This window comes from Kogia breviceps, chromosome 16 (assembly GCF_026419965.1).
Source record: "Kogia breviceps isolate mKogBre1 chromosome 16, mKogBre1 haplotype 1, whole genome shotgun sequence".
NCBI classification, from domain to species: domain Eukaryota; kingdom Metazoa; phylum Chordata; class Mammalia; order Artiodactyla; family Physeteridae; genus Kogia; species Kogia breviceps.
Genome location: NC_081325.1, coordinates 46,050,043 through 46,122,131, shown reverse-complemented (window position 1 = coordinate 46,122,131; position 72,089 = coordinate 46,050,043).

Below are 72,089 nucleotides of genomic sequence, written 5' to 3'. Positions count from 1 at the left end.
TTGAATAAAATATAATTGTGTTTTCATTAATGTATGTACATAAATATATACTCAGGAAATTTTAAGACATTATAGATTACCCTCAGAGGTAAGGTCAGTATTTATTAAAAGCAGATGAACAATTGGTCTTTCTGCTGCTCTTGGAAATTTAGTTTTGCTGATTTTTACAGAAACTCCAGACACACGCCTCAAAATTGCTTAATACAAATGTACTGAGAGTAAAGTAGAACAATGTAAAAATTGTAAGATAATGTATGCTAGCATTCTACTACTCAAAAATAAGCCTTTTTATTTCCACAGCATGTTAAAATAGATTGAAATTTCTTCATTTGAATATATTTATTTTAATATTTGCTTATGATTATATTTCTCCTTTGACTGGTTTGAAATTAACTGATACTTCTATTCTTCAGTCCAATAAAGTGTTCTAAATATATTCATTAAATTCAAATCAATGAAGATTTATAAAATGTAGTGAAGTACTTAAATTAAGAGGAATAGCCAACAGGGCATAAAGTTGAATGATAAAGCACACTAGAAAAAGCAATTACAAAAACCGCCTTCAGAAATCCTGTTTAAAAAAAAAATAACAAATCAAACTGCAAAGATGTGAAAACTAGAAAGGAAGACTTTATAAACATCTAATAAGCTATTTGATTCTTTGTACATTGGTATCAACAAAATTGGGAGATAATAAGATATTATTCTTAATATTTAGATATACAAAAATCAGAACTTCAGAAAATATTTTCTTGAGGATAAGTAACAATATTTTTCAATTTTTTGGACCCAGAACCCATATTTAGAAGTAATTTTATAATAAACTTCAGTTTACTGTATTAAAAAAACTTTCCTATATTTGAAGCTTGAATGGGGTATTAGAGCCTGTATGTTTGGGTTTCCTTTATCGTCATTCTTTCTCCCAAATAATCTTTGGGAGGTTTCCCAGACTGTCAATTCAGAACACCTGAAAAAAATTGCTGAATGATGTAGAAAAAATGAAAAGATCCAGTTAACATTGTTTCCAAATCAAGTTTACTTTCAATGTAGCAATATGATGACATTATGAAATACTGAGTGGCTTTACATTTGACTTCATCTCAAAAATCTCTCTATAGTCTTTCACTACACTTTCAAACACTCATTTTACAAGAGTCATCATTATCCATGAACTGTTCGAGGTTGGACAACTCATATTTTCTCTTTGGAAGGTAATTTGAACAGCTTGGAATGGAAGATTTATGGAGGACATGAATATACTAAGATACTGAAGAAAGCTAATGCACCACATTTATGTAGTCTGAAGTTTATAGCTGTCCTCATTAAACAGCTGGCTGAAACTAAGCTGAAAGAGTTTTTGTGAGTGCTGTGAAAATGTGTTTGACCCTTTAGGGTCAATTCCAAAACTGGCTGGGAAGCATCATTCTATGCCACCGTTTCTTATATTTAATAACACAGAGAACTCATTTAAACATGAATAGCTTCTGCAGTGTCGACTCTCTTAGTTTGTTTGGACTGCTATAATAAAATGCCACAAGTTGGATAGTTTATGAATAGCAAGGCCTTCTCTCTCTCTCTCATTTCTTGGTCTGTGTAGCCAAAGGTGTTTTAATTTTGTTGATATTTTCAAATACACAGCTTTGGGTTTTATTAATTCTCTTTATTGCGTTTTATTGCTGATTGCTTTTCTATTTAATTGATTTCCATTGTTTATATTTTTCTTTCCTCATACTTACTTTAGTCTTAAGTTGCTTTTCTTTTTCTAGACTCCTGAGGTGTAAACATAGATTTGTGGTTTTAGACTATTTTCTTTCTAGTAAAAACATTTTAGGTTATAAATTACTCTCTAAGAATTTCTTCAGTTTCATACCACAAATTTTGATATGATCTGACTTTTTTTACCATTCAAGATTTTGTCTAATTTTCCTTGGCCTTTTTTATTTGATTCATGAGTTGTTTAGAAGGTCTTGATTAATTTGTAAATATTTAGAGCCCTTTTCAAATTGTTGCTGATCTCAATATTAATTATGCTTTGATCAGAGAACATATTCCACATTATTTCTATCTTTTTAAATTTATTAAAACTTATTTATGGACTAAAATATGATCTATATTGATTAATATCCCATATGAACTTAAAAATAATGTATATCATGCAATTTGTATGGCAATTAGGTGACGGTGTATTGTATATTCCTGTAGATTTTTTTTGGCATAGTTTTTCTATCAATTACTGAGACAAATATGTTAAAATTTCCAATTCTAATTATACGTCTCCCTCAAGTTCCATCAGTTTTTGTTTTATGTATTTTAAAGCTCAGATGTAAGGTATATCTATATTTATAATTATCATATCTTTGGGATAGGTAGAAATTGTATCATGATTAAGTGTTCTGCCTCTAATAATATTCTTTGTATTTAAGATTTATTTTTTTTGATATTCATTTAACCAGTCCACACTTTTTATGCTTTTTTTCTTTGTTTGGTATTTTCCCCCTTTTTAAATTCAACTTACTTAAATATGTATACACACTTAAGAAGTGTGTATCTTGTAGACAGCATATTATGTTCTTGTTTTTCTTAAACCTCATCTCAGCCTTTTGAATGGAATGTCTAGTCCATATACATTTAATGCAACCAATGATACTGTTGTATTTATGTCTGACATTTTGATATTTGTTTTCCCTTTTGCCTTGTTTTTTTTTTTTTTTTAATTGCTCCCTTGTTTCTTCTTTCTTTATTTTGTGTTAATCAAAAATGTAACACACTTTTAAAATTCCTTATCGGCATTCTAGTTGATAGAATGTGACTCAGATTCTGTTATCCTTTTCAAAGGATTCTTAATTTTTTGTTCTAACAGGCTTTGACTTCCTACTCAAACTGAATACTCTACTTTTCTTCCATAGAAAAGATATTTTTGTGATTGTTTTGGGGATTAAAATGTGCTTTTTTAATTTGTTGCAATTTCCTTACAGTTAATATTGAATTACTTCTGCTAAAATGTTGGAAATTTGCTTGCAATTATATATTTCCATTTATTGCTTATTCTATTGCTAATACCTTCATAAATGTTATAGGCACAACAATATACTGCTATAATTTTTGCTTTAAACAATAAAATGGCTTTAAAGAAAAGATAAAAGTATGTGTGTTTTCTCACATACCATTTCCAACATTTAAGTCCTTTTTATTCACATTCATCTTGCCATCTGGGGTCATTTTCGTCAGCTTGGAGAACTTACTTTAGCAATTCCTATAACACTATAGGAGACTGTAGGTCTGCTAATGATTAATTCTTTCAGCTTTTTGTTTATATGAATATGTCTTTATATCATTTTCATTATTTTAAAAATAAATGTGCTGGATAAATAAAGTTTTGTTGGCAGATTTTATGTATTTTTCTTTCAGTATATAGGATATCATGTTATAAATATTTGTAATAAGAATCAGCCATTAATCATATTGTTTTCTCCTGTATGTAAAGTGTTTTCCTCCATATATGAAGTGTTTATCTCTAGCTGCTTTCAAGATATTCCTCTCATTGGTTTACAGCTGTACCCAAGAGTGGTTTTCTTTGTTTTTATTCTGTTTAGGGTTTAATTATTTAGGAAAACTTTGTCATTATTTTTTCAATTTTTTGTCTCTCTTCTTTTCTGTCTTTCATTCTGAGATTCAAAGTTCACTTGCTTTTTTTTTTTTTTTTAATTACCTGATATTTTCACATTGGTGTCTCAAACTCATTTTAGTATCCTTAAATCTTTTCTCTCTGCTCTCCAGGTTAAAAAATTTCTTTTGATCTATCTTGAAATTCTAATTCCTTCTATTGTTTCCAGTCTCTGTTGAAACAATCTAGTAAGTATTTTATTTCAGTTATTGAACTCATCAGCTTTAGTATTTCCATTTTTTATAGTTTCTATATCTCTGTTTAGATCCTTTGTATCTCCCCTCACTATGGCCTTTTTTTCCCCTTAAATTATTTGAATATTCTTGTAAAAGCTGTTTTGAAGTCTGGATTTGTTATGTCCAACATCTGTGATGACTGACTTGGAATCAGTTTCTGTAGACTGCTTTTTACCCTGAATAAAGGTCTTGCTTCCATTTCTTTGGATCACTGTAAAATATTGGTGGTAAAGTGGACAATATAGACAAAGTGTAATAGTGACTCAGAGGCTGCTATCCTTTTCAAAGGATTCTCAATTTTTTGTTCTGGCAGGCTTTGACTTCCTAGACTCAAACTGTAGTCTCTATTTTTCTTCCACAGTATATTGTAGGCGATATCTGTTCAGTTTTTGCCTTCTGCTTGTTTTAGCTTATTGTATTTTCATTCTGGCCCTCTAGAATTTTCCTGCATACCTGCAGAGTGTGGTGTTCAGCCAAGTATTTGGGTACAGTTTATACGCATCTTTGGGGCTCTCCCTTTCTTTTGTCTCTTTGTTTCTATGCAATGCCTCATAAATTTCTAGCTACTTGTCTTCTTGGTCTGTCTTCTCATACCTCAAAAAGTGAGCATTTGTCTTCTGCTGTCCAAGCTCTGAAGATACTGGAAGTTCACTCACTTAAAAAACAAATAAAAAACAACAACAAACTCAAAAATCTCACTCAGTGAAGTTTTGTCTTGCAGGAATACATTCTTCTCTGGTCCCTAACTATGGAAGAAGGCCTATAGTTGATAGAGAAAATATTTCAAGTCTGTAGTTACATAACAAGGTGATCTCTTTACTAAATGTAAAGTTAGCTAAATACCATTTTCAGACATTTAAGATCTCAGAAATACATCCTTCCTATGCACCCTAAATTAGAAAGCTACTGGAAGAGGTGCTCCCCCCAAATGAGGAAGTAAATCAGGAAAAACAGTAAAAAGAGGACCTATTTCAAGAAAGTGGCAGAATAACTGTCAGGGTGATAATGAAGGAAGTATCTATACTGTATGCTGTGCATCAAAAATGGCAAAGGAGTATCCTCTAAGAAAGAAATATGATGGACTACTGGAGGCATATGAAGGAACTGAGAAGATTTAGGCTATTAAGGAAAGTCTGGCTGTAAATTAGGTTTAAAATCTACACAAAATACAGTTTCAGAGAAAACAGAATATTGCAGACAAAATATATTTGCAATAATCTTTGCAAATACAAGGCTCATCTGTGAATACAGGGTTAGAGTCGTATACCCAATAAATGATGATTTCATCAAGCATTTATATAATGATAATTGAAAAGACTGTGGAAGGTTAGGACTGCCAAATATAATACAGGATGACCTGTTAAATTTGAATTTCAGGTAAACAACATTTTAATATATTAAAAGTAAACAGGATTTAAGATATTTTTAGATTTACAGAATTCTCACACAAATTCTATTAAATAGGTTTCATTTTGCTCCTTTAGCAGATTGGAAAACAGAATCAAAGAATTTAAGTATCTTGTAGTTAAGTAATCTACATGAGTCAAACGTCTAGCCAGAGACAGATAGTTATAATCTAAAGTATCTAACTTTACTTTTTTCTGGTAGGCTAGGTTGTTCCTTCTGTCATATTAAAGATGGCTGGAAGTGCCTCGTGGTCGTGTCTCTCAAGCTGCTGTTCCTTGTACCCACAGGACTGCCCGTGCGCAGCCAAGATGCCACCTTCTCCATAGCAATGGACAACGTGACGGTCTGGCAGGGGGAGAACGCCACCCTCAGCCGTGTGGATTAAAGGTTCTTGGCGCTCCAGCCAGGTGTCAAGGCTGTGTCTCTGAGGTGGGAGAACCAACCTCAGGACACTGATTCACAAGAGACCTCCCAGCTACATGCAATATCAAATGGCGAAAATCTCCCAGAGATCTCCATCTCAACACCAAGACCCAGCTTCACTCAAGGACCAGCAACGAACAGTGCTGGACACCCTATCCCCAACAAAGAGCAAGACGGGTCTACATCCCCATCCATTAGCAGAGAGGCTGCCTAAAATCATACTAAGGCTACCAACATGCCCAAACACACCACCAGACATGGACCTGCCCACCAGAAAGACAAAATCCAGCCTCATCCACCAGAACAGAGGCACTAGTCCCCCCAACCAGGAAACCTACTCAAGCCACTGAACCAACCCCAGCCACTGGGGACAGCCACCAAAAAAAGTGGGAACTACGAACCTGCAGCCTGCAAAAAGGAGACCCCAAACACAGTAAGATAAGCAAAATGAGAAGACAGAAAACACAGAGCAGATGAAGGAGCAAGATAAAAACACATCAGACCTAACAAATGAAGAGGTAATAGGCAGTCTACCTGAAAAAGAATTCAGAATAATGATAATAAAGATGATTCAAAATCTTGGAAATAGAATAGACAAATTGCAAGAAACAGTTAACAAGGACCTAAAAGAAATAAAGAGGAAGCAAGCAACGATGAGCAGCACAATAAATGAAATGAAAAATAATCCAGATGGCATCAATAGCAGAATAACTCGGGCAGAAGGACGGATAAGTGACTGGGAAGATAAAATAGTGGAAGTAACGACTGCAGAGCAGAATAAAGAAAAAAGAATGAAAAGAACTGAGGACAGTCTCAGAGACCTCTGGGACAACATTAAACGCACCAACATTCGAATTGTAGGGGTCCCAGAAGAAGAAGAGAAAAAGAAACGCACTGAGAAAATATTTGAAGAGATTATAGTTGAAAACTTCCCTAATATAGGAAAGGAAATAGTCAATGAAGTCCAGGAAGCACAGAGAGTCCCATACAGGATAAACCCAAGGATAAACACGCCAAGACACATCATAGTCAAACTGTCAAAAATTAAATACAAAGAAAACATATTAAAAGCAGCAAGGGAAAAACAACAAATAACACACAAGGGAATCCCCATAAGGTTAACATCTGATCTTTCAGCAGAAACTCTACAAGCCAGAAGGGAGTGGCAGGACATATTTAAAGTGATGAAGGAAAAAAACCTACAACCAAGATTATTCTACCCAACAAGGATCTCATTCAGATTTGATGGAGAAATTAAAACCTTTACAGACAAGCAAAAGCTGAGAGAGTTCAGCACCACACAACCAGCTTTACAACAAATGCTAAAGGAACTTCTCTAGGCAAGAAACACAAGAGAAGGAAAAAGACCTACAAGAACAACCTGAAACAATTAAGTAAATGGTAATAGGAACACACATATCAATAATTACCTTAAATATAAATGGATTAAATGCTCCCACCAAAAGACACAGACTGGCTGAATGGATACGAAAACAAGACCCATATATATGCTGTCTACAAGAGACCCACTTCAGACCTAGGGACACATACAAACTGAAAGTGAGGGGATGGAAACAGATATTCCATGAAAATGGAAATCAGAAGAAAGCTGGAGTAGCAGTTCTCATATCAGACAAAATAGACTTTAAAATAAAAACTATTACAAGAGACAAAGAAGGACACTACATAATGATCAAGGGATCGATCCATGAAGAAGATATAACAATTGTAAATATTTATGCACCCAACACAGGAGCACCTCAATACATAAGGCAAATACTAACAGCCAAAAAAGGGGAAATCGACAGTAACACAATCATAGTAGGGGACTTTAACACCCCACTTTCACCAATGGACAGATCATCCAAAATGCAATAAATAAGGAAACACAAGCTTTAAATGATACATTACACAAGATGGACTTACTTGATATTTATAGGACATTCCATCCAAAAAACAACAGAATACACATTTTTCTCAAGTGCTCATGGAACCTTCTCCAGGATAGATCATATAGTCACAAATCTAGCCTTGGCAAATTTAAGAAAATTGAAATCGTATCAAGTATCTTTTCTGACAACAACGCTATGAGACTAGATATCAATTACAGGAAAAGACCTGTAAAAAATACAAACACATGGAGACTAAACAATACACTACTTAATAATGAAATGATCACTGAAGAAATCAAAGAGGAAATCAAAAAATACTTAGAAACAAATGACAATGGAGACACGACGACCCAAGACCTATGGGATACAGCAAAAGCAGTTCTAAGAGGGAAGTTTATAGCAATACAATCACACCTTAAGAAACAGGAAACATCTCGAATAAACAACCTAACTTTGCACCTAAAGCAGTTAGAGAAAGAAGAAAAAAACCCCACATTTAGCAGAAGGAAAGAAATCATGAAGATCAGATCAGAAATAAATGAAAAACAAATGAAGGAAACAATAGCAAAGATCAATAAAAGTAAAAGCTGGTTCTTTGAGAAGATAAATAAAATTGATAAATCATTAGCCAGACTCATCAAGAATAAAAGGGAGAAGACTCAAATCAATAGAATTAGAAATGAAAAAGGAGATGTAACAACTGACACTGCAGAAATACAAAAGATTATTAGAGATTACTACAAGCAACTCTATGCCAATAAAATGGACAACCTGGAAGAAATGGACAAATTCTTAGAAATGCACAAGCTGACCAGACTGAACCAGGAGGAAATAGAAAATATCAACAGACCAATCACAAGCACTGAAATTGAAACTGTGATTAAAAATCTTCCAACAAACAAAAGCCCAGGACCAGATGGCTTCACAGGCGAATTCTATCAAACATTTAGAGAGGAGCTAACACCTATCCTTCTCAAACTCTTCCAAAAGATAGCAGAGGGAGGAACACTCCCAAACTCATTCTATGAGGCCACCATCACCCTGATACCAAAACCAGACAAAGACGTCACAAAGAAAGAAATCTACAGGCCAATATCACTGATGAACATAGATGCAAAAATCCTCAACAAGATAATAGCAAACAGAATCCAACAGCACATTAAAAGGATCATACACCATGATCAAGTGGGGTTTATTCCAGGAATGCAAGGATTCTTCAATATAAGCATATCAGTCAACGTGATATACCATACCAACAAACTGAAGGAGAAAAACCATATGATCATCTCAATAGATGCAAAGAAAGCTTTTGACAAAATTCAACACCCATTTATGATAAAAACCCTGCAGAAAGTAGACATAGAGGGAAATTTCCTCAACATAATAAAGGCCATATATGACAAACCCACAGCCAGCATTGTTCTCAATGGTGAAAAACTGAAACCATTTCCACTAAGATCAGGAACAAGACAAGATTGCCCACTCTCACCACTCTTATTCAACCTAGCTTTGGAAGTTCTAGCCACAGCAATCAGAGAAATAAAAGGAATACAAATAGGAAAAGAAGTAAAGCTGTCACTGTTGGCAGATGACATGATACTATACATAGAGAATCCTAAGGATGCTACCAGAAAACTACTAGAGCTAATCAATGAATTTGGTAAAGCAGCAGGATACAAAATTAATGCACAGAAATCTCTGGCATTCTTATACACTAATGAAGAAAAATCTGAGAGTGAAATTAAGAAAACACTCCCTTTTAGCATTGCAACAAAAAGAATAAAATATCTAGGAATAAACCTACCTAAGGAGACAAAAGACTTGTATGCAGAAACTACAAGACACTGATGAAGGAAATTAAAAATGATACAAATAGGTGGAGAAATATACCATGTTCTTGGATTGGAAGAATCAATATTATGAAAATGACTCTACTACCCAAAGCAATCTACAGACTCAATGCAATCCCTATCAAATTACCACTGACATTTTTTACAGAACTAGAACAAAAATATTCACAATTTGTATGGAAACACAAGAGACCCCGGATAGCCAAAGCAATCTTGAGAACGAAAAATGGGGCTGGAGGAATCAAGCTCCCTGACTTCAGACTATACTACAAGGCTACAGTAATCAAGACAGTCTGGTACTGGCACAAAAACAGAAATATAGATCAATGGAACAGGATAGAAAGCCCAGAGATTAACCCACACACATATGGTCACCTTATCTTTGATAAAGGAGGGAAGGATATACAGTGGAGAAAAGACAGCCTCTTCCATAAGTGGTGCTGGGAAAACTGGAGAGCTACCTGTGAAAGTATGAAATTAGAACACTCCCTAACACCACACACAAAAATAAACTCAAAATGGGTTAAAGACCTAAATGTAAGGCCAGACACTATCAAACTCTTAGAGGAAAACATAAGCAGAACACTCTATGACATACATCACAGCAAGATCCTTTTTGACCCATCTCCTAGAGAAATGGAAATAAAAACAAAAATAAACAAATGGGACCTAATGAAACTTAAAAGCTTTTGCACAGCAAAGGATACCATAAACAAGACCAAAAGACAACCCTCAGAATGGGAGAAAATATTTGCAAATGAAGCAACTGACAAAGGATTAATATCCAAAATTTATAAGCAACTCAACTGATTGAGCTGCAACACATGCAGCTCAATAACTAAAAAACAAACAACCCAATCCAAAAATGGGCAGAAGAACTAAATAGACATTTCTCCAAAGAAGATATACAGATTGCCAACAAACACATGAAAGAATGCTCAACATCATTAATCATTAGAGAAATGCAAATCAAAACTACAATGAGATGTCATATCACACTGGTCAGATTGGCCATCATCAAAAACTCTAGAAACAGTAAATGCTGGAGAGGGTGTGGAGAAAAGGGAACCCTCTTGCACAGCTGGTGGGAATGTAAATTGATACAGCCACTATGGAGAACAGTATGGAGGTTCCTTAAAAAACTACAAATAGAACTACACTACCATACGACCCTGCAATCCCACTACTGGGCATATACTCTGAGAAAACCATAATTCAAAAAGAGTCATGTAAAAATGTTTATTGCAGCTCTATTTACGATAGCCAGGACATGGAAGCAACCTAAGTGTCCATCAACAGATGAATGGAAAAAGAAGATGTGGCACATATATACAATGGAATATTGCTCAGCCTTAAAAGGAAATGAAACGGAGTTATTTGTAATGCGGTGGATGGACCTGGAGTCTGTCATACAGAGTGAAGTAAGTCAGAAGGAGAAAAACAAATACCGTATGCTAACACATATATATGGAATCTAAAAAAAAAAAAAAAAATGTCATGAAGAGATTATTGGTAGGACGGGAATAAAACACAGACCTACTAGAGCATGGACTTGAGTATATGGGGAGGGGGAAGGGTAAGCTGTGACAAAGTGAGAGAATGACAGGGACATATACACACTACCAAATGTAAATTAGATAGCTAGTGGGAAGCTGCCGCATAGGGAGATCACCTCTGTGCTTTGTGACCACCTAGAGGGGTGGGATATGGAGGGTGGGAGGGAGGGTGATGCAAGAGGGATGAGATATGGGAACATATGTATATGTATAACTGATTCACTTTATTTTAAAGGAGAAACTAACACACTACTGTAAAACAGTTATACTCAAAGATGTTAAAAAAAAATAAAGATGGTTGCTTTCGATTTAATTGCACCACTCTAATTACTTTTGAACAAAAGTTTATATCACTGCATATCTCCTTCTGTTCAGTGTCAATTTTGTTAATTTCAGTGCATTCAGTACTATATTTAATGAAACTTTATCCTATGAAATTTTAAACAAAAATAAAATAATATTTTAATGGAAAATATATATACTGAAATGTATATTTAATGTTCAGTATCTGCTAAGATTATTACTATCAATTCAAGTACCCTAAGGAAGTACAGAGTTTTGGTCCAATCTCTGCCAATTACATTTGTTTTGAATCTAACATGATTCTAAAAGCAGTTTCTTAAAGATGATGTTTTTCTTATCTTTGTTGAAATTTCCAAAGCTTTTAGCTTGCATAGGAGAGAATGTAGGAAGGTTAACTGCAAACACATTTATCATTTTTAAAACAAAATCACATACTGCAAAAGACACATGGTGAAGTACCATCTCCTACATACCATGAGATTATCCACTTCCAAGATGATAACCAAAAATGAATCAGTGTTGTATGTTTGGTTAACATTTGCCTTTTAAGTATTAGGAAATACTTCCCTCAACCACTCCTATTTACCTCATCTTTTCAGATGGGAAAACATTTTTCTCTGAATTGATGACTACTTATTTTTCAGCTAAAGTAAATACAGGTCTATATCTCTTCATTTTTGTGAGAAGCTGACACATTCTGTCACAACATCGCTTGAGGAAAAGGGAAAGTGACAGCTTCCTGGCAAAATTTTAAAGAGATATACATCTAGTTTTGTTTAAACAGCCAGTAAAAAATCAGAAGCTTTCCAGATTGAAAGGGTAAAAAATGCACAAGTGTTGCAAATTGGTAAATGAATGCACTCTGGAAAATTTCTGATGTTTGCCTCTATGTTTTTAACCACAGCTCAGTATTTTCTGGGATTAAAGAATAAGTTTTCAAAGAATAAATTCTATCAAGATGATAGAATTATCAACAACCTTGAATAACAGAATTTAAAAAAAAATCAAACAATACTCATAGAAACAATTTCTTCTAAATTGAAATATCAAATATTTGCTTCTTCCTGCACTTGAAGAGTATTCCAGTTTTAGTCAAATACTATTACTAAAAGTCATATTATTTGGTTTAAAAATAAATCTCTTAAAATTATTGTTACTTAGTTTTATAAATCAGTTTTAAAATAACACATTTTTAAAATGTTTTTTTCTTTATAACTATTTTACAATTATATAAACATTACTACTTTTATCTGGCTTATTTATCTTAAAATATGTTCACATAGTATGTGAAATTATTGTTCAAATAACAATGTTACTTGCAAAATTTGTATTTTTCTCCAGCTTGTCATTAAGGCTTTAAACATAGAATCATATAATTCATTACTAATATATGTAAAATTGGGTAAGTGAACACCTTATGTTAAATTTAGTCTAAAGAATTTAGTAAATAAGAAAGGTTGTGCTAATTATTGAGACATAGTAATGTGAATGTCAGAGGTAGGTATTTAATGTATCTTTTAAAATTTTATGGCTCTCATATTTATAATTCCTATTGATATTAATCCCTTTTATATCATTGTATAATGTTCTTCAGAATTTCCTGGAGCAAATAAACTGATGTTTAATCTTGTGTATTCTATGTTGTTCCAGTAACACTCAGTAAGCCCAGCACTGAAACAACCATAATGTATTATAGTCCTGCATTTTTGTCTCATCTCTTTCCACACCTCCCCAGCCAAACCACATCACAGTCCTTGGAAGATGAGAATGACAGGGGACTTTAATTTGATCTTCAGTTACAAATCAGAGGTCAAGGGTACTAAATGTAGAGACTGCTACTGATTAAGTAGAATCATAGACTGATAACTGACAAATTCTATGATTAATACAGTGATTGCAAATAAGCAAACAACAGGGTTCAAACTATTCCTACAGTTCAGTGAAAAATTGAGTATTGTAGAAGATAATTGAAGAAGAGTCACAGATTATGAAATGCAGTTACTTTACCTTGTTTTATTGCACTATCAGGCAAATTTGAAATGTTTTATTCCTGTCTTTAAAAAACACAACAAACAAAGAAAGAAACCTCTAAAACATTCACAAACTTCCTTTGAATCTTATTGTTCAGAAACTTTGGGAACATATGTTGTAAAGGTTTATGTGTGAGAAAAAATTTTTATTAGTTTACATGTATATAAACACCTAAACATGAACTTCATCTTGGACTTTGTCACTTGCCTATGCTCTGATAGTCTTTCTGATTTACATACACAGGGAGAACTTGAGCATGCATTAAGATGTTCAGGAAAAAGCAGAAATGGAACAGCTAAAATACTGTTGACTGTATATGATGACCAGAATCTCCAACATTTGGACCTTAGTATTGAGCTACTCTGGAGCAATAAGTGAGAAAGGTGGGCTGGGATTTAAATAAACAGTGTATTTATTTTACATTGATGTCTCTTGATTAACAGTAGAAGACATCACTCCTGAAAGCATCTGCAGTGTCAGTAATTCCATTAACAAAGAAACCACTTTATTATCAACATACTGTAGATTCATTTTAATGTGTCATTTACACTTCAAAGTCACATAACTTTTATTATGGTAAATCAATTAAAACTATTTCTCATGATAATTTATCTTCTGCGGAGTTTATCATCTCAGAGAATGCAATATTTCCCAATTTAACTTCCAAGACAAAAGTGATGTAATTTGAATGCCTTTTACTGAGCTTATTAAGCATAAAGATCACAGAAATTTCAAACCCTGAAAGATAACTGTTTCATCTATGTGATAAAATGGAAGCCACATCTTTTGTAGTGTATTATAGGTGGTGGAGACAGTATGCTAATTAGTAATATAACCTCATTTACTGATTTTCTACGTCTCCCATTTTAAAATATAATCTAGTAAAAGCAGATAGTTTCTTTGATATTAGTTTTAAAGAGAACGTAAAAGTTTATATAAAAAACATTTTATCGAAGCTTTGCAAATGAACTGAATTTCAGGATGAAGTAGTAACCTGTTTTGTTAGTTTTAATGACTTTGTAACAACGTGCTTCAAAGATTTACATCCATTTCTTATCTTTGAAAACTGCCAATATTTTTCGACCTTGGTTGAATATTTCTAAAATAAGCAGCTTTAATATCCATTTGCACCCTGAAAATGTTTGCATGGAAATGAGAAATTTTATGCTTTTCTAAATTGAGTATTTAAACTTAGAGGGTATTTTCAGACATTTGCCATATATACATATATTTTTTGCTTTATTGTCCAATTGAATTTAACTGAAAACTTCTGTCAGTAGAGATAGAAGAGAAAATACGTGTGATTACTTTACAAGTGGCAGTCAGAATATGTAATATAAGTACCATATAAAGAAGAAAAGTATAAGATAGTTTACTTAATAATGCATTATTAAGTTTTGGTTTATTTCATGATAAAATTAAGCACCTTCAATGGCATTGTTTTCTGAGATTATATTTCTTAGAAAACCTCATTAGAGATGTATGCAATATTCATTTTCTTGTCAATATCTTTAGGTTTTCAGTTTCTAAATACTGAGAAGTGTGTGCTTAGCAAACTTTTTTTATCCATTCGTTTAATTTTTGCAAGGAAATTGTCTCTAGTGTATATAGGAGTAGGACTTGGAAAGAATTAAGTTACTACACACTATCAGAAATAGTATCCTTGATTTCAGCATTAGTAATGTGAAAATTACAATCTAATATCAGAGAGAATTATGCTAGTAAAAAGGACCAGAGAGTAAATCAATTTAATTATAATAGACTTACTTCCTCCCATCATCATAGCAGTGCCTAAAGGATTTCCTGAGGACACCTGGGTCTTGGCAGGATAGTTAAGGCACTGGCTGGTGTTGTTGAAAATAATGAGGATTGAAGCTGGAGAGACTTAGTCTAAAACCCTGTGTATGTTATTTATCTGTATTACTTTAGACATTTTACAATATCCCATACCTGTTTTGTTGGTGGTGATAGTGGTAGTAATGGCCGTGGTGGTGATAGTGAAGTGATATCAATAACAATTATTGGAAGGATAGTGTATGTAAAGCATTTTGAATCCAGTAGCATGCAAATTAAAGATAATACTGCCAGCTGTGGCTCTGATCCCTTTATCTAGTCTATACCACTAACCTAGAGGCTGGAAATGAGAAATTTTATGCTTTTCTATATTGAGTCTAAATATTCTAAATAGGTATCCACACTTTTAGATACCTCCAATATATTATGTGCATATTTGTTGTTGTATAAAGTATATATGTGAACTTTTATAGTAATATATGATATTTCTAGGAAAGCACTCTCATCTATATGAATTGGTAAGATGTCTTCCTAATAATAATGGCTTAATATTATCAATAATTAATATCTCAAGGGAAAATATACACTTTGGGCAAGGCTATTAATGCATGTGGTAGACTTACTTTTTAGTTGGTATTCCCAATAATTCTGAATTATTTTGAATAACTTGTTAGATACGGTTGTGTCACAAATGCTTTTGCTCAGAATGAGACAGATAAAGAAAGCACAGGACAGTAAACTGTCAAATCTTCTGTGATCTTGTTGCCCTCCTATGCTTAAATCATTGGGAATATCATCAACCCATATAATATAGAAATCTTGTTTAACCCATTTGTCCATTGTGCTTGGGTTAGTTCAGTTAAAACTGAATGATTACGTAGCAAATCCATTTAATTGTGGAAATACCTTTGAAATATTCTGTTGTACAACAAACCCATGAGGATAGTTCCTTTAACTCTTCTGCCTTGTGTAAATCCAGCTCTTCTCTCAAACCTTCCATTATAAATGCAACAACTGACATGAAATAAGACCTGAGAAAAGTTGCCAGGTCAATTAGTCCACTAAAAGTTCAACACCTAAATGGGTTCATAATTTTTAAAATAAAAATTTAAAAAACAGAAATCTTAACATATTCTTTATATATCTGTGTAGTTTGTCTTACATAGTTCCTGTGGTGTTTTAATTCTGATTTGGAACTAAAGCATCAGTTGCTGCTATTGAACTGCTATGATTCAGTTTTCTCCCTCCTGATACCAGAACAACTTACAGGAATTTTTCTCTCTGGGAGAATGATCTTACTCCCTCAATATTAAACATGGTCGAGTCTTAGGATTTCAGCTTTCTGTGTTCAGCTCTATCCATTCCCACTGCAACTATCTTCTAGAGTTTCCCAACCAGAGGATGTCTAAGTTAGAATTAGCTACTATTTGGAACCTTAAAAGCATCCCTTTCTCCCTTTGAGATCCACATCCAATGTTTTGACAAGTTTTACTTTAAAATCAAGGAAAACCCATTCTTCCAGCGAGTTCTCCACCTCCCTCCTCAAAAGACTCTATTCTGTAAACTCAGTGGTTGCTTTTTGTTTTTCTTATTGTTCTAAGGAAGATCTTGTAAATGATTTTGAGATGCCAAATCTATTCTATCTGAAGGTGAGGTGAAGGATCAGTGGTCATTCTAAGACACTATTCATATACCTTCCCTGAGGGAAAAATGCCTTCAGTAAGCACAAAGTTATATTTAGCATATCCTTAATAATCAAGGGCAAATGCAATTTCTCAGGGGAACAGGATTCCAAACCAAAATAAATAACAAAAATATTTTTCGGCACTTCTAAACATTTTGGTATTATCTGTTTCTTTCCCCTTTATTGTGAAAATAGAAAATAATTTTAAAATTCTCTAAAATAATTGTTCCATTTCTTATTGACATATACCTAAATTCTTGTTATCATCCTACAAAAATGATTCTTTGGAATGTCACCATTGGTTTCTCTTTCTTAGGAAAACAGCACATCTTAATAACATTAAGGACTCAGAGAATGTCTTTATATGACTTTAATATTCAACTGTCTTCATTAATTATTGATATGATATTGGTATGACTATTATAGGAAACACAATTATATTTATAAGTTACAGATAACATTATCATTTATTTTAGGACCTTCCTGAAAATCCATTTATCTTACAATAGAACAAGTCCTCATCAAGGATCCTTACCAGAGCAATAGATTGTTCAAGGGAATTCAGAGACAATGCTTCAAGAGTTCTTCAAAACACTTCATCAAAATCCGCTTACTTCATTCTATGCGCAATTCTACCATCATCCAAAAATTATTTCCCAATCTCGATCAAACCCCTAGTTAAAAAATCGACCTTATACTAGACTTTAAATATCCTACCCTTATCTTGCCACTTCCAAAAAGGCACTAAAACTCTAATCTAGCGGTTTCTTCTACTCTAAGAAACAATGACCTTAGCTTTGCTTTATTGACAAATTATTTGATAAGTTTTGCTTGTTTGCTTTTTAGGGATTTGTATATTTCACTTGCTCATCTGTCATCTGTTTAATTTTTGATATTTCAATAACAAGACTGTACATAAATGTGCCTGTACATTCTAAAGAATAGTGTTAATAATTAAATGTGCTTGTGCTTCCTGGTTATTTATGGTAGGATGTGGCAGCCCAATATTCCTGCTGAAAACAATTAGAAAAAATCACTACTAATTACAAAAATTTTAAAAGCATCACAGAGAAATGAGGCTGAGAACTAGACGGACTAACACTGCACAGAAGGGAGATTCATTCCAAAGTGAGGACACAGTTACCTCTTCAGGTTTAAAATCAAAATTAAGCATGACCTGGTCCAGGTGGAATCTCTTTAGGGGAAAGCAAAACCAACAGATTTTTTTAGTGGTCACATGGGGCTAAAGTGACAAAAGTTTGTTCTTCTCTGTTACATTATTGCCTTTCCAGGCTGAAGGAACTAAGAATAGTCATGCTCTAGAAACAAGGATAAACTAATAATTGACTACCAAAACTGCAATCTAGAGAACCGAGTGTCCTCAAAGGTCTGGTCCTTTCCTCCACAAGACATTCTCTGTATTCTAAGGCTATGCTGAGGGTTAAAATGCTAGGTAGAAAGAAAACTTCTGAAAATTAGACCAAAGATCTTATAAAGTTCACTGGTGTTTAAAAAACAAAGATCCATGGTGACGTCAACAAAAAAGATTAAAGTCCTAGAAGGAGAGTTGAATGGACTGAGGTTCTTCATTAATATGATGAAGAACAATTTTTTTTAACCAAACATAAACTTTTTTTTTTTTTTGTAGTTAAATGCAGTGGAGTTTTTTACACCCCTTTCCTCCTTTTACACAGAATATAAAGCTCACTGGCCTGGGAGTAGCCTCTATCTTGCAACTTTTGGCCAGTGAAGAGGACTCAGAGAAAATAATACAACTATCAATCACAAAAAGGAGGGATGACAAAGGAAAATAATTAAGCTGTGGCTTCAATCATGCATTCCTGTGCAAGGTGCCTTTGCCACATTTCCCTTGGCGGAACTTCCTGATTCTGAGTGTAGATGGAGACTTAGAATCAGGCTTGCTCTTTAACAGAAGGCTTTTGTTGAGGAAAAAGGAAATCAGTAGAGATTTTGCATTCTCTCTGGCTTGCAGAGGTAAAACTGCATGGGTATGAAATATGTGGTGTATCTATACATCAAGACATTTGTGTTTTGAAGCTGCGTGGTGCTGAAAAATGAAGAGCTAAACTAAAAACTTCTGAAAGATAGAAGAGTCTCATTGTTACAAACTCCTGCTGCTTATCACATGACAAGCCAATAAATCAAGAGATGAAGTTTTGAGGCAAGTAATAGCAATTTTATTCAGGAAAGTCAACAGACTGAGGAGATATTGGACTAGTGTCCCCAAAACCCATCTTACCCAGAGTTAGAATTCAGGCTTCTTTTATACTAAAAGGGGAGGTAATGTGGCTGGTAGTTGCAGACTACTTTGTGCCTGCCAGACCCCTGAGGGGATGTGATAATATTTTGTTCTTGCAGCTACCCATCTATCTGGTCACAGAGTTCCTGAAAACCTCCAACAAGATAAATGTTATCTTCTGTTCTGCAACTATTTATCTCTATAGGAATGGAGGTCAAGCCTGGGAGACAGAGCCTTAAGAAAGGGCTATAATGTATATTTCAGGATATAGACAACATTTTTTTTTTTTTACAAAGGTGCAGAGCCAGCATGACTAGGCACATGCAATAAAGTACAAAGGTTAGAGCTAAAGGAATAGACCCAATATGGAGTCAGGTTTGTTCTTCTCTGTTACATTATTGCCTTTCCAGGCTGAAGGAACAAAGAATAGTCATGCTCTAGAAACAAGGATAAACTAGTAATTGTCTACCAAAACTGCAATCCAGTCCCAAACCAACGAAAGTTTTGACTGGATTGAGGATATCAATTAAGATTTTTAAAAGTCTTAACCTAAAGTGATAAGAAAGGACTAGACATTTCTTTGATGATTTTAGTCTATTGTCTGAGTTAAGTGGGAGGTTGCATTGGAGACCCTTTAAAATAGCTCAATAGCTCAAATAGAAAAGGAAAAAATTACCTGCATGGATAGGCATTGGAGATATTTCCTGGCTCACCCTTGGGTATAGGTGACTTTCTTAGAAAAATTCTATAATTATTAAATAAGTAAAAGCATAGTTAAATAGCTTTACCAAAAGTATCCATTTATCAATTTTTTCTATGACCATTTTTTGTTTATACATGTGAACTTTCAATGTGAGACTCTGAAATTTTACTTTCTGCTTATATGTTTCCTTTTGAATTTCCTTATTCCTTTATTTTTTATTTTTTCCTGGATGATAATATCTTTATTTAACCCTCATTCTTTTTTTAAAAAAATCTTTATTGTAGTAGTTGCTTTACAATGGTGTGTTAGTTTGTGCTATAACAAAGTGAATTAGCTATACATATACATATATACCCATTTCTCCTCCCTCTTGCATCTCCCTCCCACCCTCTCTATTCCACCCCTCTAGGTGGACACAAAGCACAGTGCTGATCTCCCTGTGCCATGTGGCTGCTTCCCACTAGCTATCTATTTTACATTTGGTAGTGTATTATGTCCGTGCCACTCTCTCACTTCGTCCCAGCTTACCCTTCCCCCACCCCGTGTCCTCAAGTCCATTCTCTACAACTGCGTCTTTATTCCTGTCCTGCCCCTAGGTTCATCAGAACCAAATTTTTTTTCTTTTTTTAGATTCCATTTATATGTTTTAGCATATGGAATTTGTTTTTCTCTTTCTGACTTACTTCACTCTGTATGACAGACTCTAGGTCCATCCACCTAACTACAAAAAATTCAATTTTGTTTCTTTTTATGGCTGAGTAATATTCCATTGTATATATGTGCCACGTCTTCTTTATCCATTCATCTGTCGATGGACACTTAGGTTGCTTTCATTTCCTGGCTATTGTAAATAGAGCTGCAATGAACATTGTGGTACATGACTCTTTTTGAATTATGGTTTTCTCAGGGTATATGCCCAGTAGTGGGATTGCTGTGTCATATGGTAGTTTTATTTTTAGTCTTTTAAGAAACCTCCATACTGTTCTCCATAGTGGCTGTATCAATTAAGCCTCATTCTTAAAAAAATATTTTTACTGGGTATAAAATTCCAAGTTGATAATCATCTCTAACTTCTTTACAGGTATGAATTCTCTTTCTTCTCTTATCGTTGTTGTAAGATTTCAGCAATGTGTATAATCTCTATTCCTTTCAGGTAGTTTGCTTTTATTCTCTCTACTTTTAAGATATTCTATTTTTCTTCATTGTCTTCACTATACTTTATCTAGGCATGGGTTTCTTTTAATGTTTCCTGCTTTAGAATGGCTGGACCTTCCAGTGTTGATATCTTTTAACAATAATGGAAAGTTATAATCCATTGTCTCTGGATACTGCTATTTTCCTTCTTCTTTGTATTAGTTGGTTTGGAATTTTTTATGGACCTTTTAATGTGTTGGTAAATGTTTAACAATTGGTTTTTCAAAATAAAAACCGTGATTGTAGCATTTGCAAATTTCCACAGTGTGAATATCCTCTTTATGGTCAGTTTCAAGCTACCACGGTGATGTTCTTGAATCCAGAGTTGGAAAAAGATATGCACAATCAGCTTTCATAAGTGAATCAGAGCTGGTCTTAGCACACCATTGTGTGGACTTAGTTATTCTCTCTTACTCTGTCTTCCACGTTACATATTTTACATTTATTCCTCTAGGTTTCTAACATTCTCCTTAGGTGTGATTAATCTGCTTGCTGATGCAAACCTAGAGTTTAACATTTCAATTAAAAAATTGTCCATTTTGGGGTTATGTTGAATGGTTTTTAAATGTGCTAGTTTTCTGCTCTTATTTTCAAGACTTTATTATGTTTATTTCAACTCTCTCTATATATATATGTTATATGTAACTGATATATACATTTATAAAATTTTATTTTTGTTTAATATTTTCAGTAATAATGTATGTCTGCTTATGCTGGTTTTGACTCTGAGAGCCTTATTTTCTCTCATGTTTTGTGATTTTTGACTGTGAACTGATCATTTCGCTAGAAACATTATTTTTGGAAACTTGAGTTGATGTTAAATTTCCCCATAAGTATATACATTTGCTTATACCAGTCACATTTCTAAATTCTCTCTCAAGGTTTTAGACACATATAACTATTATAATTTCATAAAACAAATATGTATAAAGCCAGCTGTGTCTACAGATTTTCCAGAGATTTGTCTCTTTCCACCTTGTTCCAGAATTGAAAATGGTGCATTTTCTTGCTATTCTTTTTAGCAAAAATAGTTATCTTTAATTAATCATTATTCAGAGGATGTAGCCCTTTGATGTCTTAGTTTTACACAGATGTCTCCTGTTAAGAGTTTCCATGCTATGTGGGCCTAGCGATTTATTTCCTGTTCCCTATGGTCTTTAAAATAGTCTTCAAAGCAGAAGCTGAAGGTCTCCAGCATTCAGCAGGTACCCTCAGGGTGAATCTTCAAGATTAAAAAATGGATTTGGTTCTTTTTTGACTTGCAGGGTTCCAGGTTCCACATTTGGGGTCTCAGGATAGATCTTACTTTTGTGCGTGTGTGTGCCAAGCTAGCAATGAATTTTATTTATATTTAATTATTTCTTTGTACTCTTTCAGGACTTTATTTGTTTCAATGTGGAAAGTAACATGAGATATCTAATCTTTCAAACTAGATTACAAAACTTAAAGCCAGGATTTGTATCCAATGAAAATCTAAAGAACAAAATACAGCAGAATACATCAACACAGAGGAAAAAAAAATGTACTTTTAATCTCATTCAATGCATTTAAAATTTTATCCCCTAATCCTTTTTTAAGGAGCATTTTCAATTTCTGTATAATAATTCAAATTTAGCAAAATATCAGATTGTTAAATGAGACTCAACTTGCCTAATTAAATTGCCTCAGCTGACTTGTTTTATACACAAAACTTTCTCCAAGTATTTAGTGTAACAAACCAGTCAAATTCCTGTTAGCTACAGATAACTGCATTTAACATGTATTAATCACATCAAAATAACTTCTGAAATGGAATTTTACTTTTTTAAAGTATTTAAGAAGCACCTGTTTTGGAGTTCTTTCTCTGGCATCTAAATTTTATTTCTCTGTTCTCTACAGTTTGTGGTAAACCAGGGTATTTCTTTAGTTAATAAAAATAATTATCTTCATCAATTGATTTAGATTATAAGACAGTTAAAATTGAACAATCACATTTAATATAATATTTTTATTGTGCTTCCAAAATCATCTACCAACACACTGGGAATTTTCTTCTTTGGATATAGGTTATAGGAATCAGGAGCAAAATGTTTGTCATTAATAATATACATATACACCAGACATTTTCAGCTCTCTGTCCTGTGGCCACCTGGTTAGGATTGCATTTCCTTGTCTCCTTCCACGGGTGGAGAATTTTTTATAGTTTTCATGAATGAATTTTGAGCAGGCATAATGTGTTTCACTTCTGAGACAGAGTTTTCATCCCCTGGCATGAGAAACTCTCTCACCTCCCAAGTACTTTTTTATTCTCGCCACGGCAACAAGCAAAGAATGAAATAATAACTGCTTTGTCAGACTGAGTCATAGAAAGATACAGCGTTAGAATGAAATAAGCCTTTAATTTTGGTGTTTCTTTGGGATGGCAGCATATCCTGGCTGATACAGTGGCCATCACAGAGGTAGAGATCAAACTGCAAATCAAACAAATGGTTTTACCATTTTTGTTTGTGGAACGCAGAACACTACCCCTCCCCCCACCCCAAATGCTCACATCCAATTCCCTGCAACTTTTGAACCTGGAAGCTAAAACTTTTAGGTTACATGGCAAAGGGGAATTAACACAGCAGATGCAATTAATTTTGCTAATCAGCTAACCTTAAAAAAATAGAGTACCCTGACTTACCAAAGTGGGCCCAGTGTATTCTTAAAAGTGGAATTCTTAAAAGTAGAAGAGTAAAGCAGAAGAAGAGAATCAGAGAGAGTCATTAACACAGGAGAGTGTTCAGGGAGATGCAGTGTTGGATTTGAAGATGGAGGAAAGGTACTACCTCCAAGGAATGGCTGGTAGAAGCTGGAAAAGGCAGGAAATGGAATCTCCCCTAGAGCCTCCAGAAAAGAAAGCAGCTCTGTGGACACATTGAGTTTAAGCCTTTGATACATGAGATAAGACTTCTGACCTCCAGAAAGGTAAGATAACACATATAAATTGGTGTAGTTTTAAGCCACTTAATTTGTGGTAATTTGTGTATGTCTTTTTTTTTTTTAATTCCCAGCTTTATTGATGTATAATTGACATATAATATTGTGTAAGTTTAAGGTGAATAACATGATTTGCTACAAGTACATATTACAAAATGGTTAAAGTTAGTGGTGATTTGTTACAGAGAAAAATAATGCAGTGGTACCTGTCCGTGTATTATGTGAAATGTTTACTCCCAATATTTACCACATTTCATCAGTATTGTCTAGAAATGTATTAATAAACATTGAGAAACTATCTGATACCAGATTTAAAACACTTTGCTAGAAATTCAAGGTGCAATAATCAGACAGAAATACTACTCATGCTCACTGAATACATAACAGAATTTCCTGCACATTAACTTTATTATTAAACATAAAAGCAAGTTCATTGGATATAGTACTTTATATAAAAGAATGAAAGTACAGTCCTGAAAATGTCATTTAATTTTGAAAATTTTGTTGATATAGAGGAAGATTTACTGGAGCAAATCTGAGGACATTGGGCAGAAAAATCTTTCAGTCACACTAAATTTCAATCGCAAAATTGACCTATTTGTGTAACTTTCACTCCACTAAGTTTTATTCTATGTTCAAGACAGGTTCTCCCAATAAGTGATGCTTCTTTGTGCCTCTGGGTCTTTACATGTACTGTTCCTTCTGTGTGATGTGCTCTTCCCTGTGCTTTTCACTTGGCAAACTCTTATGCGTTCTTCTTTTTCATTTCCCCTCAGATTTTACTGCGTCAGAGAAGCTTCTCTTATCCTCTTATGAGCTTAAGTTATCTAGTTGTGTTTATGCTACCACTGTTTACAGTGCTTATTACTATCACATTTTAAACACACATTAAAATGAAAAATTTCATGATCACATAATAGAAAACAGATGCAAAAATAAGTGTGAGACAGAAACAGATATTTAGAACATTGAAAGGAAATACCTGAGAACAAGTTCATAACTAAGTCAAATATAAATAACATAACTTTTTAAAGTATCATAACATAGTATAAAATATATTTGTATGATGAAAGTGGGATAATTAGATATCAGAACTCCCTTGAGAGAATGGTTGCCATTCTCTGATGCTGAGAGCATCCCCCATATCCAGGGAGAAGGATGGAAGTTACTGTCTCCCTACCTCAAGAATAGTGAGAAATTGTGTGCCTACACTGTGGCTGAATGAGCAGGTAGATGCTGAGTTTGGCTAGAGTACATTTCTATCAAATGATGAGGCAAGGGATGTGAATGTTTACCGTGGATCAGGAGAGCTGCTCTGGAGCCATTGCAGCTTCTTCCCATAGTTACTTCCCATAGATATTTATTGTCTTTTGTCTTTACATCACTCTCACTTGACTATAGGATCATATAGATATTGTATATTTATACCTCCCACACGTGGCTGGCACATTGTGAATATGTAGTAAATTGGACTCTGAATGATGATGAATATATGAGAAGATGAGAGATAGATTTAGATTCAGAAAAATGATAGATTTAGATTCAGAAAAATGATAGATTTAGATTCAGAAAAATAACCACCTAAAATAAGCTAATCCAAAAACAATGTCTTAAAAAAAAGGCAAGGTTAGGGACTTCCCTGGTGGCACAGTGCTTAAGAATCTGCTTGCCAATGCAGGGGACACGGGTTCAATCCCTGGTCCAGGAAGATCCCATATGCCGTGGGGCAACTAAGCCTGTGCACCACAACTACTGAGCCTGTGCTCTAGAGCCCGTGAGCCACAACTACTGAGCCCATGTGCAGCAACTACTGAAGCCCGCATGCCTAGAGCCCATGCTCTACAACAAGAGAGGCTACTGCAACGAGAAGCCCGTGCACCACAGCAAAAGAGTAGCCTCCGCTCGCCACAACTAGAGAAAGCCCGTGTGTAGCAATGAAGACTCAATGCAGCCAAAAAATTTTTAAAAAATAGGCAAGATTATTTCCAAAGCAATAATAGATAATAACCTTTTTCTCTAATTGTCTTAATATTTCCTTTATGTAGATAAGATATATTATTAGCTCTATCTTACAGATTAGGTAATCAGCTCAGCAAGAATGAACTAAATACATTGCCAGTAAGAACAGGATTTGCTTTTCAAGATCTTTGCCTTTTCCTCTCTTATTACACCATGCTGATTTAAAATATCCATTGAATTAAAATGGTAAAAATGTCACTATTTTGTGTACATGGAAACACTAGATGAATTTTTTTTGAAAGTTGGCATTTTTCCATAATTATTATTCTAATCAACCGATATGTTATTGTCTATTGGTTGAAAGTTGAAACCAGTGATCAAAAAACTGAGAACTTAATTTACCGGTCATCACAAAAATACACACGAATAATAAAATACCCCATTTCATATATTGTTTCACATTGTTTTCATTAGCAACGTTGCTAATTTAATAACCACAACTTGACCATGCAGCTTTTTTATAGAATCCACTTTCATTACTAGTCACAGTTTTGCCAAGTAAGCTTCAGGGGGAAGTAATTAAATTTAATAGAAGCCACCTTCATTTTGAATCTGCCGTCAATTTAAAGCCATGGGGAAAGGTAATTACATTTAATAGACACCATAGTTTCTAGACGAAGATGTACAGTATGTGACATTAATCATTAGCCCAACAGTCTGAAAAGTAAAATCTTACTTAGACGAAACTCCCTATAAGTAAACTAGACCCTCCTTTTTCCTTTCAACTTAATAGAAGTAAAAAAATGATGCTTATTTGGTTCTTAAATATGTTATTGAAATTTTACTCAGAGGATTCAGTTCATTGATTTCAAGAAATGAAATGTAGGTAGGTGGCATTTATGAATCCTACTGCAGTATTATTAACTCTTAAAGAAATATAAATTGATAATACTCTTTATTAAATATTACTTAGGCTCAATAACATCTCTCTTTTTCTAATTTCTGAGGCTGGTACAATAAACTACTGCTTTTAGAATTCATTCTTATATTAGGTTTTTTTAATGCTGTGGTTTATGTAAATTAAAGATGCTTACTGAGTTTCATTATATAAGAGTCTTAAATCAGTGAATGATCATAATAAATATGAAAGCAGAACATTCCTTTTTGGTAAACACATCTACAAGCCTGACTGCATTTCACTAGGTTCATTTTATAGGTTCATTATGCCATTTGGCTCACATTGAAGTCACCTTAGATTTAATTTTTATTTTCTTCTTCATGGTGTATGAATATTTTTTGGCTTCTGTTTAGACATTTGATTTTAGAAATAGTTTTGAATCAGATTTAGATAATGAGTTCACATACAGTTCCCATAAAATCAAAAGGAATTTCCCAAGGGTTTATGAAATTAAAAGTGCATGTAGAATTGGTAAAATTTACAACACTATTTTAAGAATCTAGGATTATTACCCTTCAGTGATGTTTCTATTCAAAACATTTTTACTTGTACATATTCTGGCTAGCATAGTCATATACACAGAGAGGCAAGGAGGAGAGAGACAAGGAAAGAAGTTTGGATAAGAATGTTTTTTAGGATTGGAGACAACCAAAAATTTTTTAATCAAAAATGAAATTAATGCCAATAGCATTTTGCTACTTTAAAGAATAGTAATAATGATAAATCTATATCAGCGACTCAAGTAAGACACAAAAGAAAAGCATTCTTTTGTGAAGCTAAAGAACTATAGAAAGCATTTTGTAAGGAAATTTTAAGAAATTATGCATTTACTATTTGTGATAAGAAATGAAAGCACAATGGTCTTTTTGTTTGTCTGTTTATATCATTACTTTCCAGTGATACTTTAGCTAGCAATCTTTTAAGAAATACCAATGTTGAGTCTGATTTTTCAAGTACATATTCAGGCTCTATTGGTTCATTTTCTTTAATAATATCATTCACAGTTCTCAGAGTATACCTTTGTCTTTCTTCTCTAAGACTGTAAGAATTTCTTAGTTTGTTGGCGGCAGATTTCACTGGATATTTTTTTAAAAGATTCATCATTATGTTTAGTGAAGTAAAAAGTCAAAAGAGTTAAAATTAATCACATCAGGTACATTGGCTGGGTGCCTAGTGACTTCGCTCACATTTTTAAAGACAATTTGTTTAATATTTTCAAACATTTTAAAATTGCAGTAATTATTTACAGTTTATCTGAAAAAATAAAACCTAAACAATTGAAAACAAATTCTATGGCTTTCTTCTTTAATTTAAACATTGTTTACTTTACATGTTTACAGCAGCCCAAAGAATGTTTAAAATTCATTCATTTTTAATATTAGTAAAATTATCTATTTAGCAGCCTTTCTAAAGTCATATCAAGTAGTTTATTTATTTAAGTTTAAAGAATTTTATACCACTAACACTTTTATAGTCTTTACAACTCTTCAATATTAAAAGAAAAAAAGCCTTGTATAAATCAGGAATTTTGAAGGGTATTGAAAAATATAATTGCATACTTGTATCAAGTAAATCCATATCAACCACAAAAGAGGTAATCTAAGTGTACCTATTTTACACACTGTTCCAATGCTCAAGTATTAAAAAATAATACTCTTCAGTCAAATAATATATAATTTAGAACTACCTTTTAAAACTTTGTCTTAACTTTCTTTTTTAGTTTTGTTTTTCTCAAATACTGTATGTGAAGAAATGCCATAAAAGCTACTAGATAACCACAAAAAAATTTGTAAATCCCATGCACTTTTGAAATCCCTTTGATTTAAAATAAAGACGACAAAACAGACTAGTCCACTAAAATTACACTATGGTGATTTAGGAATAATATAGTAATATTTTTAGAATAGTATTATTGATAATTATTTGTGAGTATTGATGGAAGTTACTTACAAACCAACATAAGACACCTAATATCATCATATAATAAAGTGCGATTTTACTTCTAGTACATTGTGTAGATCCACGTTACACCTAAAGACAGTACATCCAAGAACATATGTTTCTAAGTTATAGAGTATATTGGGGTGGGATAGTAGAAAAATATAAATTTACTAATGAATATATAACACTAATAAACAAACATTTCCTGTTATTGCTTGTTAAACATTTCCTGTTATTGCTTCACTATTCCCCCATAGAAACTTCCATGTTAAATATTTTCTGCTTCTCTAAGAGGTCTGCTTACCATCATGAAACTCTATTAAGTTCCATTAGTTAGTATGTAGCTTCAACTGATACAACAAGGAGCTCTAAGAATATAATGTCAAACAAGACAGTGGCTTATTTCTCTGTTAAGTAATAATAGAGAGAGGAAGATGGGAAATTCCTGGCAAATAGTAGATTTTGCTCCACAAGATTGTCCAGAGACTCAGGTTCTACTCATATTGTCACCACGCCATTCTTTTGAGCAACAGTGCCCATTAGAAATATAATGCAAGCCATAAACAAAAGCAAATACATTTTAACATTTTCTAGTAACCATTTGTTGTTGTTGTTGTTTTTTGTGGTACGCGGGCCTCTCACTGTTGTGGCCTTTCCCGTTATGGAGCACAGGCTCCGGATGCGCAGGCCCAGCGGCCATGGCTCACGGGCCCAGCCGCTTCGCGGCATGTGGGATCCTCCCAGACCGGGACACGAACCCGTGTCCCCTGCATCGGCAGGTGGACTCCCAACCACTGCGCCACCAGGGAAGCGCCACCAGGGAAGCGCCACCAGGGAAGCCCTCTAGTAACCATATTTTTAAAAAGTAGAGAGATTAAAATTAATAGGATATTTTATTTACCCCAGTATATTTAAGATATTATAATTTAACATGTAATAAAAACCAATTATTAATGAGATACTTAACTATTTTTTCATCCAATATCTTCAAAACTGGTTATATATTTTATCCTTATAGCTCACATCAATTTGGACTAGACATTCAACTTGGACTAATGTCTGCCATATTGGCCTGTTCAGCTACAGAGTGTTGTACTTATCTGAGGGGTGGAAATTGGCTCATTACCACTGTATTTAGTGTCATCCTGAGACCTGGGCAAGAGGGACAACTTCCTTGGGTTCCATGCTTCAGAGAGTCCTGCTCTGGACCTCATCACTCTGTGTTTCTCAGCATACAGAGGCAAGCCGAAGAACAGGGGTATATGCTGGCCTGAAGTTTGTGCTCCTACTTTTAGGCTACAGTCAGAGTACCAGGGACCTCAGAATTCCCTGTCCCCAAATCCCTTGCCTCCAGGTCATGACTGTGCTTCTGAAGGTTGAGATGACATCAGTGGGGGCACCCATGAACCCAAAGGATGCCCATTTGCTTGGTGTATAGATGGGGCTTGGACTTGGGATCTGAAGTAACCATGCTTGTTTGCAGCTGATCTCACTGTGCAGAATAGAACAGTGAGGCTGGAATAGAATGGTAATCAGTCATGGGCCTTAGGCTAGGTGCCAGGTTTTCTAGTATTCCCAAGTTCTCACACAGAACTTAGATGATTCTGAAAATTCTAGACTTAAACCTGGTTTTCCAGGTTGTTAGGAAGGTGAAATCATCAAGTTAGAAGGATAGAGCACACTTTATGTAAATGTTATCTTGACATGTATCTTTTACTTTTTTTTTTTTTTTTTTTTTTTTTTTTTTGCAGTACGCGGGCCTCTCACTGTTGTGGCCTCTCCCGTTGCGGGGCACAGGCTCCGGATGCGCAGGCCCAGCGGCCATGGCTCATGGGCCCAGCCGCTCCGCGGCATGTGGGATCTTCCCGGACCGGGGCACGAACCCGTATCCCCTGCATCAGCAGGCGGACTCTCAACCACTGCGCCACCAGGGAAGCCCGACATGTATCTTTTAAATATTTATACATGTGGTATGTGAATCTCCATGTGCACTCTTACCTCAGTCCTTACAAATGTGAAGTGTTTGACCACATCTGCATTCAGCATGTAAGAGGAGAGGAAAAGAACGAAATGTATCCTTGATCATGTTAAGTGTAATATTCAGAAATTTCAGTCATAATACTTACACACAACACATGATAAGAGCTTAATTATGTAGATGCACTTAACTGTGAAAGAAACTAGGAACTACAGTGTTGAGCTGAGAATCCATGTGCCCAGTTAAATATTTGTAATTGTATTACTAAGTGTGTAAAAAGGAAAATGAATACAGGGGGACAATAAGAGGTATCAGCCACAGCTCACCATGCACTTTACTTAGCACTGGGTGAACTGGGGTGGAAAAGGTATATTCCATGGCCTCAAAGTTTAGAGTCCAATGTAGAACGACACAACTAAGTAAGCCATTATATCACTGTGTGATGAATTTTGTAATAAGGTTAATCCAAGCCGCTTCAAGGGGCCAATAAGAGTGGGAGCCAATGTGTTCTTTTGGCAGAGGGAAAAACTTGTCTAACCATATAATGACATACAAATGTACTCAGTGAGTACTTGATGGATGAGTTAGCTCTGATTAGGCCCATTAACAAGCATTCCATCCCTCTTTGCTTTTACATTGAATCATTTAATCCTAGATTCTCAGAACATGCAGAAAATTTAAGGTATATCTATTCAACTTCTTAACCAACACATAATTCTTCTTTATAATGTGTTATAAGTCCATTGAATTCCTCAACTTCTTTTAAAAATACATTCTTTTTGTTGATTATTCTAATCCCTTAGTGCATTTTATATATTCTTCTAATAGAGACACAGGATATTGTGATATACTTAGCTCTCTACATGTCTGTTTCCCTGGCTAAATTGTGGACATCTTGAGGCCAGAGCTATATCATATTCGTCTTTATTTTCCCAACATATATGCCCATAGACAACATATAGCAAATACTGACTGACTAAAATGTTTAAACAATTTATAAAGGATTCTTTTATCACATCTGCAAGTGTGAAGGATCTGACATGTTATCCTGTCTTCAAGCTAACAAATTATCTTAAAGGAGCAGCAGACATTTTTACAAGAGAAGAAAACTCAGAAAACAATCTTAGCAACACCAGTTCCTCTAATTCTCCAGGGAGCAACATGATGAGGGCTTGATATCACTTGCATGATCAGGGGTGGAAACAGGAGAGGAACCGCAAACTTATGAAACTCAAAGCTTGTATAGGGTGGCTAGCTTATCGGATCCTCTTACCCTCAGGAGAGTGAAAGGGAGAGCATTGCTCTGGAATGTAAAGGGGGAAGAGAACATCTTTCCAGCTTTCCTTCACCACCCTGGAATGTAAAAAATGGGCCTGGGGTCAAGGATGCTTTAAATCTCTCCAGAGCAATACACAGTCTCTGACTTTCAATCATCCTGTAACCCAGGTGCCAACGCTCTTTGCTCAGAAAATTTTGGCTATGCAGAAATGTGAAAAATATTAGTTCCCCAACCTAGTCTTTAAAGGTTCTTAATTTCATTTTTTGAACTTTCATTAAGTGTTTTCTTTCTGAAGCTCTAGAAATTACATCAATTCATCATATATACTGGGCTTTTAATTCATTAGAAAATATGTTCATGTTTTCCCATTTCCAGCTTCAAGATCTCTGGTTCCTTCCTCTACTTTCCAATTAAAGTGTTATCCAGAGTTCTCCCTATTTTTGTAGTACTCCTTATTATTGAGTTGCCCATATACATTTTTTTTTTTTTTTTTTTTTGCGGTACGCGGGCCTCTCACTGTTGTGGCTTCTCCCGTTGCGGAGCACAGGCTCCGGACGCGCAGGCTCAGCGGCCATCGCTCACGGGCCCAGCCGCTCCGCGGCGTGTGGATCTTCCCCGACCGGGGCATGAACCCATGTCCCCTGCATCGGCAGGCGGACTCTCAACCACTGCACCACCAGGGAAGCCCCATATACGTTTTTTTAAAAAATAAGTAGCCCATATCTAAATACATTTAACTTTAACTTGCCCTCGAAAACAAATTTATTAAATCCCATAATATAGACAAGACGTGGTATTTAAATTGATTCAGAATGTTGTGGCAACTGGTTTAGCTGTGTGAATCGTATCTAGTTAGACTCTTTTCAGCCTGTATACTTATAACCTTTCTTTGAGAGAGAGAGCAGTTACACATTTATATCTTTTTATTTCATTTTAAAATTTATTTCCATTCTTACAAGAATGTTGAGCTCATGATCATTTTTTTTTCATCTTATTATCTTACAAACTTACTATTCTTCCCAATCTTAGGTTTTGAACTAAGTAGTTTACAATATAGCACAGATGGAGCATGCAAATAAATCAGTGGTACATTACCCAGCGATAAATGCTATTAATACATAGAAAAGGGGTTTCCCTATCAGACTGCAAGGTCACAGGTGGCTTCCTAGAAAGAGTGATGCTTGAGTAGAAGTTAGAAGGTGAATTAGGATTTAACATTAGGACACAGATACAATCCAGTTAAGTTCTATGGCACTGTATCACAAGGACTGCCTTTCCTCCAGGTTCCAATAGCATGTTCCTTATTTTCATCTGAGGTTCATCAGCATGGCCTTTACCATCCACATTTCTACCAACATTCCATTCGTTATTATTAGGAATTTTCTAAGAAGACCGAGGCTTTCTCTACAGTTCTCCTTTTCTCTTGCTGAGCCCTCATCAGAATCAACCATTGTGGTTCATTCAAGGCAAAGTAGCCTTTTCCAATACACACCTCAAAACTCTTCCAGCTTCTACCCATTATAGCGTCAACATTTTTAGGTATTTGTTATAACAACACCTCCACTTCTCAGTGTCAATTTCTTATAGTCCATTCAAGCTACAATAACAAAATATCATTGACTGTGTGGCTTAAAAACAATACATTTATTTCTCATAGTTCTAGAGATTGGGACGTAAAGACCAGGGTGCCAGCAGATTCAGTGTCTGGTGAGAGCCTGCTTCTTGGTTCATAGGTGGCTGTTTTTTCGCTGGGTCCTCATAGGTGGAAGAGGTGAGGGACTTCTCTGGAGTCTCCTTTCTAAGGCACTACTCCCATTCATGAGGGCTCTGCCCTTAAGACCGACCTACTCACCTCCCAAAGGTCCTACCTCGAAATACCACCATACTGGCAATTAGATTTCAACATACAAATTTGAGGGGAACACAAGCATTGTCTATAGCAATGAAAAATTAGAGTAGTTTTGTATTTAAACAAAGAAGATTTTTCATGAATTTTTACTTTTTTCTTCTTTAAAAACTTCCTAACAATAACAGAGTCCAGTAGGTACAGTATTACAATTATGTTGTATAGTTGTTGCCAGTTATGGAATTAGTAAATAATGCATTTTAAAATGTGAATGTATTATTGCATTATGATATTATAAGCTTCTAAATTTTTATGTTTGGGTCAAGAGGTTATCACAGGAACCATGGTTTAAAAATATAACTATTATTCAAGACAGACTCTAAACCATATCAAGGAAAATATAGTTATTACCACACATTGATACTGTAAAACCCCTCACTTTATAGTAGAGTTTCCAATATGTTGGTATTCCTTCCTTTATCAATGTTCTTCAGTGGATTGAATACTCCATACAAAGAGTATCATTTCTTTACTATATGCCAGTTTTAAAACTGTGAGTTGAACTGAAATACTCAGGGATATTTTGATATGTTACATTTCTAATCTAAAATAAATATGGAGCTATAAGCTGACTTTAAAGTTCTTGCCATTTTATTAGTTTAACAATGCTAAATAATGCATTGTTTCTTTAGTTTTAACAGTAATGCTTGGAAATCTAGTTATAAACATGTCTTTGAAATAGTTTGGGATAAGTTATGAAGGACAATTTCATCAGCGTAAAGTATGACTTTACGTGAAGACAAATCTTTAATTTTTCTTTTAATTTAAACTGAAAATATATTTTAAAATATCAACAAAGATTCAGAGCTGATAAACAAACTCTCAGTTAGCTCCAAAGTTAATGTTTAATAAGCAAGAACCATAAATCTATCAATGCTATAAATCTCTTTTTGGAAAGCTTAGAAAGTGCAGAATGTGTTTTCTTTCACTCGTTCACCACTAGTGAAATAGGAAATGTGGTTGTGCAAATAGTTGCTAATTATATTATTGAAACATCAGGATTAGTAGGTATAACTTTGTCCCCGTTTGACCAAATGAGATGACACTGAGCATTTTTTCTAAGAAACCTGTTTACTCAAAAATATGTATCATTTCACTTTGGGGAAAAATTCATTTGATGTACATTTTAAAATTTCTTTCAGCAGGGAAGAAAAAGGGACTAGAACTGTATATAATTTGAAGGCCATTTTTTAAAAGTTTCTAAATAATTCCACTTAGAGAAGAATAAACAAACGTAATATTTATACATATATATTTATAATCCAAGCATCATCAGTATATCACATATGAGATCTCATAAAATGGGTTATCCCTTATGTTAGGGATGTCTTTACATATTTTAAATATGCTTTTACGTAGTTGAATATATGTCATTGATTTCTTAATAAAATATTAGTTTTTATAGAAAAAGAAGTATGTCCTTTGGAATTCAAAATTGTTTAGGATTATTGTGAATCTTGCAAACTTTTGTTAAAAAGATGAGTTTTGGGCAACTCAGTTTACACTTGAAGGCCATTAAGACTTTATTAACTATTTAAAGCTGTAGTAATAGTAATAAACAAATAATCAATAGTTTTGACTACTAATTCTGAAGCACAGAATATATAGATTAAACTTCAGTTGTTTTCAGGGATACAGGTCACTTGTGTTTAGCACTGGTTCAAAAAGTAAAACATTCACAAACTGTTTTGTCATGAGGCCTCTACTTTGTGTGCATGTTTATGTGTATAAACATACATACATATACATAGTTACAAAAATATATAATACATAAATGTAAAGAAATGAAACAAATATATGTATATTTATATATGTATTCTTATATGTGTGTTCTTGTGTGTGTATTCCTGTACAGTCCTATATAATATTTTCTTTACATGTGACCTTATGTAGCAGTGAAGAGAGTAAGACAAAGGTAGTACCTTTATTTATGAAAAGAAACTTATGATATTAAAAATATATTTATCATTTGAAATGGCATGGGAGAGAAATCTGGGTAAAGAGAACAATGTAAGGAAGAAAAGTTATCTGAGCAAGAATGAGCCTTGTATGTATCTAATATGTCCATAATCATTCTCTCTAGAAGAAAGTAGAATGTTAGAAGATAAAGAGAAATGATAAAGCAGTATAGAGTTGAGAAATGAATTCTGAAATCAGGTGTTTTGAAATCAGACCCATCTTGATTTTAGCTCTTGCTTTTTCATTTACTAGCTGTGCACCCTTGGATAATTGGCTTAACCTGTTTAAAGCTGTGTCTGTATATGTACAATGGAGCTTATAATGATACCTGCAACATAGTGAGGTAGGGAGAATTAAATAGCATTAATTAACAAAGTGTTAGTTCACCTCTGGGTAGTCTTTTAAAATAGCTTATCCCTTCTCGTAGATGAGAATAGCCTCAGAAAATAAAGGAAGATGGCCACATATTTATAAAGGACAGCTAGTAACCACTGAGGTTCTCTCAGTATAAGAATTTATCCTCTATACCATTTAGTCTCACAGAAAAATCCAGGCAAATGATTTTTAACAAAGTATTTGCAAAAGATTGTAAATGCGTTGCTTCATTGAAGATATCCTTGACACCTATATTTAAAGTACTTGGGTGATCTAGAAAGAGACTAATGTTACAAAGGCCAGACAGCAAGTGGCTTAGGTTATTTCAGTCAAAGCAGGAGACTATGACAACTGACAAGAGATGAATTTCATGGCTGATAGAGATTTGCAAAGTTTAGGGAAAAAGGATATTTCCAATGTATGCACCATTTTTATATTAGAGAGAAAATGAACAGACCCTATTTTAAAATGCAATACTTTCCAAGTGACTTATTGACTTGCTCCTCGTAAATTAGCTTTTAACGTTTTCGTATCATATCTTTTCTTTTGCATTTCTATGTGTATGAGTTCCTCAGTAAACTGGAGTCCAGGTTTTAAACATGAGGGCATTTGTCTGCATTTTCTCAATGGAAACTTATACATAATATACTGACAAAATTATTTTGTTTAGGCTGAAACTCATGTGTTTTCTTCTTTCTTCTTGAAAAATAAAACATTTTATTTTTATTCATTTTCTCTCTTGACAAAATATCCTAAATCAGCACCACATACCCATGCACAAATTGTATTAAACATTTTTTTTAGTCCTTATCAGCAGAACACATTTCATTCTTTCAGAATTGAAGGATATGTTAACTTCTAAACGAGATTCCTGACATTAGCAGGAATGTACTGAACAGGTCCTGTCCCTCTCCACATTCTATTCTGTCAGAATATAATTAAGCAATTAGACCTGACAGTGTGTATTGTAATGTAGGAATAACACAGATCCTCAGATGTGTTATGCAGTACAAGACTGAATTCCATTAGGAATCTCCCCCAAAACAACTTATTTATAAGAATAAAACATATCCTTAACTGGGAACTTCAACGAAACAAGTCCATGGTGGGACAATTTTGGTCTGTGATGGTGAAGTTGTAAAGCAAAGGCTACATGTTATTCTTTTTGTTGTTTTTTTACTATTATATATATATTTTTTACAAAAACATGAAATATGTTCATTTGCTACCAGCTATTATGAAAATCAGCACACTAGAGATGCTGTTTTAATTCATTCTATATTAAAGTATGCATTTTCTAAAGTTTTACAGATTTCCAAGTGTACCTTTTAAGCATAATAACGTAAATTGCTGTTCTTAGATCCTAAAACATTGAACACTTTTCCTTGAATGCTTAAGTTTTGTTCCAGCATAAAAGTTATGAAAATACATACCATTGAATGTATCTGTTCCAAATATAAATCATAACTAAAATAGAAGTATCTCTTGATTTCCTTATCATACAGACATGTTGAGAATTTAAATTTATTAAAATAAATATGTACTTTCTATAACTTTGATAAGATTAGATATATTTTTTAAATGTATGAATGTATACATATAGAAATTTTACCATACCCTAAAATATAACAGTGTGAAGGCTATGTCATATTAAATAGTCAGGAAGAAAAATGACAGAAGCTTAAAGTTTTACATATATAAAACTTTAAATTTAATTATTATGTTATATAGTTACAATAGAAACATACTGCATAAAGTATTGATAACATGACTTCTTTGAAGGGAAATATTCTCTTCTGAAACTTCTAAAGATTATTCCCAATCAACATATTTACAAGAATAAAATTTATAGATAAATTGTGAAGACATCCAACCAATTTATTACATGATAATTTCTGGTGTGTGTGTGTGTATAAACGTGTGTATATATAAACATATATACACCTACTTGTGTATTTACAGATTATATATATACAAATTTATATACAAATTTACTTATACTTAAGGAGAAGATAGTGTGTGTGTGTATATACACACATACACACATATATACACATATACACATATGTGTGGGTGCACATGCAATATACTACAGATAGAAAAATTAGTTAAATGTATTTAGGCTAAATCTAATGCAATGATTCATGTATGTAGACATTGTTCATACTTAAGATGAAAATAATCCTCTGAGAATATTAGTAACTAGTTTTGAGACCTTGGGCTAATTATTAAATTTCACTGTGTCACAATATTTTCCTTTGGTTCTATGGGGATGATAGTATCTATCTACTTACTGAGCATAAGAACCAAGGCTACTTCAGGGGCATGAAACCAGTACAGTTGGTCAAAAAGGCTTCACACCTAGGGTCTAATGTTCTGAATTTATGTCTTGAAATACTTAGTAATTTTATCCTTGAAATGGTCCTTTTTAAGTGAAGTGAGACAATGGCGCATGAGGTGAGGGTTGGACGCAGGGATGGGGAACATATCTTTTTCCTTCCAAACCTCCTGAGTCTGGCTTGTATTTGTCTCTTTTTGCTCATCTTGAGGCACCCCTAAGGATGAGCCAGGATATAAGAATAGGGTCATTTCAATAATTCCACGTATGAGTGAAATATCCTGATATTTCCATTTAAAACAGTCATTGACCAATATAAAGATGAAAGGTAAATTCCATGTTAATAATTTAAAATTTTAATTGTTCTTTCCTTAGAACAATATTAAATAACAAAGAACACCATGACAAGTTGAGGGAGGCAAGGGGAGGGAGAGGGGTGGGGAAGGAATGGAGATACCAGGGACAAAAGGAAACAAGTATTATAAGTACCTTTTGTGGTACTTTTTCCCTGTTTTTTGAACAAAGCACTGGGCATATCCATTTTTGAACAGTGGCCTAACATTTGTGTACCTGGCTTTGATACAAACCTCAAAATGCTATGTTTCTATTATTATAAAGATTATTTTCCTTCTTTAAGGTGCATTATGTGACAAATTTGTACAATTACTACTACAATATTCCCAGTAAAATCAAACACATATTTTTCTCATCTTGATTATTTTTTCAAATTAGAAAGCCTCCTTAGTTTTTTTTTTTTAATTTTGTAAAAATTAATAAATGCATTATTATATACCCAAATGTGTGGTTGAAGTAATAGGATTTTCATTAAGCTTTCTGATGAATGCTGAAAGTTGCTGATGAGAAAATAGAAGATAAATATGGAATAAAGCCATAAGTATGCTATGCAAATTATGAATAGTAAATTGGACACATTGATTAGATTCTTAGAAGGTGTAATAGATTGAAAAAAGAAGTCTGTCAACTAAATTTTTGACAGGTGTCAAATACACAGAACTATTTTTTTAAATGAGATTAAGTAATTGACAGAGGGTGCTATGTGCACTTTTTATATTAAGTATTCAATATAATTCAGTTTACTTTTACTGATATGAAGACTACTTTAGCAATTGATAGTTTTTGAAAGATAAGTGACCTTAAGAACTCATCTATCTAGTTGCGGTGCAAATTTAGTACTGTATTCAAGGTTTATTATAATGTAATCTATATTTTGTAAGATCATAGTATCATTTCATTCTTTTATAAGACTAACACATTCTTTGTAGGCTCAGCCTACAATGCCATACTTCTGTATCTTGGTGTGGCCATTTAAAGGAATCAACTGTTTTACTGTTTAGAACTTTAGTACCACAATAGAAAGATTTCTAGATATGGACTCAAAAGTGTCATGAATTCAAGTCACAATCCAGAGTTTTACTATCTGAGTGACTTTGAGCAGGAAACTAGTATTACTGAAACTCAGTTTTGTGATCTGTTAAATGGGGATAATAACAGTTTCTGTGTCTCATGCATAGGATGTGGGAATCTATAGAAGCAATGGTAAATATAAAAGTACTCTGTAAATCTTGATGGACTACATAAATGAGAGTTTCACTAACATTAATGGAATTACTTCCACTATGGGCTCAATTTGCCCTTACCCAGAGAATAACGTTGGCAACCCATTATGTTTATGTAACAATTTAGTGTGTGCAAATCATTTTACTTTTACTTTTGCCAATGGTATGTGAGTTGCAGAACAGTTACCTATATTAGATCTGTGAGCGAACTGAGACAGAGAGTCTAAATAATTGCCCAAGATCATAAAATCATCGAGTTTGGTAACTGAAAAAAGAATTAGTGATTATTTACTCTATCTTTCTCATTTTCCATATGAGAAAACTGCAGCTCAGAGAAAACTGGTGAACTTTCCATGGTATGTATACAAGGACAATTATATTACTTCGTATGTTTCTCCCGATAGTTCCTTTTTAATTTTTATCCAAACTTTGCTATTCCTGTAATAGCAATAATTTAATTTCTTCCTCAGTTGAAACGAATTTCATCAGTCACCATACATAAAATTTAGTGCATTTTGATAAAGCACAATATTAACATTCATAATTTTAAATTTTGCACTCATTCACTTATTCATTCAAAAATACATATGAAGTCATTCAGTGTGTCAGGCATTGTCAATTGCTCACAAGAGAATATTTCCCATTCTTTCCTTAAACCTAGCATTTAAAGAATAAGATAGACACCCCACCTCCCAAAGTAAATGAAGAAATAAAAGATGAATTTTTAATTCTAAGAAGTACCACAAAGAAAACAAACCTGTTGTTCAGGCAGAATAAATTGAAGAGGAAAGAGCTGCTAATTAAAAATGAATGGTCAGATAATGCTACTTTGATGAGGGGGCATTTGAATTGAGTTGAGAGTTAAACATGGCAAGTGAACTTAAGGCAGGGAGACAGCAAATACAAAAGTAAGGAACTTTAATTGCATATGAAATACAATGGAAAGCTATTTGAAGGGTTTTAAATAGGAAAATATTATGGTGTATTGTACACTTTTAAAGTATCACTTTAGCTTCACTGTAGACAGTGATTGGAGGAAGTAATAATGGAAGCAGATGAAATGAGAAACAATTGCAGTAGTCCCGATGAGAAAGGATGGTGACTTGGAAGCAGGGCTGCTGTGTGCGATTGTGCTGTTCTTGTACAGCTCACCTATAGGTGGCGCCATTCTCATAGACTGCAAAGTGAATAGTTCTCTTTAGAGTTGCATAATGAAAAACTGTAAAACTGTATACGATGATCCTTCTTGGAGTGGTATGGTAGTAGTGGAGAAGGAAAGACTTGGCAGAATCAATACATAGAGAGAATAGAATAAATTAAGCTTTTTAATTATATGGACATTCGTGGAGAGAAATGGGAGAATTCATATTGACAGATATTGGTGGTATTTGTTGGTATTTCTTAATTCTTGACTGCTTCTATACTTTCTTTTTTTACATACGCTATTGTCATGAACAGTAGAATAATTTCTTAAATTCATTTATTAAAATGGCTTTTAAATATTCTGGATCCCCTGGATTAATATTTACCCTATGATGTGAGTATGGTTTCTCAACATGAAATAATTCTATAAAAGATTAGATTTTTTTTTTAATGTTGGCAGTAGGAGTTTATTAATAAATTAATTAATTTTTGCTGTGTTGTGTCTTCGTTTCTGTGCGAGGGCTTTCTCTAGTTGCGGCGAGCGGGGGCCACTCTTCATCACAGTGCGCGGGCCTCTCACTATCGCGGCCTCTCTTGTTGCAGAGCAGAGGCTCCAGACGCGCAGGCTCAGTAGTTGTGGCTCATGGGCCTAGTTGCTCCACGGCATGTGGGATTCTCCCAGACCAGGGCTCGAACCCGTGTCCCCTGCATTAGCAGGCAGATTCTCCAAAACTGCGCCACCAGGGAAGCCGAACAGATTGGAAATAATATGATCTTTCAAAAACTCAAGATATACACAGTAAGTGGTCAATAGCTATTTATTGATGGTGATGATGTTTTTCTCCCTTTGAAGAGCTGTTAATAATACAGTGCAAACCATGTGCTGGTGAAGTCACTTAAATGGGATATTTAATAATATGATTAGACAAATTTGCTGCAAGATTGAAATTCTTATCTGGTGTTAATGCAGACTATAGTGTAGGCCTAAAAGAGAGTCACAGTTACACATAGCGCCTCTTTTAAAAATACGCTTTTGTGTATTCAAGTATTTTGGCATTAAAATATGGATTTAACCTATTATTAAATTCCAAATGCTGAGATTGTAGACCTTCTCTACTTTTCCTTCTGCCCAAGAAGGTACAAGATGTTGATACTTTACAGGATTTACCGTATTAACTTGGTCTTAGAGGACTGGTAGTTTAGAAACAAACAAAGAACAGCAAGGAAAAAAAAAAAACAACCCTTTCATTTTAAGGAGAATCTTCAAGTCTTGAGAGGACTGGCAATTCATTCAGTATTTCAGTGCTGTCACTCTGTAATCTGTTGATTGGTGTTCATAATTCTTCACAGAGATACTGCAAAGATTAATGAAATAGAGTTTGTAAAGTATTTTATCTCTTCAAATGCAAGTTCTGTGAGCTGAAAGTTTAGAAGCCTCATTATACAGTCTATAGTGTGCCAGAACTCTTAAACTGTTAGTAAAATCTCTAAAGTGTTATACTTCATCACTGCTTTCTTGATAATGTGGGGCTGTGCCTATCATATCAGTTTTTGTCTCTTCGGGACTGTTTAAGCTTATATTATTGATATTTGCCATTTATCAGTGTTACAGTGATCCTCTTTAATTTGGAGAGTATAGAATTTTTGCTTGATCTCTCTTATACTGTTGCCTAATAACGTCCAGCTGTATAGAAGCACAACCCACAATTACACAAAAAGCAATGTTATTTAAAGTCTAGCCTGGGGCTTCCCTGGTGGCGCAGTGGTTGAGAATCCGCCTGCCGATGCAGGGGACACGGGTTCGTGCCCTGGTCCGGGAAGATCCCACATGCCGCGGAGCAACTAAGCCCGTGAGCCATGGCTGCTAGGCCTGCGCGTCCGGAGCCTGTGCTCCGCAACGGGAGAGGCCACAGCAGTGAGAGGCCCGCATACCGCAAAAAAATAAATAAATAAATAAATAAATAAATAAATAAAGTCTAGCCTGTGTATAATGAACCTCCCAAAGCTGTGCTCTACAGTCTGATATGTTCTTCTCCCAAAAGAGCTTCAGGAAGCTTTATTAATATACCTAAAAGATAGTGCCTCATATCAACAAAACTTCCTGCATCTTTACTGTAAAATAACATCAATTCCAGAATGTAATTTCTTCTAGAAAATACTCTAAATTCTAGAAGGAAGCAAAGATAAACTTGTTTTCAATTTGATATTACCTCACTCTACCTTGAGGAAGAGAGAGGGGATGAGACATAGAGAGGTAAGGGAACTCTAAAGTAGCCAAGGGCACTTAGGTGGCTGGAAGGGGAGTGGTTGGGTTCTCATTCACAGACCCTCATAGGGTTCTGGGAACAGTCATTCTCAGGAAGGGAATACAGCTAAGGACATATCAAAAGAAAAACTGTTTCCAGTCACTTATATGATAACATTTCTTTAGAGGAGAAAAACTTAAACTAATCTTTTAGAAACCTAATTTAGTGGTAAACTGTGTTTTTGTTCTTTTTGTTGTTGTTTTTTTTGCTGTAGTTAGAGAAGGAGTGTTACACTGTATATATATGTGGGGAAAATAAAAATTTTACTTTTGTTATACAATTCACATAAACCTATTTTAGCTCAATAATGTAAAAAGGGGTCACACTACTTAGAAAAGAAGTATCTATGCAAACTTTTTCTTAATTTTCTGACTGGTTATATGCTTGTCAGAGTATTTTGTAAGGTAAGAATTTCTGATCTAAGTATATCAAAACAAGTACACTACTGAACTGAAGAAGAAAAGGTAGTGAAGACAAATGGATGAAATAAGAACAGAGACAGGTAAAAATAGGAATAAAATCTGAAAAAGATCTAGTCATCATAATTTTAGTATGCATTAAGGATATCTAGTGCCTTTATTTCACTCAAACATTTATGTTTAATCAAGATATAATATTTTTAAAACTTGAATGTTGTCATTTTAATCAGAAAGTGGTCGTGTTGCTCCTATCTTAAACTACTTGTCACTGGTGATCATCTTTTAAATAATAAAAGTGAGACTACATTTCTACAGTATATTATCTAGATATTATAAGCTAGTTGCTATATATTTATACATGACTAGATGGTTTATTGAAAGGAAAGCAATTCAGAGACATGATTTTTAACATAACTTTAGATAAATGTTGTCTGAAATATTTTTATAAATCCCTCCCTATTTCAAATTATAAAAACTATTAACTACCATTGAAAAAATCTTTGGATGGCTTATAATCCTTAGGTTTACTTAAATAAGACTCAGTGTAAATAAATCAAATTCTTATACTCTATCAATATATAAAGATTAGTGTCTTTTACAGTGTATCTCTTGCTGAATTTTTTGCTTATGTTTATTATTTTTGCTACATATTTAAGATGCATTTCATGATCATACAAATTCATGTTTCATTTTTGACAAATGTCCTATAAATCATAAATAAAATATATTTATCATGACAGCAAAATTTTAAGAGACCTTATATATCAGGTATTCCATATGCTACTTTCCAGAAGTTTTCTACTTGGTCAAGTAGGAAATATTTCAAAGATTAAAGAAACTGAGTGCTATTTTATGAATCTCTGAATAGTAAAAATAACAGAGAGCTCTCTCTTTAAATATGATTACTGGTAGCAAAATTTGATGATGCATCAGAAGATAATTTCAAAAAGCCTGCAATAATGTAAATCCTTGTAAACTTGCAAAGATTAAAAATTAACTTTCAACTAGTTGAAGTATTTGGTACTTTATAGGTAGTATTGAAAATTCACAACACTTTATAAAAAGTTGTACTCTACCAGAAATCTGTGTTCAAGCCTATCAGAAAGGGGGAAAGCGCCACCTATTGATCAGAATATGCAAATTATTTGTTGGTCTTTGAACTTTTAGCTTTGTAAACTGCATGGAGTAAAAGAATTTACTAGGTTGAAGACTTTATCTCCTCAATATAAAATTCTTTAAGTCCCTTTTATTCTGAAGAATATGATCTTTCCATTTAAGTGTATATTCAATACATCTCAAAACCTCATTTCAACTGTCCTTTTCATATTGTCTTTATGAGCAGCAAATCACAAACCTCTCAGCAGTATGTTTGATGAACTGTCTCTGAAATAATGGAACATAAACATATTTCCTTTTTATTCAACAATGAACTTTGTAAGTAGAATAAAATGAGTCTTCATAAGTTTGGGGAACGGGTGTTTCAAAAATTAGATTTTAATCAGTCAGATATGCTCAAATAGGAATTGCTTGAAATGACATCATGCATGTAGCTTAGTAAATGTGTTTAATGTATGCAATTATAGTCATTTGTTACATATTTAACTTTAAAATCTGAGGACTTGATAATGAATAGTTAATTCACTGAGTGACATTTCAACAAACTGTATTAAAATTCATGGACCATGTAGGCTGAGTGAAAAGGTAACTGTTATTCTTTTAAAATAAGATTTTATGTCTTCATAGAATTGAGAAAGATTGACCTTCACATGAGATATCTCTGTACTTCTATTACATCCCCAATATCAATAGAAAACTGTTTTTAATCTATACAAGAGTGTCTTTTATCCTTTCAATGCATGGGAGATTATCAGGCTTAAATCCTGAATTTACCTACAGGCAGGAACTGCCCTCAGTCTCTGGAGTTATAGGGAAGAAATTCTGAGTAACATTTTAGAATATCCCTTGCTAAGCAAAATGTTAACCATGTAAAATCACTTAGCCTTCAAAAAAGAAACAATAGTCATGCAGTTAAAGGAGCTATATAACTGTGAATAACAGCTAATTAGGTTGAAATGTGCTAAAATTTCCCCTAAACATTATTTCGAACATACAATTTTCATTCAGAAAGAAGAAATCCAATGTCCAAGTGCCCTTATTTTCTAAAGGTGATATATAACATTTATAATTTGTATCTGTTTTACTAAATAATTGTAACGCCTCCATTTTACTAGCCTCCATGTGAAACTTTACAGGTTATCTTTGTTCTTTTCCAGGTCAATAAAGTAACAGCAGATAACTATTAATATATTTTTTTTGTATCTGTACAGTGAAAACTTTAAATATTAAAACGAAATATTGCAGCCCATATATCATCTACTCTTACAAGACAGGAATGACAGTATTAAGATGCACATTCAGGATAGCAGTCTTTCTACTTTGAACGCTGTCAAGAACAAAGTGCTTTACAGACTTAAAATAAATCTAGGTACTAATCCATTGAATTTCTGACAACAGGAGCCCAAGGTTTCCATGCACTTAGCTGAGTACTGCATAAGAGCTTGTGCATTATTTATGGCCACTAATGGTGTTGCAATGTGCTTTGTGTGAAGCAGTGACAGTGCAATCGGCTAAGATAGCTGCTGCTGTGGACAAAGCCATACATTTTCTTGAGCTTGAATTTTTGACAGAATACTCTATTAATGCCAATTCTGCTTAAGTAAATGCTGAGCAAGGGTCAGTTGTTCCTTATTTTCCCCCTTCTCTTATTATTTAAGAAAACAGTGCCATAAAATTGAAAATGATGTTCTGAGGTTTGCTGAATTTTTCAGTACAACAGTAACCAATAAAGGTCACTCTACTTTTTAGTCTACTTTTATGATTTCGTGTGATGGTCCACAAACTCAATAGGAAAGCTCTTAGCACTAGTAAAGGGAGGTGCTATTAATTCCAGTTTCAGTGCTATTGTACTCTTCAGTGGATCAATAGAATTAAATGAGCTGAGATATTAGGAAAATATTGAAAAAGCAGGAGGCTTGTATTGTATGACCAGGGTTGGGATGAGTTGAAAATAAAGAACCATCTATGGCAGCTGTCAATAAATCATGAAAACTATACTCTGAACCAAATGGAATACAGCATGAAGCCTCACACATTAAATGCCCATAATATCCTTGTTGTGTTTTTTTAAAATTAAACATTTTATGTGAAATATCCACTGCAGTTGTCTTTTATCAATCAAGTGGTAAGGTTTTGCCATTTAATTAAGCTGTAAGAAGTCAATACAGTCTGGTCTTCTTTACAGCAAAAATAACTTGAAAGTGTTTCATCCTAGGCAATAAGAGGTGCATATTAGATTGAACATTAATAATATACTTGTTTACTCTCTGAACAAATAAAAGCAGAAAAGACTCACCAGTCCCTAAAAGGGTGAAATTCTAAGCACAATTGAAGTAGTCACAAACCTGTGTTTACTTCTTTTGTTGTTAAGCCTTACTAGAACTTGCCACATTTAAAAATTATCTCACAGTGGTAAATTTAATATATTATAATATTTTTATTTTCAAAACTAATATCAACAAGAAACTCTACTTGAGAAAAAAAAATAATGTGTGTTTATGGCAGATACCACAAACTGCTCAAGATATATTCATCTTGCTTACTGCAAGACTGCATGTTCCTTCCGTCTTGTGATTAGGTGAGGCAATTTCTAGGCAAAGGAATGTGAGAGTAAGTAGTTTGTAGCATTTCTAGGCCAAGACATATAAGGAGTGGCTGTGCCACCTCATGCCTTTTTTCCCTTCCTCTGAATGGATGTAGATGACATTAGGAAGAGTAAAGCTATGAAACAGAAGAAATAAAGACACTGGAATCTCTGTAAAGGGTCACTACAGATTGGGAACATGTACTTGTACTATTATGAAAGCAAGAATGATCATCAATTGTGTTTGAGTCATTATGCCTATTGAGTCTATTTGCTACCACTGCTTAGGCTTCCCAAAATGACAGAGCCAACATTAAGTAAAGGTCAGTAATCATTGACACATAATGGTTGTGAAAGATAAAGATGTTACAAAATATAGAACTCACAAGTTGTTTTTCACGGCTTAGAATTTTTCAGAGTGCCATATATAGCAATCTATTCTATGATCAGTTTTGCTTTTCATGACCTTGGAGATGGCATCTCACAAAATGGCAAATTCTATTTAAGATCGCCCAAATAATGTGTTTAATTTGACAATATCCTCATTCAGGCCATATATATACAAATTGCTAATAGGATAAAATACAACTGGAAGATTATTTCATTTGACTGTCCTGAAAAAAACCCAATATTTTTATTTTAATCAATGATTTTTCTGCAATAGAAATTATGGTTCTGACTTTTGAAGACAAGGGAAGATTTGATTTCTCTGAGAACAACCTTTGCATATTGAGCATATAAGATTTTATATTGATAAGATTGAATAAGGATTTGGGGTTTCATTTGATCTTCCTGACTTCATGTAGATACATTTTAATCTTTATTGACTTTTGATTGACTATTGACTTTAAAGATTCTTAAAGTTGATAAAGAGAAATTGGTTAGGGTAAATGATCTCAGAACTTGGCAATAACTCTCAGAGATCCATCTTATATTGAAGACCAAATTTTAAGAGGACAGACTGAACTTTTAAAAGAGAATAATCAGTTAGGAAACTTAAAGAAGAATCAATGTTTAAAACAAATTTATTTTCCTTGTCAGTTTTACATGATAATTGTATGGAAGTAAAACATATCAGTTTTCTTCTCCCTAGCCTCTTCTCTCAAGCTCTAATATGTTCATAGTATGTTCACACCCTTGATGTGAATCCATATATACTTTTTAACAAATGGTAGAAGTAATCTTTATTATGTACCTATATAATTTATCAGATGTTTTAAATTTGTTTTTTAAAGTTTTAGTAGTAAGAATGTAATACACATTTGTAAAATGAGTAAAAATTAATATATAAAATAATGTTGGTGTCAACAAGTGTAAATGGGTTCAAAGTAATTGTCTTTCCCCATGAACTATTTTTACCCCTTAAGCTGCCATATCTCAAAGCACAGAGGCAGCTTAACAATTTATTAAATCTAATAGTTATCAAATGAAATACATTTCTAACAGCTCATTTTTCAATCTAAAACTCTACAATTCAGTAAAAGCCAGTGATCCAAGCATTCCTCTTCTTCTCCTAACTCTTAATATTGTACATCGAAAGTCAGCCCTAAGAGTGAGAGATTATTACTACCCTCCTTTACTTTATTTGAATTTCTCCGCTTATAAACACCTTTGGCAGATTCAAAAGAAAGAGGAAATTGAGGAAAATTAATAAGAGTCCTGAGAAGAGTTACGATCTGATTTGTGATCTGACTTGTGGGTGGGGAAAGAAGACTCTGATTGTCATAAATTAAAAGTGAAACTTGTTGGAAGTATACTAGACTATTTTACAAATGCAGGAAGAGTTGAGCAACCAAGATTTAAGCAGTGAAGGAGCCAAGGATGAGCAGGGTTTCAGCAACAAAAATGCATAGAGCTCTTTCCAAAGTTGTGTTTTTGTTTATGTCCATTAGTGGTTCCTGAATTCTACTTAGTGGGCCATTAGCAGTACTTAATATAATACAACTGTATGTCTTCTTTGGAGAAATGTCTATTTAAGTCTTCTGCCCATTTTTTTGATTGGGTTGTTTGTTTTGAGGATATTAAGCCGCATGAGCTGTTTGTAAATTTTGAGGGTTAATCCCTTGTCGGTCGCATCTCCAAAGAAGACATACAGTTGGCCAAGAGGCACCTGAAAAGACGTTCAACACCACTAATTACTAGAGAAATCCCAATCAAAATTACAATGAGATGTCACCTCATACCAGTCAAAATGGCTATCATCAAAAAATGAACAAACCATAAATGCTGGAGAGGGTGTGGAGAGAAGGAAACCCATCTACACTGTTGGTGGAAATGTAAATTGGTGCAGCCACCATGGAAAACAGTATGGAGTTTCCTTGAAAAACTAAAAATAGAGCTACCATATGACCTTGCAACCCCACTCCTGGGCATATATCCAGAGAAAAACATGGTCCGAAAGGATACATGCTTCCCAATATTCATTGCAGGACTATTTACAATAGCCAAGACATGAAAGCAACTTAAGTATTCATCGACAGAGGAATGGATAAAGAAGATGTGGTATATATATGTATATATATATATATATATATATATATATATATATATATATATATATACACAATGGAATATTACTCAGCCATTAGAAAGAATGAAATAATGTCATTTGCAGCAACATGGATGGAGCTAGACATTGTAATACCAAGTGAAGTATGTCAGACAGAGAAAGTGAAATATCCTATGATATCACTTATATGTGGAATCTAAAAAGAAATGATACAAATGAACTTATTTACAAAACAGAAACAGACTCACAGACTTAGAGAGTGAACTTATGGTTACCAGGGGGGAGCATGGGGGGAAGGGATAGTTAGGGAGTTTGGGATAGACATGTACACACTGCTATATTTAAAATGGATAACCAACACAGGGAACTCCGCTCAATGTTATGTGGCAGCCTGGATGGGAGGGGAGTTTGGGGGAGGATGGAAACATGTATATGTATGACTGAGTCCCTTTGCTGTGTGCCTGAAGCTATCACAACATTGTTAATCAGCTATACTCTAATATAAAATAAGAAGTTAAAAACATAATAGAATGGAATAGAAAATAGGAAAACATATAATAACCGGGATAATTACTGTTCTGTAAAACTTGTTTTTCTTAATATATAGCTACATGTACAAGGTCTGTTGTGTTATATATTTCTTACTGTAGTCCCGGTCTAAAAATTTAAAAGACTGATGCTTCAAAACACTGTATTTAACTTAACTGTATTTGAAATACCAAATTGCAAGGAAAAACATTTGATTAGTTTATCCTAGGAAAAATCCTAGGAAAAATGGTTTTGGTATCAAAGTGATACTAGCCTCATAAAATGAGTTTGGAAGTATTCCCTCCTCTTCTATTTTTGGGAGAGTTTTAGAAGGATTGGTAGTAATTCTTTGAATGTTTGGTAGAATTCACCAGTGAAGCCTTCTGGTTCTGGACTTTTGTTTTGTGGGAGGTTTTTGTTTACTGATTCAGTCTTCTTACTAGTGATATAATGATATAAACTTTTAAAGATATATGGATGTGTTGTGGAGAAATATGACTAATATATACATACAATCATCATTTCAAAGTGTTATTATATTTTAAACTTATTTTTATTATTCCTGTTTTAACCAAATTTTCTGCAATAAACAGATTTTTATAGAATGTTAACTCTAATTAAAATTATATTTTAAATTAAAATATAGTTTACATATAAAAGTATTCATATGTATATGAGAATATATATATGAATTTGTGTATGTGTGTATACATAGCTGAAGTGGTTCTTAGAAATCAACTAATTCAAATCTGTACGTGGAGAAATTAAAAGACTTTCTCAAGGTCAAGCAGCCCAAAGTTGACAGACCCAATAATAAGTCTTTACCTTTAGATTTAAATATAGCCCCTTTTCAATTCTACCACATGAGTAAAGTACATTTTTATTAATTTTGCCTATATGTATATTTTTTTCTTACAAAATGAGGTACCTGGGTACTTGAGGTAAGAACTGAAATAATTTTTTAAACAGACAGTAAGTATAATAATATTTTACTTTTTAACACTTAAATCTCATTTGTAATTGCTTTCAAGGTTTGCTGTATACCCAATGGCCACAAGCCCAGTTTGTCCACATAGCACTCCTCCTTTAGGGTTTGTAAAACTCAGTTAGAAGAGTTATTAGTCAGAGTGGTTAGTGGTTAGACTCAAACCCAAAATAATAACAACATGACAATATTATTTCAAAACCACATGATAATGTTTTCTATTCTAAATATTCAACTTAAGGATCTCGGAATGAATTCACAGCTGAGTCAGATTCCTAGTAAATTTTTCAGTGCAGTTCATTGAAATGTATTTATTGCCATAACTCAGATATTATAACTTTGGTGTAATATACATAGGTCTGGGGAAAAAATATAGGAAATATAACTTAATAAAACTTGTTCATATAAACCTATATCTTTAGAAAATACATAACAGATATGCTAATGTGTCCTAAGGTAAATGCATAATGGACAAAGATAATATTTTCTCCACAACAATATTTTGTTTCTTTCACCTGTTCATCTTTAATGCACCTGCGTCTTGTTGGCAGTTTGCTCAGTTTGAATTTGGGAAACATAAGTATCAGCAAGGTATAACTACTATTTTCTCTTGTGTGTTTTAAATTGTTCATAAAATATTCACATAGATTGTGTATGCCCTTATAGTTACATTGAGAGTCAAGATTTTAGTTATATGTAGTTTTTCTTTTTTTTTAGTTATATGTAGTTTTTCTCAATTTTTCATCAAAATGAAGGAAAAAAATATCAGAATACTCTAAAATAAGCTAGTATATTTTTAATATTTTTCAAATACTTTGTTTTTGGTGACTGCTTTTTAATCTTGCTTGACCTCTGCAGCTATGATTTCAGGGGACCTCTTTTGTTCATATGGAAGGGCGAGAACAAATGTTCTTATATTGATTTTAAATCTTGTTATTCACTCTCACAATTGTTATGCTTCTGTATGAGTAACATTTTCTGTCCAGCAGCCTGTGTTCAAGTTATTGAATTCTTAAAGAAAGGAAAATGTTGGAAATATATAGTATTTTCTCTAGTCACCATGAATTATGTCCTCTTAAGGCTAGATTAAATATTTCCACTGGGCCCTACCTATTCCTTATTTACTGTTGTTACTCAAACTTTTAATATTAAAATTTGAACTACAAATGATAATAAAACTGTGCACAGAGAAATTATATTAACCATTTATTTTCATAGATATATCATATATATTTTGAATCCGAGAAAGTAAATAGAATATAACTACCAAATTAAACCACCAAAAAGCAAGGCACCAAGTAAGCTTCTAAATAGAGCAAATTAACATGTTGTTTATCATGGAAAAAAGATGGCAGAAGGTAATTTTATGGTTATTTTCTATTATATAATAGTATGTTGTGTGACACATCTATAAGCCATTTTCACATAGAATATGGAAAGACTGGAATTACATGATACTACACATGAAAGGGCTTATGTTAGCTAATAATAACACATTAAGTAAAGTATATAGAAAAGCCAACTTTTCTCTTCTTTAAAAAGAATATTTAGACAGCCTAAATGTAGCATGGCCAAAAAAAAGGGATAATACCCATATAATTTGTCAAGTTTCTTTTATCCCTTTTAAAGTTGACTGTTCTTCAAGCCCAAATGTGTCATCACAAACTATCTATATAAACATATGTATCCACCATGTCATATAAATAATACAGTTCTTACGAATATTGTCTTTACCTCATCCTAAATCGTCATTATGAAATACAAATTTTTAAATTTAAATTGGAGGACATTTTAAAAAGTACTTTAAAATGCACTATGTCGTTTACATGGGAGTGCTTCAGGTTTTATTAAATTTGAGCATATTTAACAGGAGAAAAATGATAGTGTCAAAAATGACAATCTTTAGTTTGTTAATGGAAAATTAATACTTTTTTACTCAATGATGCCCTATCATCTTGAAATGTCAAGAATATTTTACTACAATAAATCATATGTGGTCCTTTTACTCAATTTTCTATTTTTAAGGTTGCAGAGACAATAGAATATTCTCACTACTCCAAAGGTTATTTTACTTATTAGAATAGGTATATAGCCTAATTGTTACTGCTCTAGATCAGTGCTGTACAATATAATACATGTGGCTATTTGCATTAAAATTAATTAAACTTTAATATAGTTTAAAGGTAAGTTTTTCAGACTTGAAATATTTCAAGTTCTCAATAGCCACATGTGACTAATGGCTACCATATCAGACAGGGCCAAAAGTTTTCATCACTTGCACTGCTCTAGATTATTTACATCGATCTCTTAAATGTATGTACTTCAGGACAAGTTCTACAACTTCCATTTCATGCCTCATGTTGAAAAGAAGCAAATATAAAATTGTGTAGGGTATTAAAATTTAATAAGGATTAGTGCAATAGATAAGAGTTTGGTCTGTTTCTTATAATATGAATAACCTTTGTAATTTGCTATTTATAACTCACTTTCAATCTCCTACAAAGTGAGACTGATAGAAGTAATATATCCTCCTTGGATTATTATTAAGTTTGTATAATATAATCTATATAAAATGTATAACACGTGGTCAGGCACCTAGTAGCATTCAGCCAGTTTTGGTTGTTAAAGTGTCCATTGTGTCAATAGTAATCAGTATTTCCATCAAATGATGGAATCTTAGTTTATATAAATTCATTATTATATTATCACATCTTCTTTTCTGCTTTATTCTGTGTTTAAATTTTGTTTTTACTTCTTTGGGACACAGAAGGTGCTGGGCACACAACAGGTGCTGGGCGGGAAAAAAAAAATTCTATTTCAGCCCATTTTGGAATCTGAACAATATTATTCATATGTAAACCCATGGAGGGCATTTAAGCTAGAATAAGACAGTCAGAAAATTAAAACTAGTATTATAGTATCATGGAATTATTAGTTGGTCTCCAGATTATTCAACAGAAATTATAGAAAGTAGGTGAGGGATTTCTAAACAATCAACCTCACAGTTAATGTGAAATCATCTTAATCATATACCTTCTCAGCCCTTTACACCGGTGGCCTTTGATACACTGCACTTACCATGAATGTACAGTATATTTCCCTTGTATAATAATTTCTTGCATACTCACTTAGGCAACCAAGCTTAGCACCAGATGTGTTGTTCTTTTCATGTTGAATCTTTTACTACTTTTCCAAAGGCAACAATTGATTGTGAGTGGACTGAGCATAATTTTTTATTTTGTTCAAAAGCACATCACTCTAACTATAAAACTACAATGAAGCATTTGCTTTTATTTCATTAAATTCTACTGAATTATTTAGCAGTTTAGGACATATTTATTCTATATGGAAAGGGTAAGTCTAGAAAGCTAATCTTATTCAGTTAAAGTAGGTATTAAATACTGGAGTTTGAATCATTATACCATATTAACTTACTGCCAAAAGGTACCAGATCTGAACTGACAGTATGTCATATATAAAGACTTGGTATGGAGGTCTTCTGCTATGCATTCTTCAATGCAATTAATGAAAACAATCCAATTTAAAGAACAGTTGTTGGGATTAACATATACACACTACTATATATAAAATAGATAACGAACAAGGACCTACTGTATAGCAAAGGGAACTAAATATTTTGTAATAACCTATAAGGGAAAATAATCTAAAAAAGAATCTATGTATGAATGTATCTATCTATCTATCTGTCTATATCTATCCTATAACTGAACCATTGTGCTGTACACCTGAAACTAACACGACATCATAAATCAACTACACTTCAATTTTAAAAGTAAATAAATTTAAAAAAATAAAGGACAGTTGTTAAAACAAGAAGACATTTTCAAAAAGCATGTTTAATCTTCTGTGGTATGATATTATTTGCAATATATATACATATATACATGAGTCACAAACTCCCACTTCAATTATATATCTCTAAATCCTATTATCTTGATCCAATTAAAATACATGTTTATTCTCTATTTCTACTTTATATATTCCCTTTCATTTGCTGAATATTATCTTAGAATTTCTTCTGACTTTCTTGGAGTTAAGCTGAAGATGTTGTTTTCTTTTGCTCCACTCAGGCTCCCATGATAGAGCCTTGTCCTAAAAATAGAGAGAGATGGGTTTGAGTCCCAGACCTCATTCTCTAGGTGGTTCATGGGCCTCAGTTTTCTCATCCAAGATTCTTTCCAGAAATACTAGTATAGAAACATGTGATCATACTTCCAATTTGCTCACTATCCTGATTTCAGTCTCATGTTAGTATATCACAGTTGAACAGATTCTTCACTGCAGATAGTTTGGAAATAGGATTTCTGGAAACTGATTTCTTAGGGAATAGGGCTAGAAACGAAAGGGAAAGAAAATGGAGGAACTCATCACAGAACAGCAACCATTTTTCTTTACTATGTGTAGAAAAATGTAGACGAAGTTCCAATGCATTAGTGAAATCTTGGCTTTCATTTTTGTTTTCAAATAATCCTTACCAAAAGTCACCAATATACATGCACAAGAATTTCAAACCTGGGACTGATTAGACTCTTTGCATTTGCAATTAAAGATTTTTATATTTATTTATGAGGAAATATTTCTTTTCTCTCTGTATTTAATTTTTTGATAAGGTATGACAATGTAGAAATTGTTAGTGTAGTTTATATCTATACTGAATGATTTTAACTCACTTAATTCTTTTTTTTAAATAAATTTATTTATTTATTTAATTTTATTTTTGGCTTCGTTGGGTCTTTGTTGCTGCACAGGCTTTCTCTAGTTGCAGTGAGCAGGGGCTACTCTTCGTTGTGGTGTGCGGTCTTCTCATTGCGGTGGCTTCTCTTATTATGGAGCACAGGGTCTAGGCTCGTGGGCTCAGTAGTTGTGGCTCAAGGGCTCTAGAGTGCAGGCTCAGTAGTTATGGCACACAAGCTTAGTTTCTCCGTGACATGTGTGATCTTCCCGGACCAGGGCTCAAACACGTGTCCCCTGAATTGGCAGGTGGATTCTTAACCACTGTGCCACCAGGGAAACCCTCACTTAATTCCTTCAGTAGTAAATTTGCTAATATCACATAGTGATATCACATCACATGGATGCAGTGATAATCCAGAATTAGATTTCAAAATCAAATAGTATTTTGGTAATATTTCTATTACTCACGATAACTTTTCCAACTAAGTTTTACAAATAATCCAGATTTTTTTTCCACAGGCGAGAAAATTTAGTAACTATAATATGGATCAAGATGTATTGCTTGTTGGGGCTTCCCTGGTTGCGCAGTGGTTGAGAGTCCGCCTGCCGATGCAGGGGACACGGGTTCGTGCCCCAGTCTAGGAAGATCCCACATGTCGCGGAGCAGCTGGGCCCGTGAGCCGTAGCCGCTGGGCCTGCGCGTCCACAACAGTGAGAGGCCTGCGTACCTCAAAAAAAAAAAAAAAAAAAAAAAAAAAAGGTGTACTATTTATCAAAATATTTATTTTCCTTTTTCCTTTTGGCTAATTGTTCCCATTCACTTTGTATTACTTGCTGGCTCTAGGTTTCATAACTGAAATTGGTTTATAATTAAAAGAACAGCAAGTCGCTTGGAGGTGATTTTTAACTTTAAACCATCAGTGTCTTTCACTCAATTGACTAGTGTGAACTCCTCGACTTCTGCATTGTCCATCTGGAACTTTTTACTTTTAATACTTGCCCTGCCTTTGGATTTTGTGTTTCTGTGTAATGTGACTATGTGATTTCTGGTTTTCTTGTTGGTTTGATATTCCAGTATTTATGTATCATGAATTCTTCCTGTCTTTAACCAGTTCCTTGAAAGCATGAGTGACATATTGGTATAAAGAGTAACAAATCATTAATATGCTCTACCAAAGGTGGGACCTAGTATTTTCTAGGATCTACCTCTTAGTATGTTTCCTTATGGTTGGAGAATCTGCAACTCTGGATTTAGATTCTTGTCTCTTTGGATGCATGGATTTCAATAACACTTTCTGCCTTCTAAAATTAGACCACAAGCTCAATGAAGGCATGCTTCTTGGATTTCTGCCTGCCTCACTCTAATCAAGCACCTATAAAAGTAAAACATGCTTCTATACTGAGAGACTCTAATCAATATATATGTAGCCATTTTAGTTTCCCTAAAATGTCATAACCTCTATGAAAATCAAATATTAATCATTTACTCAAAACCATTCATCTAATAAGTACCATGGTCAGAGCAAAACTCCAATGGCCAATATTCTTACAGCATAACTTTAATCAGTCGGGAAGAAGAAATAAGAACTTGTTACAAATATCTAAAATATAGGAAACTGCCCTATATGACAAAACAAAATGATGGTATTTAATTTTCCATTAGAAACATGCCATTGGTAGCTCTTAATATATTTAAGAGCTTGAAGTTTGAGGTCCAACAGATCTGAGTTAAAATCCTGCCTCTTCCTCCTCTTAGGTATGTTACCTTAAACCTAATCGCTTAACCTGTTTCTGCTTCAGTTTTCTCGTTTGTAAAATTACTATTAAACGAGAAAATAAACTTAGAACACACAAAGTTTGACGTGTGCTAAATGTGTAAGAATTTCATCTTATCATTATTATTTATTTAAGAGATTTTTCTTGTATTAAAAAAGAAACTGATCAATATGCAAATATGTTTTGCTCTTCCCTTGTTCCATTATACATGTTTCTACCAGAAAAAAAAAGGAATGCTAAATTTTTGTAGTCATTGACTCACACATTCCAGTAAAAAGGATTTATTCTTTCTGAAGTATAGACAATTGTTTCTATATCTGAGACATTATAAACACTATAAATGGATTACTATGTCTACACCCTTTAACTTCCTGGGAAAGCAAATTTGGAGACTTATGTGACATATTTTTATTCTTAGGTTTTACAATCGCTCCCCTATTAATGAAAATGTTTGACCCAATCAATTAGAGATGGTTGAATAAGCTGAATAATATAAGTGAAAAAAAAATCTTCCGTAGTACTTAGACCTTTTATTCATATTTGCTTCTGGAAACACTCTAGCTTCAATAAAGTAAATACTAGCAGAAATCTAATTGTTCCTATAAGTGTAGTATTAAATCCTATCACAACATACTGTCTATAACATTTCATACTCTACCTTGGTAGAGTAAATTTGGCAAACAACTCTGTTAGAAGTGGTTTTGCATTTATCATGTTCATTTTTCATGAGGTATCCAAGAAAAGAGGGGTTACAAGTTTGACTGACTCACAACAAGCAGAAATTTTATTGCCATTCTTCTTTAGTAGTCTTAACTGGTACTTATTCCAGAGGGATGTGTACTAAAAGACAGATGTTGCTTGACTTTTTTCTTTACTTTTGTTTCCTTTTCCTTAGCTAGAAAATTTACTATGAGTCAAGAGTAACATATATACTAATTAATTACTACCTGGAGATTCTAAAACTGTATACCTTTTTTCTTTATCTTTTCAAATTCTGTCGTATTTGAAAACAAGGAACAAAAGGTATGGCTTTCATTACTTTAGTTTAGCATAAAATTGTTTATTGTTTGAACTAGTTAGCAGACAAAATACATATTTTCTCTTCAAATATTTAGGTTTATAATTTTAAGATAAATGTCTTCTGAATTTATTTAGCATAAAATTCCCATTTGCTATTATAATTTCTCTTTTATAATCAAGAGAAGAATTTTTGTGTAATTTAATTCAGAATACATAGAAATGTAAATAAAAATGTTAAAATAATAACAAAGTAGATGTTCCTTTCTAATATTTTCAGATGAGACAGAGTATTTATCCTTTGGAAACAAACATAGTGCTTTTCATTTCTCAACCAAAGAATAGTTGTACATCAACATAGGCAACTTATGTTTTGTGTGTGTGTGTGTGTGTGTGTGTGTGTGTAATGAAACATTCACATTATGGAACATTAAAACTCTGCATTAACAGAAAGGGATATTCTAAATGATGCAGTTTAAACATTTTGGAATGATGTTACATTCAGGAGTGTCTTAATAAATCAAAGTCAGCTCTCCTTTACCAGAATAAAGATAAAATTATTATTGACATAAAGCCTAAACTAAACAACAGCAACAAACTTGTGTTTTATATTAAGAGAATCTCACTTACAAAATGTATATAAAAGCATGATAATAACTAGGATAGTGAAAAAGTCTTTTTTTTAATTTTAGAATTTTATTTACTTCTCTAATACAGCAGGTTCTTACTAGTTATCCATTTGATACATATTAGTGTATATATGTCAATCCCAATCTCCCAATTCACCCCAACACCACCCCCACCCTCGGTCACTTTCCCCCCTTGGTGTCCATACGTTTGTTCTCTGTATCTGTGTCTCTATTTCTGCCCTTCAAACCAGTGCATCTGTACGATTTTTCTAGGTTCCACATATATACGTTAATATGCGATATTTGTTTTTCTCTTTCTGACTTACTTCACTCTGTATGACAGTCTCCAGATACATCACGTCTCTACAAATGACCCAATTTCATTCCTTTTTATGCTGAGTAATATTCCATTGTATATACGTACCACATCTTTATCCATTCATCTGTCGATGGGCATTTAGGTTGCTTCCATGACCTGGCTATTGTAAATAGTGCTGCAATAAACATTGGGGTGCATGTGTCTTTTTGAATTATGGTTTTGTCTGGGTATGTGCCTAGTAGTGGGATTGCTGGGTCATATGGTAATTCTATTTTTAGTTTTTTAAGGAACCTCCATATTGTTCTCCATAATGGCTGTATTAGGTTACATTCCACCAGCAGTGCAAGAGGGTTCTCTTTTCTCCACACCCTCTCCAGCATTTATTCTTTGTAGGTTTTCTGATGATGCCCATTCTAACTGGTGTGAGGTGATACCTCATTGTAGTTTGGATTTGCTTTCTCTAATAGCAATGTTGAGCAGCTTTTCATATGCTTCTTGGCCATCTGTATGTCTTCTTTGGAGAAATGTCAGTTTAGGTCTTCTGCCCATTTTTTGACTGGGTTTTTTGTTTTTTTAAATATTGAGCTGCATGAGTTGTTTATATATTTTGGAGATTAATCTTTTGTCCTTTGTCCTTTGATTCATCTGAAAATATTATCTCTCCCATTCTGAGTGTTGTCTTTACATCTTGTCTGTAGTTTGCTTTGCTTTGCTTTGCAAAAGCTTTTAAGTTTCATTAGGTCCCATTTGTTTATTTTTGTTTTTATTTCCATTACTCTAGGAGGTGGATCAAAAAAGATCTTGCTGTGATTTATGTCAAAGAGTGTTCTTCCTGTGCTTTCCTTTAAGAGTTTTATAGTGTCCGGTCTTACATTTAGGTCTCTAATCCATTTTGAGTTTATTTTTGTGCATGGTGTTAGGGAGTGTTCTAATTTCATTCTTTTACTTTAGCTGTCCCGTTTTCCCAACCCCACTTATTGAAGAGACTGTCTTTTCTCCATTGTATATTCTTGCCTCCTTTATCAAAAATAAGGGGACCATAGGTGTGTGGGTTTATCTCTGGGCTTTCCATCCTGTTCCATTGATCTATATTTCTGTTTTTGTGCCAGTACCATATTTTCTTGATTACTGTAATTTTGTAGTATAGTCTGAAGTCAGGGAGCCTGATTCCTCCAGCTCCATTTTTTTCCCTCAAGACTGCTTTGGCTATTCGGGGTCTTTTGTGTCTCCATACAAATTTTTAGATTTTTTTCTTCTAGCTCTGTAAAAAATGCCATTGGTAATTTGATAAGAATTGCATTGAATCTGTAGATTGCTTTGGGTAGTATAGTCATTTTCATGATATTGATTCTTCCAATCCAAGAACATGGTATATCTCACCATCTGTTGGTATCATCTTTAGTTTCTTTCATCAGTGTCTTATAGTTTTCTGCATACAGGTGTTTTGTCTCCCTAGGTAGGTGTATTCCTAGGTATTTTATTTTATTTTTTTTTGGTGCAATGGTAAATGGGAGTGTTTCCCGAATTTCTCTTTCAGATTTTTCATCATTAGTGTATAGGAATGCAAGAGATTTCTGGGCATTAATTTTATAACATCCACTTTACCAAATTCATTGAGTAGCTCTGGTAGTTTTCTGGGGATTTTTAGGATTCTCAATGTATATGTATCATGTCCTCTGCAAACAGTGACAGTTTCACTTCTTCTTTTTCAGTTTGTATTCCTTTTATTTCTTTTTCTTCTCTGATTGTTGTGGCTAGGACTTCCAAACTATGTTGAATAATAGTGGTGAGAGTGGACATCCTTGTCTTGTTCCTGATCTTGGAGGAAATGCTTTCAGTTTTTCACCTTTGAGAATGATGTTTGCTATGGGTTTGTCATATATGGCCTTTATTATGTTGAGGTAGGTTCCCTCTATGTCCACTTCCTGGAGAGTTTTTATCATAATTGTTGTAGAATTTTGTCAAAAGCTTTTTCCATACCTATTGAGATGATCATATGTTTTTTCTTCTGCAATTTGTTAATGTGGTGTATCACATTGATTGATTTGCATATATTGAAAAATCTTTGCATCCCTGGGATAAATCCCACTTGTTCATGGTGTATAATCCTTTTAATGTTTTATTGGATTCTGTCTGCTAGTATTTTGTTGAGGATTTTTGCATCTATGCTCATCATTGATATTGGTCTGTAATTTTCTTTTTTTGTAGTATCTTTGGTTTTAGTATCAGTGTGATGGTGGCCTCATAGAATGAGTTTGAGAGTGTTCCTTCTTCTGCAATTTTTTGGAAGAGTTTGAGAAGGATGGGTGTTAGCTCTTCTCTAGATGTTTGATAGCATTCAACTGTGAAGCCATCTGGTCCTGGACTTTTGTTTGTTGGAAGATTTTTAATCACAATTTCAGTGCTTATGATTGGTCTGTTCCTATTTTCTATTTCTTCCTGGTTCAGTCTTGGAAGTTTATATGTTTCTAAGAATTTGTCCATTTCTTCCAGGTTGTCCATATTATTGGCATAGAGTTGCTTGTAGTAGTCTCTAATGATGCCTTTTATTTCTGTGGTGTCTGTTGTAACTTCTAATTTTTATTGATTTGAGTCCTCTCCCTCTTTTTCTTGATGAGTCTGGCTAATGGTTTATCAAATTATTTAACTTCTCAAAGAAACAACTTTTATTTTTATTGATCTTTGCTATTGTTTTCTTTGTTATTATTTCATTTATTTGTGCTCTGATCTTTATGATAGCTTTCCTTCTACTAACTTTGGATTTTGTTTGCTCTTGTTTCTCTAGTTACTTTAGGTGTAAGTTTAGATTGTTTATTTGAGATTTTTCCTGTTTCTTGAGATAGGCTTGTATTGCTATAAACTTCCCTCTTAGAACTGCTTTTGCTGAATCCCATAGGTTTCGGATTGTTGTGTTTTCATTGTAATTTTTCTCGAGGTATTTTTTTTATTTCCTCTTTGATTTCTTCAGTGATCTCTTCATTATTTAATAACGTATTGTTTAGCCTCCGTGTGTTTGTGTTTCTTACGGTTTTTCCCCCCTGTATTTGATTTCTAATCTCAGTGTTGTGGTCAGAAAAGATGCTTGATATGACTTCAGTTTTCTTAATTTTACTGAGGCTTGATTTGTGACCCAAGATGTGATCTATCCTGGAGAATGTTCTGTGTGCACTTGAGAAGAAAGTGTAATCTGCTGTTTTTGGATGGAATGTCCTATAAATATCAATTAAATCTATCTGGTCTATCGTGTCATTTAAAGCTTGTGTTTCCTTATTAATTTTCTGTTTGGGTGATCTGTCCATTGGTGTAACTGAGGTGTTAAAGTCCCCCACTATTACTGTGTTACTGTTGATTTCCTTTTCTAGAGATGTTAGCAGATGCCTTATGTATTGAGGTGCTCCTATGTTGGGTCCATATATATTTATAATTGTTATATGTTCTTCTTGGATTGATCCCTTGATCATTATGTAGTGTCCTTCCTTGTCTCTTGTAGCATTCTTTATTTTAAGTCTATTTTATCTGATATGAGTATTGCTACTCCAGCTTTCTTTTGATTTCCATTTGCATGGAATATCTTTTTCCATCCCCTTACTTTCAGTCTGTATATGTCCCTAGGTCTGAAGTGGGTCTCTTGTAGACAGCATATATATGGTCTTGTTTTTGTATCCATTCACTTGGTCTGTGTCTTTTGGTTGGAGCATTTAATCCATTTACATTTAAGGTAATTATCAATATGTATCTTCAGATTACCATTTTCTTAATTTTTTTGTGTTTGTTTTGGTAGGTCCCTTTCTTCTCTTGTGTTTCCTGCTATGAGAAGTTCCTTTACTATTTGTTTTAGAGCTCGTTTGGTGGTGCTGAATTCTCTTAGCTTTTGTTTGTCTGTGAAGGTTTTAATTTCTGTGTAGAATCTGAATGAGATCCTTGCCAGGTAATCTTGGTTGTAGATTCTTCCCTTTCATCAGTTTAAGTATATCATGCCACTCCCTTCTGGCTTGTAGAGTTTCTGCTGAGAAATCAGCTGTTAACCTTATGGGAGTTCCCTTGTATGTTATTTGTCATTTTTCCCTTGTTGCTTTCAATAATTTTTCTTTGTCTTTAATTTTTGTCATTTTGATTACTATGTGTCTTGACATGTTTCTCCTTGGGTTTATCCTCCTGAGACTCTCTGCTCTTCCTGGACTTGGGTTGTTATTTCCTTTCCTATGTTAGGGAATTTTTCGACTATAATCTTTTCAAATATTTTCTCAGGTCCTTTCTCTCTCTCTTCTCCTTCTGGGACCTGTATAATGCGAATGTTTTTGCATTTAATGTTGTCCCAGAGGTCCCTTAGGCTGTCTTCATTTCTTTTCATTCTTTTTTCTTCATTCTGTTCCATGGAAGTGAATTCCACCATTCTGTCTTCCAGGTCACTTATCTGTTCTTCTGCCTCAGTTTTTCTGCTATTGGTTCCTTCTAGTGTATTTTTCATTTCCGTTATTGTATTGTTCATCTCTGTTTGTTTGTTCTTTAATTCTTTTAGGTGTTTGTTCTTTAATTCTTCTAGGTCTTTGGTAAACGTTTCCACATCTTCTTGATCTTTGCCTCCATTCTTTTTCCATGGTCCTAGATCATCTTCACTATCATTATTCTTAATTCTTTTTCTGGAAGTTTGCCTATCTCCACTTCATTTAGTTGTTTTTCTGGGGTTTTATCATGTTCCTTCATCTGGTACATAGCCCTCTGCCTTTTCATCTTGTCCATCTTTCTGTGAATGTGGTTTTTGTTCCACAGGCTGCAGGATTGTAGTTCTTCTTGCTTCTGCTCGAAAAATTCTTTTTGTTTGGATAAATATTTGCCTTAAACTGAGGATTCTTTCCTTATTAACATTTTCTTTACTCCCCACATACATAATGAAATAAAGCAAGCAAAAACTTCTCAGGATTGTATCTATTTTATATTTAGTTATGTATATATATATATGATATAGTAAATATTTTATATATATATTTATTTTATATATACATATAATGCACTTGTTTTTGCTAAGCATGTTCATATTAAAATCTTTGCAACAGTTTATCTTAACATTTGAAAGGGATTATTGATAAAAATTGTGCAGTGTCATTCTTTAGAATATAAATCCTAAAATATTTCCAGTGCTTAGTTTGCAAAAAAACAATGTATACAATAGCTATATGCTTATAAAGGGTCATAATTTTTAGAAATTTAAAGTGGTTGATAACACTGGAAATTATGCAGTCATATTCCACATTTGAAATTAAACTTCTGAGGATTAATTAAAAATATTTTTATGAAAAAAATATGACAGTATATAAAAATATTTTCACCATGGGCTTAATGTCTTGCCTTGAATGAAACAGAATTATACAGCAATACATTTTATAATAAGGAGTAGAATTTCATAAGACAAAAATAATATATAGGAAGTTCAATTAAATCTAGATGGCCTCCATGTGAATTCATTTACTTGAAGTTTTCTATGCTCTCATATTTTAACACTTACCAACCTTTGAATTTAGATTATTTTAAAACATTTTACAATCATTTACTATCAACATGCCATGGACATATTTTTTTTTTTTAGTTTTTGTTTTGATTTTAGATTTTTTTTTTTTTTATTTAGCACCATCTCCTGATAGGCCTCAAAAATATTGTATTCTATTCATTTTTAGGATTAAACTTTTTTTCATAAAACTTTGAATAGAAAGATTAGTGATATTTCTAACTGAAGAAAATGATATTTTGAAAAGTTTCTAAAAGTTGTGTTTTTCTAATTCTCTGAAGAGAGGAACACACAGAATTCTATGACACACACATAGAACCCATTCTTGTTTTGCTAACAAATCCAACTTCTGTAGCATTAAAAAAAGAAAAAGAAAAAGGAAAGAATTAAACCTCAGCTACCTAATTGAGACCTGCCCTAAGAACAGAAGTATGAGAAGAAAAAAAAGAGATCTTAAGGAATTTCCCTGTGGGAAGCAGTGTCCTGCTGAATAGCCAAACACACAAACACACAAAGAAACTAGTCAAAAATCTATCACTAAGTTAGTCATGCACGTCCTTACAGTCATGAGGAAAACCATATAAATGAGTAATATGCAAAATTTCAATTTGAAATTTCCTTTGATCATTGGAGAAGCTAATGTTTCCCAACCATTTAAGGAAAAGTCAGTGGTCTTCTGAGGCAAACAGCGACTGGGAAAAGCCCCACCAAAATATGTGATAGGAGACAGAATACCAGGAAAAGCTTTATGCTGTCCCCAAACAGCAAGCAGGTTAATATCTCAAGCAGCTGTCCTGATCTCTGTGGTCTACGCTTTTAACTAACTTTAATTAAGTGGAACCTTTGGTGTGCAAGTATACATATGCCTGGGATATGAATAAAAGAAACAAACAGCAGAGCCTGGCATATGGTTGCACACACATGCATCATTTGATTTTTGATTTTTTGCAAGGATATTTTAACATTCATGAGAGGTAAAAAAGATGAAAGCAGAAATAGAATTGTCTCTCTGGACTTCAACTTTTTGCCTGCTATTCCTATCATCACAGCTAGTATTAAAAAACACTACAAGTCTTAACTGTCAGATGCACAGTCTGCAACGTTTAAATGGACCCTGTGGATTTTGGTCCAAAACCAAACCAATTGGTTGCAAGCTATTTTTCTCTTTCGTTAGATGTTCTGCTGCAATATTTGCATAAATGTAACCGTGCTGTCCGTCTTTTAACTTTCACTCAATTAATTATGCTTCCAGCCCCCTGCTGATGGACAAAAATGAGACTTCATCTGCAAATAGCTTCAGCAGTTTACAGCTTATTAAATGCCAAAATCTAGTTAAGACAGTTTGAGAATTCTCATGTCAGGCATCTCAACATGCCATTTTTAACACAAAATTCTTATTAAAAAAATGAACCCACTACTCCAAGTCAGGGAAAAATTTACTGGTATAAAGGTAATGAACAGATTAGAATTTTATACAAATTGTGTACTTAGCATATGTGGCTTACTCTGAGCACACTTAATTGGTTTGCCTAATAATGAAACTGCTATGAGAAAGTTGACAAGAAAATGGTCTCTACAAATTACAAACAGCTTTCATCTATGGAACCACCTTTTATAATTTATATAGAAGTCTGTGTATGATCTGAAAAAAAGCAGATGAATCAGAGTTATATACTCAAATATTCTTTTAAAAGTAACTTTTCTCCTACTTTGCGTGACAGGTTTTACATATTGCATCAAACATCTGGTGCATTCACAAGCTAGTATTCTTTATACCATTTGAGGTTAGCTCTTCCTTTAAGCCAGAAAGAGAAGGAAAGAATAATATATTCAGTAAAGCCAGACAAATAGATAAAATATACAACATTTTGCCTTCAACTATGAAAGGATTGAAATAATTCTTTCTGTAATTCTGTGTGATAATTGACCTCCCTACATCCCCATGAGCACACCTATAAAATTAGATAAAATCAAACATCCTTGAGAAACATATTTTTTCATCAGTCGTCTGGCATAAAACACTTTACATGTTTCTGTACACACTATATTCTCAATGTCTATTTTAGAATATTTTTATTAACAAGATATATGCAATTAAATTATCTTATTTTGGGGAAGAGAGAAAAAGCATTCTATTTATTCCACTTGAAGAAAATAAAATCTTTACTAAAGTATGTTTTCATTTAATTCAGCATTAAAAATAGTTATTGTCACAGAAAAATCAGGTTAGGTTCTTATGGCAATAGGCCATCACTCTTTAATCTGAAGTTGTGGATTTCCTTCTTCAATCTTATGGCATATCATATGGTACTCTACTGTGTTAGATTTTATTGACAAATTGCATCATGTGTATGCTTTTTTCTTATAAACTACCATGATAGAGCTGAATGTGACATGATGATTTATGACAGAAATGTCAGGGATTATTTTAAAAGCAATTTTTGTCTGATCATATACCAATTAACAGCTTTCATAACAAATTCCTAAATACGTAGTTGACATTTGATCAAAAGGAACATATTTCATTGCTTATAGTTGAATATTTGGGACATATTAAGGAAATTCATGTTTCCACTCAATGGCTATGACTGTGGAAACATTCAATGGCTACCAGTATTGCTCTGATAAAAAATGATATTATACATTACTTCAATAACATGTTATCACCCCCTTTATAGAGCTTCTGATAAAAGAGGGGAAAATACAATAAAAATAATTCAGGTATTTTCTCTTAAATTTTAATGAATCCTTATGATTTCTTATATATGTTATTAGCAACCGAAAAGATAGACTTCTAGAACTAAAAGGAACTTAGGTAATTTTGCTAACCCAGAAGAAAGAAAAATTTAAAGTTGGTAGAGGCTTATACAAACTTTGTGAAAATATATAAATTAAGTTACAGATGTGGTTTAACTGTTCTAGAATATCTTGAGATTTTTTTTTTCTGTGGGTAATTTGTAGGCAGAAAGTGGTAAATGGAACCAATTTTGCTTGATTGACTTTTTTGTTGTTTTTTGGTTAAAAATGTAAGAATTTTTCATTTTCTCAATCCTCAGAAAGACTTGAAGACTTTACAAGATTTAGTCATAGGCAGATGATTTGACGGTTTTATCTGCTGCAGTTAAATTCTGAAATACTGTCCTGCGAGAGGGTCACAGATACATAACTCTAGTGTTATGGTTAGAACATATAATTTATTAGGGAAAAAATCTTATATGCACAGAAGTAGAAGGAGGCACACAGTCCTGTGAAGTTCCATTACTCCATAGCATAAACCAGGCATATATGTTCTACATGTCAGGGCCAAGGTTCCAGCAGAGGAGGCCTGCCTTAACCAGCAAGCTGGAGATGGAATGTGATGGAGGGAGAGGCACTTCCAGAAGGGACCAGCCTCTCTCTCACCCTCACCCCATTGTTTTATATATTTATAGATGAGCCTAAGAGGTTAGAGGACACTTGAATAAAATATATCTATCATCAAGGAGTCTGCATACCCAGAAACACCACTAAGGATCTTGTAGATTTAGGGTGCTTATCTTGACTGCCAGGAATGATGAAATCAGTCCAAGGCCCTGACTCTCTGCAGACTGGCTTAGATCAACTGAGACAGATCTCTGCTAAGAAACCAAAGAGGGTAGGAAATAGACTCTTAGGGCCATCCAGAATGGTCTCTAGTCAAATAGAAACTTTCTCTCAGTCTTTTAATGAACTTTAAATGTTCTTTTAGCTCCTCTTTCCTGTTCAGGAACTTCACAAAATTCAATTATATTTATAGTTTAAAAAGTTATACCTTATTGTCTTATACTCTTCCAGCTTCCTGCTTTTTTTCCCCCTGTATAGCCAAACTACTGTGAAGAGTCGGCTATAATTGCTCTTTCGCTCGCCAGCCTCTAGACAAAACTGGCTTCTACTGTATCACTCCATTGAATCAGTTCTCACTAGGGCCAGTGATTACTTCCATAACTCTAAATCCTGAGTATATTACTCAGGCTTCAACTATTTTTTTGCAAAGTGGTCTCTTCTCTTGGTTACTTTGACGCTATACTCTCCAGGTTTTCCTAATTCTTCATGACTACAACATTGCACATTTCTTTGCAGATTCATTCTCTGTAACCTGACCAGTATAGAGTGGAGATCTGTGAGGCTTGATTTTATTCCATATTTTCCTCTCTTCTAGATGCTCTCTAGGCAATTTCATCCATGCCCATGGTTTCAATTATTATCTATGGGTTCATGGCTTCCAAAACCATAGTCTCATTCCACAGTACTCCTCTGAGCTCCAGAAATGGATATCTCCTGGCTAACGGATATTTCTACTTGGATTTCTCAAAGACATCTCAAACCTAACAAGTCTAAGACAAAAACCATGATTTTCATCCCAACAGTGGTTTTCTGGTGCTCTTCTAAAACAGTGAGTGACAACACAAAATATGCAATTAGAACTAACTCCTAACACATACCTCTTCCATTCAATACCCAATATCTCATCAAGTACTGTCAATTTTACCTTTTAACTATCTCCTAAATTTACACGTTTCTCCATCTCCACATCCATTACCTGTCTTACCTAACAATAACATTTGCTTAGATTGTCCCTGTAGCCTGGCCTTTCCTCTTTTCATCTAAGTACCTATGCTTCAGCTGGACTTAAATTTTCAAGATCAAAGCTTACCATTAAACCCCACACACATTAAATCCTTCAGTGACTTTCCATTTTTCATTGAATAAATTCCTTAACACAGGTGAGGATGACTTTTGTGATCATAACCATATTTATCTTTTTAGTCTCCTCTTGTGCCACCTCACTTATTCCTCTTTGCCATCTGAGCTCTAGGAATTCATTCTGATTTCTAGAAATATATAACATGTCTGCTTCCCACACCTTCTGCCAATACCAAGGTCTTCCCATATTGTCGGCAGACTCTGTCAGGGTAGAAGTCAAGTGCTAACAACTGGTTTTGAGGCCATTTCTCTAGCTTCATGGAAGCCGGAGGATATGACTCTTGAGCTAAACTTCAATGTAACATGAAATCAAGGCATCTATACACAAGCAACGGGATCCTTGATAAATGAGAACCTGATTGAGAATACTACGTGCATAAGTAAGCACCTGTACCTTACTTGCAATTTATTGCAAAACCAGTACCTGTTATTAATGAGATGCATCTGCACTGGAGAATGGATTCTATTCACATTATCTCCGAGGGATACAGGGCCAGTAGAACATAAAATCCAATGGGACTCATGACTTATTGATTCCCTATCATGAGGTGGTTTGCACTCACCTATTCCTACTCTTTGGCACTGTAGGCATCCCCAGTGTAGAGTTCCTGAGTGCCATGAGGCCGCTACTATGCCTTTGTCATGAACTTTGTATGTTTGCCTACCCTGTTACGTCTCTTAAAGCAAAATAAATCAGTGTTGCATGAAATCTATTGTATCTGATGTATTTTATTATCAATCCCAACTCAGGAACACAGGTGCTAGACAAGCAAAATAGATGTGCCACAAGGAGATAGACTCTTACCTGCACTGTACCACGTTACTTAAATATTCCTCCTCATCCTAATTTCATCCTCATCTCCATTAATGTTTCCTCTGTGCAAATATCTTTAAATGCCAATTTAGTTTACAAGCTCTCATGGAACTTTCCTTCAGATCAACATATCTGTCTAAAATTAACACCTTTTTTGTATGACTCTTTTAATATTACCTTCTCATAAGTCTCAGGAAAGTGGGCACCATATCTGTTACATCATATCCCCAAGTATCCCCAAACACAAACACTATGCCTGGTGCATGGGAGAAAGTTAGTAAGTACTTTTTATTTTTTTTTTTTTATTTTTATTTTTTTGTGGTATGCGGGCCTCTCACTGTTGTGGCCTCTCCCGTTGCGGAGCACAGGCTCCGGACGCGCAGGCCTAGCGGCCATAGCTCACGGGCTTAGTTGCTCCGCGGCATGTGGGATCTTCCCGGACCAGGGCACGAACCCGTGTCTCCTGCATCGGCAGGCGGATTCTCAACCACTGCGCCACCAGGGAAGCCCAGTAAGTACTTTTTAAATGGAAGAATGCAGAGCAGGTGCTGTGATATCTTATATCATAGGGATCTGTTCTAGTCTAATAACCTGGGGATTATTATTAAATTCCTGGAGGAAGTAACATTAAGTTAGAACCTGAAGTTTGAGTAGTGATTGGGGAAATTAAGAATATTACATTTCAGGCAAGAAAATATCTATTAATGCTGTAATATATGGGGTGTGAGGACCATGTCACATTCAAGTAATTGAAAAAAAAAATCCAGTGTGGTCAGATTATAACTAATAAAATTGTGAG